This window comes from Cavia porcellus, unplaced genomic scaffold (assembly GCF_034190915.1).
Source record: "Cavia porcellus strain 051 isolate PalLab524CR breed Dunkin Hartley unplaced genomic scaffold, mCavPor4.1 scaffold_18, whole genome shotgun sequence".
Classification (NCBI taxonomy): domain Eukaryota; kingdom Metazoa; phylum Chordata; class Mammalia; order Rodentia; family Caviidae; genus Cavia; species Cavia porcellus.
The window spans coordinates 46,246,358-46,310,579 of record NW_026947501.1 but is presented as its reverse complement, the minus strand read 5'-3'; the positions used below and the strand labels follow the sequence as shown (position 1 = coordinate 46,310,579).

Sequence of the window (64,222 nt, the reverse complement as noted above, 5' to 3'; positions counted from 1 at the left end):
CTCTGCTGACTGCTGTTTTTGTTGATAGGCACTCGGTGACATGTGTGTGGCTTTTATTCCTAAATAATGGTGTGGCTGTTTCAGTACTAAGATGATGCCCCCAGACAGCAACTTTAAAGCACACCCCTCTGGCTATTTTTAGCTGCACTGCTGGGCTCTTCACCGCCCTCACCTCTGCATTGGTGGCTCCTCGATGTGTCTGGTGTTATGTGTCATGGCTCCTGCCTCTCCTAGTGAGCATAGATTCCCAGACAGATCCGTCTCTCCATGGAGCTCCTAGGCCCAGCTCATGGGAAATCAGATGCCTGCTTGTCATTCCTAAGGACTGAAATGTAAAGATAAACTGCTCGTGAATACGAAACTTAATTCAGTGACTGAAACCTTTGTGAGGGAGCAGGGTCCTGCAGGCAGGTGTGAGGGCTCAGTCGCTTTCTGCGTGCTTGAGTTTTCCTAGCAGAATGAGCTCTGGCAGATGGGGAGGTAAACAGCTGACCTTCACGGGTGTGAACCCAGCACTGGGGTCAAGGGCACGGTGCTCGTGCTGCTGTCAACCAAGCAGCGATCCCAAGACTGTGTGCTAAGTAGGAGCACTCTGCTTGAGTTTTGAGCGCTTCTAAATCACGTGGAGGTGCTGTTGGAGTCGCCTGGAGGAGCCGGCAGCCAGCTGTCCTGTGGTCCTCACTGCCCTGGCTGGAGGTACAAATGTCACCCTGGGTGTCATGGATTCGGTGAAATAAAATGGGTTCGAGCTGTATCCTAAGCACTTCTAATATTAACTATGTATGTTGAAGGGATGCAATATACACATTAATTAATTGAACAAACTATGAAATGATCCTATTTTTCTTGTTTTTCAGTGTGGCTCACATGTTTTACACCTCATGAGTGGTTCACATTTCACCCATGGCCTTCACATCCGCAGGTTCCACACTGGCAGATTCAGCCAATTTTGAGGAGAAAATATTTGGGGAAAGTTGCATTTGGACCAAACACATGCAGATATTTTTTTGGTCAGAGTTCCTTAAATAACAACTATGCACACAGTGTGTCTGCTGGGTTTGATATTGTGAGTAACCAGAGATGCCTGCAGCTGGAAGGGTGTGTGGGTGTCTGTGGGTGACACACAAACCACGTGTCTCACATCCAAGGCTTGAGTCTCCAGGACTGTGGTGTCCAGGGTGGGGCCCCAAAACCCATTTTTGGTGAGTTTCATATGGACTATATTTCCACATGACAGGAATGCTTTAGAATCTTTCAAAACTTAGGGAACATTTGGGAATGTAAAATAAACCCCTTTACTTCCAAAATGCTTGTTAAAAACAGATAATTCTTGGATACAGATTCCCTGGCCCAGCAGGGGTGCAGGACTGCCAGCCTCTTATGTCCGATCTACTGAGCCCAGGCTGGACTTCTGACACCCAGATCTGTCAGGCAATGACACTTGGGGTCAGTGTCAGAGGAACTGACACTGTCCCAGAGACACGGTCCATGCTCAGGACCTTGGGAGCACCCCAACACTCAGACCCTGGGATGCTCATTCCAGGAGTTCAGATGTTTATCCATGATGTGAGGAGAGGGGCAGAGAGCAGCTGAGGTCCCCACCATTCCCCTCACCACACTAAAGAGGGACACCCCTGAGAGCAAAGTCTCCAAACATTCGATCAGGAACTAGTTCTCAGAATTCAAGCCTTTAGTCTCCTCAAATGTTTCTGGACTGAGATGTGCAGGAGAGGAAGTGTTCTCTCCCGGGGATGGGGGTGATTTGGGGAGGCTGGAAATAGCTCTGTGAAAGAGGTGATTTTGGTGTCAGTGCTTCCTCCACCCCTGTGAGTATGGAGATGAGGATTCTCGAAGACCCAGGCATCCTGGGATGCTGGAAACCACGGCAACACCGTTAAGGGGATTCATACCATATTCTTTCAACCCTTCCTAAGGTGCAGAGAATGCGGGATCTCCCCACCAGAAGGGTGCTCCCCTGTACCCACCACTAACTCACTCTGTGTGGGTTCAGGGTGCTTTGGGTACCACATAGCTGCTGAGTCTGGGGCTCCTGACACCAAGGAGAGGTTGACTCCCTACCTCTCTCCTTGCTCTGTGGCCCTTTTCTTCCCTTCTGCCTCCTGCTGTTCGCCTCTCTTACTATTCTGTTCTCCTTGTTATGCTTGTACCCCTTGCTGAGCGTGACTTTCATTTCTACTGAGAACATGGAATTGAGGCACTGGCACTCAAACCGGACCCTTGCATGTCAAGCCTTGCTCCCCACCAAGCCTGGCCCCGCCTACCAATCCCTAAGACTCATCTCTGAATATCCTCCGTTTCCTAGAAAACTTGTGATGACCCGTAGCTCAGTGCATTGGGCCAAGACACCATTCTCCACCTCCAATCCAGGACTGTGATACTGTCCAGGGGCTGTGCTGCCACTGCTTGGCCCCCAGCACCACATCAGCAGGTTCTCTTCCAGCAAGACCGTCTCTCCCCACGCCCTGGGGACGACGGTGCAGGAAGGCATCTGAGTATGTGTCCCAGAGATTTACAACTCCAGGGACCTATGTGCAGCCCCACTGTTTTGAGCACTGGACTCCTGACCCTGAGTGTGTCTAGAAATCCCATAGCACATGCACTTTTGTTTGAGAAGCATTGCTTTCATTAAAATGTGTCCCTTCAACCGGCTCCCAATTGAAGTGCGAGATGACAGAGTGGCCAGGTGGCTGTGGTAGAAGAGCGTGACCTTCTGGTTGAAGAGAAGGGACAGAGCCTGACATGAGACCAAGGTGGACCTGAGACCATTCTTCCAGCAGGAGCTCAAGTGGGGACCTCCTGAGTCAGCCATCAAAGGTGGAGACAGGATGGCAGCAGGGGCTTCGCCCTCTTGCACTTGCAGCCACCGTTCTGCTTGCAGGACGCATCTCCTTCCTTCAAAGCACCACCTTACCCCCAGCACCTCCTTCGTGTTTCTCCCTTCCTACTTCTGTCTTAAGTAAACAGTCATCTTTCCCACCCCTTTCTGGTCTTGGCCAGCTCACTGAACCGGACAGAAAGAGCCTGGAACGTGGACCTCGCTCTGCACAGCGCGAGACAAAGACCAGCAGACCGACAGATGTAGTCTGGGGAGAGACTATCTCTTCTGTGTAGAGTCAGATGCTGCCATGGGCTTGCACACAGCTGCTCCCCAGAGGGCTTGGGTGTCGGCCCTCGATCAGTCCTGGCGTCAGCAACATAGCAGAGGACTCTTTTCCTCTGTTTCTCTCAGCGCCTCTTTTCCTCCTGGAATATTGTAAGGCAAGTCCCAGACTTTCATGTCACCTTAAATATTTCAGAATTCTATATTAGCAAATAGTTGCTATTTCCAAACATGATCATTGTATCATTTATTACATGTTACATGATCAGTAAGAATTCCTGGTATCATTGATGAAAGGGTTTTGGCCCAGATAGGACACTGTAGCCAGGAAACACACAACCGGAAGCAGGAAGCCCCATCTCCCCTGCCCCTAGGAAATTACCTGTGATGCCATCTTCCCGCCCCTGGAAATTTACATATGGTGCCAAACCTAGGACCAATGGGCTACCTGTGTATCCCTAATGCCCACCTTAGGTTCCACCCCAAACCGAGGCTATTTATAGGCCCCCACGCCACGTGTCCGCTGGAGAGATCGCCCGGACGCCAGCGGTGGGGGTGCTGGTCATCTCTCTCCGTGTTCTCAGAATAAAGGCCGCTTTTTATTTTATATTTCTCATCTTTTGTTAATGTTTTTCATCTTTTGGAAATAACCCTAGCAATTGAGTAGTCCATTTTCAATCTCTCTTAATTGTCTAAAAATATCTTTTTTGAGTTGGTTTATTTTTTCATTTAGAATAAAAACAAGGCTTATATATCACCTTTGGTTGATATTTCTCTCATTTTTTTCTTATGAAATTCTTTTTTGAAATAAGTTCAATTTTCTAGAAAGTTGGCAAGACCAGTACAAAGAATCCTGCACACTTTCCCCAGACTCAAGCATTGTTAGACACTTTGCTACATTTGCTTTGTCATTCTCTGTGTTTGTGTCCTGTTTGTGAAGAGTTGAGAGTTCGTCTTTTACCTGTAAATATTTCAGTATGCCTCCATATGTACTAAGTGATGGTTTGTGCTGGATGTCCCTCCACAGCCTCACGCAGTCAAGGGGGCAGGCTTTTCAGAGGTGGCTGCATCTGGTTTGTGATTGATTCATGGTCCAGTACTGGGATTAAGGATGTGAGTGGTGCCTGACCTAAGGGACCTCTCCAGGTCCCAGTGGGAAAACATGCCCTCACAACCTCTTGTGTCTATGTGGAGGTCTGGAGGATTCCTAGCTCCCCACTGGAGTGGCTCACTCAGACCCCAAAGGGTGGAGGACATAATCTGTCTGTCTGTCTGTCTGTCTGTCTGTCTGCCTGTCTACCTGCCTGGATGACTGTGGTAAAAGCCCTGGGAGCACCCCAGTTAGTCTGTCAGTCCTGCTCAGCTCCAGCAGAAGGGCTGTCTGACTAACTCTTGTTAGTCAGGATCACCCTCAAAGAAAGCGATCCGAATATTTAACGTTTGAGTGCCTGTTGAATGAATGAATGGGTAAGTGAGTGGAATGGACAGTCCTGTTTGTATCCTCACAACAGCCATATGCTGAATTGCACCCCCAGGTGATGGCACTAGGAGGTGGGGTCTTTGCGAAGGGATTAGCAGATTGTGTATGTGAGGACCTTGTGGGTGGGATCCGTGCCCTTATATAAGAAGAAACCTGAAAGCTTGGTCTTGTTCTCTTCTAACACATAAAAGAATAATAAAAGGGTCACCTGCAAACCAGGAAGTGGTCATCAGACCTCTGGGAAGCTTGGACCTTGGTCTTGGACTCCCTCCCTCCAGAACCATGAGAAATGCTTAGGGAAGGCTGTGTCTGTGGCTGTCTGTTGTAGCAACACGGATGACCAACGCAGGCCCTGAACACTATGATCATCACTGTGGGAACCCATGGCGGCCACCCCTGGACATGGCCACCACTGGGAAGGACAGAGGCGAGACCATGGAGGGAGCCAGGGATGGAAAGAAAGGGTTTGGCTGCTCCTTTGGTTTTTGAAACCACATTTCCAGTGCACTCAAGGCAGTTCATGGGAAGGACCGAGGGGACATCATGTCCCACCAGTGCTCAGAGCAGCAGGAGTGTGTGTCTGGGTGGTGCTCCCACCACACTGGTGGTGCAGGCCAAAGCTTCTGGCCTCTGTTCTTGATCTTCTGGTGTTAGGCACGAAGGAGGCTCTGTGAGAGAAGAGTGTGACTGGAGCTCGCTCTTCTGCCTCGTGATGGGGAGGAGGTGGGTGCTGTGGTGTGAAGGGGCCTGCACTGCTGTGTAGCAAGGGGTGACAATGCTGGGACCTGCATGGTGAGGAGCCAGCCAAGAGCCAGGCTGGGCAGTTCCCCTGCTCAGGGCTGCTTGGAGCTAAGAATTTTGGTGGCAATGCAATCCCAGAGACTTGGTTTATCCCAGGGCTGGGGAAGCTGAGAGAAGCCATGTGGTACCCCTACCACCTGGGCTCCTCTGTGCCAGGAGCAGGGCAGGGCTGATGCCACCTACAGAGGACAAGTGATGAGCCATACAGGAGACAGGCACAGAGGCAGTGACGGCTGCATGTGGCTTCGGCCCCTCTGCCTGGGCCCCTGAACAATTTTGTCACAGAGCCTTGTGAGGTCTCTCAGAGTCCAGTTCACAACATCTGTGTGCATTAAAGCCCCTGGGCCCATTGTACCTCATAAGACAGGGCACAGCTTCTCTTAACAGTGATAGTCACAGCAAAAGACGAGTGACAACATACTGAGGACATTCAAATGCTCGCAGAACAGGCTTGATTAGCATCAGATTTGCTACTTAAACACCTGCTGAGTAGAACTCGTTGCTGTTAATCTGATAAATTATTCAGGAAGCTGGGCTCATTAATGATACCAGCAGCGGCCAACTGGGGTATGTGAGCTGCAGCTGGACGCTCGCTATCACTGGAAGCTCTGAAATGTTTGCCTTGCTGAACTCTACCGTGGTAACTACTGGACTCTTGAGCAGGGATCTGAAAGGGTATTTTCCAGCTGAAAGCTTCATTTGGATACCGTGCAACCTGCAGGGATGCCCCAGGATGTTTACCCTCTGGGCCCAGCTCTGCCTGGCAGGCCAAGCTGGTGCAGCCAACGTGCCACATCCCTGACAGAGAGGCTGTCTTCCTGTCCCTGTCCTGAGTTCACACCAATGCTATACCGAGACGTGGACAGACTGTTACAGATAGCGTGTCCACGTCTCCCAGCTCTCCATGTGGAGGCCTTCGCCCCAGGTGGTGGCCTGTGGGGCCTGCAATGGGTCTTGAGGCTTGGCTGAGCTGTGTGGACAGGGCTTCCTGGTAGACACTGGCCTTCAGGGAAGAGGAAGGGCCCAGCGCTCTCTTCCTGCAGCCTTGAGAAGGACACACAGAGAGAGCTTCTGTGACCCAGAGCATGGCCCTTGACTGACTCCGGAGCTGCTGGGAGCTTAGTCCCAGAACTCTAGCACAAATGCGTTGCTGAGCCGGGCAGCCTAGTGTCCCCTTCAGTGGTCCAAGCAGAAGACATTGTGGGGACCTTTCTCACCCTCCCACCTAGAGGGGACCCATGACGGGGTCCTGGACCTCTAGGAGCCACTTCTTTCCAGAGCACAATCTTCGCATGCTGGGCCCTGTCCTTTCAGAGGTCTGGGCCCTCTCCTTTCAGAGGTCTGGCTCACTCGGGGCCTCCCTAGGGCTCTGTTTCCTGCTTGACCTGGTGTAAAGGCCCCTGACACAGAGGTGAGTCTTACAGCACAGCAAAGCCTGTCAGGCTCTGGAGGTGGGGACTAAGGCCCACGGACCCTGCATCCCAGAGGTCATGCTTGGGGTGTTGGCTTGCTTCCTGTTCCGAGGCGCCCAGTGTGCCCAGTGTACCAAGTTGCGATTAGACTCGGCCCCTGCTAGACCTTGCAGCCACGTGCGTCCCAGGTAGGTTCTGTGTGTTGTATCTACACCTCCTGCTTCCTGAGAACCGGAAGAGGCAGTGTTCATGCTGCTTCTGGACGCCGGCCCTCACCAGTGCTGCTCCTGGGCACCGCCCTCTGCGTCCACCCATCCCGCCTCACCTGGGCCTGCTCACAAGCCACGGGGCCTTTGAGTCTCAGGTGTCGGAGTAGTTGAGTGTCCAGACGTAGTACACATGCATGTTTTGAGTAATGAGGAAGCCAGAAGTGTGCTGTGCGGCCTGGATGGCAGGCTCCCCACTGTGCCCTTCAGAACAGCCAGGGATGCCTCAGAGCCGGTCAGGAGCTACAGCACCACATCCATGGGACCTCAGGAAGAGGCGCTGTCACCCTCTGATGGGAGGTGGTGGGGAAGAGAGCCAGTGAGCACCAGCATAGCCCTGCTGCCGGACAAGGACCTTGCTGTCACCTGAGACTCTGTCCCTCTTACTGCAACATCTCAGTTATGTGGCCAGGTGACACCACCGTGAAGGACACGAGGAAGGCCTCAAGACACGAGCACAGGAGTGTGACAGGAATCCTAGAGAGGACTTCAGAGTTCCACATCCCTTGAAAACATGGAGAGTCTGAGGGATTGAGAGGTTCTCCCTCATGTCAAAAGGGTCAAGCAGTGGAAATTATACTACAGCTGAAGCAGGTAGCTTTAGGGTCACCCAGAGAGTGGCACCCAGCCCAGGGGCAGTGGGCTGTGCCTCCCACCTTTGGAGATGCCCAAGGTACCAGGTCCCTACCTGGAAGGTGAGTGTGGTGGTCAAGCCATGACCAGCTCCCTGGCCTGAGGAGACCAGTCAGGGGACAACTGCATTCCAGACCACCAGGCACGACACCTGGGCGCCTCTGTTTCTGCCTTATTCGTCTTCTCTCTACCAGGTCACAAGTGTCTGTCCAAGGTGTCCCCAAGCCAGCTGCCTGCTGCTCTCAGGCCTTGAACCCCAATGCCAGCGAGGCCTGCAGGCTGGGCCTAGGGAGCTAGAGGCCACCAAGGTCAAGTTAGGGCGGGGATGAGAATGTCCTGAGTCCTCGGGGCACAACACACCCCACGCAGTCTTGGACTCTACTCACCGGCACTCCCTCCTGGCGCTGGTTCAGGTTCTGACCCACCTACGGGCATTCTGGTCCAGGGTGTGCAGCCTGCACAGCCCTAGACGTCCTCCTCGATGGACTCTGGCCCTCTTGTCTTCCCTGCAGCATCCAGGGAGCAGGGTGTGGGCATGTGTGTGGGTGGAGCGGGCAACCCAGCCCACATTCCTGTCCTGAGGAACTTTGAGCTCTCTGTTTCCATAACTGTGAGGAATGTGCAGCCTTTGATGCCATCTGCCTGGGCTGGCTCAGGCCACCGTACTCTGTTAGATCTGTGGCCAGCCTCGGCCTTTGCAGAGTCAGCTCCCCCATCTGTCCCAGTTAGTCTGGCGTCCTGTCCAGTGTGGCTGGTGCAGCGCTCCTGTGACCACATCCAGAGCCTCCACAGGCTGGTGTGTGCATGCGCACTGCTGCCTGTGCTTTAGATGCTCTGCTGCTGGAGCTGGGGACTTGGGCAGCCATGAGGACAGGTTTCCAGGGATGAGGGTGCCCAGCTGTGACCACAAGCTTGCAGGCCCTGGGTCCTGATGCTTCTGAACCCGTGCTGTGAGCCTCTTTGTCCTCTGAATGCCTCTTTCTTACTGAGTGCACCAGGGCCCTGGTAAGTTCATAAATCAACACAGAAGAAGCTGCCAGCCCCAAACTCTTAGGGCGACCAGGGGCCACATGGAAGTTGTCACAGGGAACTGCTGCTCTCTGGGACGTGGAGCCCTTCCACGTGGTCTGTAGCAGCCATGTGCCAACTAGACATCCATTCACAGTCCTACAGAAGAAGGAGCCTGGGCTCTGGTCCCCAAAGAGCAGGAAGGGAGTCACCTGAACAGCACTTGTTTCAGGTCACCAGGAAACTCAAGCTCCGAATGTCTTTTGGGGCACAGGATGACACCTGGAACTTTCATGTCTTCATGGTGAGAGTGAGACCTAAGAAAAGGAGCCCTGGTGGATTGTGGCTTTCGAGCAGGAGAGCCCACAGCTGACCCAGTCTCCCAACACAGTGTTACAGTGGTGACAGCAGAGCTAGGACAACCAGAACCTAGGGCTGCCACTCAGGGAGAGGTGATGGCAGGGATTTGGGCTGGGCACCTGGGGCAGAGCTAGGACATTTGCTGACCTGTGTTCCCTGGGGCCAGGGGCACAAGGGACCTCAGAGCTGGGTTCCAGACACTGAGTGAGGACACACATGATTTAAATCCAGAAGTTCAGGAGGCCTAAGATTCTTGCAAGACCTGTGGGGACATCGAGTGTTGCTCAGAGTGTGTGGACTGGATGATAACCTAAGAGATGAGGTAGACACAAATGTGCCTGCATCCAGAAGACAAAGCTTCAGGCTGCTGACACCTGGTCCACAGAAGTGGACAATAGACCAGTGCAGGAGCAGCTGTGGAGACCAGGAGCAGCCTCACACTGCAGGAAAACTGACGTAAAATCTGGAGAGGCAGCTGGAAAAGTGGTCTCCTTTCCTGAGGAATCCCTGGACTAGGACACTAGAGGTGCTGGCCGGAGAGGGAAGATTCAGGCCAGCGTTGAACAGGCTTCAGGTAGAGCAGAGGGCAAATGTGTAGGGTAAGGTGGGGTCACCCTCACCCCTGCATTGCGGTTTCCAGGTCGCCTCACACAGTTGCCCGCTCTCTGCACAGACAGCCACTGTCTGCCCAGCCAAGCAGATCCTCGGCCCAGCTTGGCGCTTCCTACTGCTATGTTTTTTTTGTTTTTTTGGTACCGGGGACTGAACTCAGGACTACGCACTTGCAAGGCAGGTGCTTATGACTCTGAGCTAAATCCCCAGCCCCCTCTACCACTGTCCTGTTTGACTACCGCCTGTGTTTTCTTCCTGGCAGCAGCACACTGAGCTTCTGTGGGCTCCTGGTTCCCAAGATGTGGCCATGCTGGGGAATCTGCAGGAAGGGCCACCCGGCCTACTCCCTGTGAGCTTTGGGTCCCGCCTTGCAGGACCTGTGGGGACATCGCGTGTTGCTCAGAGTGTGTGGACCGGATGATAACCAGTAGTCTCCAGCACACTCCAGGGAGCTATGAGAACAGGATGGTGAAGAGGGACAAACAGGGCACCACAAGGTAGTTACTCTCAGCAGACATCTGTGGCTTGGGAAAGGCATGAGCTAGTGGCCCACAGGGACACAGGTTCCAGAGTCACCTGTCTGTCTCATACCATCAATGTTGAGCCCATGAGTGCTGGTGTTAAAAGCAAAGCATAAGTGGGACAACGTGCTACTGATGTATCGGAGGGACAGAGAGACGATGGCAGGATGTGTCCTTCTGGGTAGATGGCTCGGTCCCCAACCTGGCCCAGTGTGTACTCTGAAGCCAGCCCAGCCCGTCTCCCCCAGGCAGATCACTGCATTCAGCATGGACACAGGACAAGGATGCTCTTGGCTGCTTGTGCTTCTGTAGGCGCTGCCCATCTGGAGGCACTGATCCTGGTCCAGGTCTGCCTTAGGCACAGTGCCGTCGGTCCACTGAGGAGGCTGAGGAGGGACCGAGGCAGATGTGGGCTCCCCCTGCAGCCCTGTGGGGCAGCCTCATTTCCCTGGTGTCCACATCCCTGTTCTGCCGGCGACCTCAGCACTTACCTTTCTTCAGAGGGCCACCAACTGGAACCTCACAGGAAGAGGCAGCAACTGAGGATTCAATGCCAGGAAGACAGAGTCTCTTACAAACAGCTCGGCTTACTGGTTTCAGGGATGCACCGGGAGCCCCAAATCAGTGAAGAGAAAGCTTGGCACACGTGCCAGGTTCCTCACTGGAACCTCTCTGTGCATCTCAGCACACATGCCTAGAGGGGCCTTGCAGCCCACTGCATGCCAGCTCCTGCTCCTTATAGGAGGCCAAGGGGTGACAGCCAGGATGGGAGCGTGGCCCGGCTCCCACCTCTGATTAGCACTGCTGAGTTGGAGCTCAGTAGTGCTGGACATGAAGCCGGCACCCAGCAGTCCAGTGCATGGACAAAGCGGGGCGCTGCCTGGGGCTGACACTGTCATGCCTGCCTCTGGCCTGGTCTGGGAGATTAGAGGGCCAGGCACTGAAATGGCAAGGGAGCTCTGCGGGATCCTCTGCTTTTCAGAGACTCGCAGGGCGGGGGTGGGGCCCAAATGTCCACCAACCCTTTGGCCCTCAAAGTGCTTGTGAGGCATCTGGGTGGCCTCGCCGATAGCCGAGGGTCTGGGGAAGTCCGGATGGTGGCCTGCACCTCCAGAGACCTTGCACACTTCGTCTCGGGGGCACAGCATGGACCACATAACTGCATCGCTGTTCGATACCTGCCAGGGTGATTTTTGAACAGGAAAATGTTTTTAAATCGTGATGTAGATGGTGGTGCCAGCTGGGGGACTCCAACTGAGGCAGGGTTGGAAATGCAGCCTTCAGCCTGCATAGACCCATCAAGGGGCACAGCCTTGTTGCTTTTTGCTTGAATGATGCACAAACTTCCTGATTTTTCCTCCTTTTTCCTTTTTCCTGGATGTTGATCTGAAGCAGCTTTTGTGGCCACTTTTGAAAGTTACTTAGGCCTTGAACACCTACTACATCCATCCTAGTGATGGCCAGGTGTGGGTCCACGTGGTACCTAGGAACCCAGAGGTGCTGATGTCGCATGGCGGGCAGGAGTTCTGGTTTATGAGCAACCCATGTCCCCCCGTGTGGGTTTTCTCTCGGTACAGCTGACTCACGTCCAACACTCCCGGTGTGGACCATAGTCTTTCAGAAAACCAGCTTTTAGCTGAGTGTTGTGGTGCACACTTATAATCTCAGCACTTGGGAGGCTGAGGCAGGAGGATCACCTCAAGTTCAAGGCCAGCCTGGGTTACATAGCAAGTTCCTGTCTCAAAAAGAAAAAACATGCCAGCGCTCTGCCTCTGTGTAAGCTGAGTTGTATGCTCACACTTCTGCTCTCTGCCTGGCTGCTTCAATGGCCCTCCCCAACCCTCTGCAGTAGGTCAAGTGCTCACATCTGGGCCAACCTGACATTTTGTCACTCTGCACACTTCCAAGCTGATAGCCTGAGCGTGTGAGTTAGGTTGCTAGGCCAGACTGGCGAACCTCCAAGCTTACAGCTGGGTCCTCCGGGCAGGTGGCAGCCAGGAACCCTGGCCGCGCTGGCACGCACATTCACACCTGTGAAGTGGTCTCTCCAAGGCCTCCCCACTGCCCAAGTCTGCTGCCCTTGGCTCTGCTCTGGTCTTGAGGCTGTGGAGCTGTGTGAAGCTCTTAGAGCACTTGAGGTCTCCTTCTGCCGACACCCACGAGCAGGGGCGACCACAGCAACTCGGTTCACTGACCAGGGTCCGGGAACAGCTCCACACTGGGTGATGGACACACCGCCATCTTCCCCATGAACATGAGTGCAGTGGTCTTCCTCAGACCTGGAGTGAATTAAATTTGTGAACTGAGGTTCCACTGTGTCTGCGTAGCACCTGGATTTCCCTATACATAGGGGCCTCCTGCACCTGAGGGAGGGTGCCCCGTCCCCCCAGCACCCGTTTAGCACACAGCATTGTCATCACAGGGCTGTGCTCACCAAGCCCTGCTCATCACTGCACTGTGCACAGTGTAGATGAAATAAACGGGTGAGAGTTGATTAGTACCCCTAAAAGATGAGGCCTTATTTGCCCAAGAGGGCAAACCTGTTTCTAAAATGCAGAGTAGCGACTCTGTGGAATTGAGAAGATGTCACTATTCTGAGTGTCAGGCATGCAGCTGTCTCTTCTCAGGCTTTATTGGAGACACACACAAGAACAGTTGGGTAGTTACAGGACCCACAGGGAGCTATGGCTTCCGGCTGCCAGCGCCTCTTCACTGCCCCATGGCAATCTGCAGGATACTTCCTCCAGCTCCAAAGCCCTGTCCAAATGGGCCACACCTAATTTAACATTTATCATTGTGCTTAGCACAGTGCGTCATACTTGAAAACATGGCTTGACTTGAACCCCAAGTCCTTGGTGGGTACTAGGTTCGAGAGACGAGCCTCCTTTGCCCGACAACTGAGAACTGGATCTAACACTTACCCCTCTGTGCTTCTCCTTGGAAAACAGGATGAATAAAGGAATGTTCTCATGGTGCTGGCCTCCTGGCCAGCTTAGTCTCATCCTTGCTCTTTACCTCTCTTGTTTCTCCTGGACTTAACATAGATCTTGAGTGTGTGTATTAGTAAACACAGGTGAACTTTGTTTGAACTTTGAATGGATCTTATATACTTAATTTTGCATAAATAGATTTAAACTGAAAGTGATATTCTAACACTTTTATAGGCTAGAGGAAATTTAATTTGATATCCGACTTCCCTAATGATATGTATACTTCCTGAAAGATATACTTTCCTAAAGAAAAAACATGACACCTTCAATATCAAATAACTGGATGGTTTAGGTAGACTGGTATATTTAAAATGGTTCAAATATTAGCGCTTCTTAATTGTACACGGTGACGGTCAACGTTAATCGCCTCTATTTGGGCGGCTTGGGACCTGCTCACAGAGGCAAAGTGTACTTCAGGGAGATTCTGACTGTAGTGTGGGAGGGCAGCCTGGGAGCTACAACAAGCCCTCCCATTGCTCTGCTTCCTGACCACCAAGAATGGGAAACTTTTCTCCATCATGCCTGCCTACCATGCTCTGACTTCGAGCTAGCTGACCATAGACTGAATTCTCTGAAATCCTAAGCCAAACCCTAACCCTAACTCTAACTCTAACCCAGCAAACCTAACCTTAAAGGTAATAAACTTAATCTTTCTCCCCTGGCCCAGGGGCCAGATTCTGACACCCTTTTGTCCCTGTGCAGAACTATAAAGGGCAGGGGTACCACCTTGTCTCCAGCATGGGTGCTTGCAATGACTTCCCAGACTGTTAACCTCAGGTGTGCACCCGATGATCACCTGATGTGGACGCCAGCCTTGGCCAGCCTCTGAAGAAAGATGATGTTCCTTCCTGAGGAGAAACAGCTGCAGGGGCAAGGGTCACAGACCCCTCTTGGGATCAGAGAGGGAATTTTGTGCTTCTCTTTGTAACCCATGGCCCTGGGAGGGCCCCCATGCAGGTCCAAAGAGGTCCTGTTACCTGCCAGGCATCCCTAAGCCAGTAAGTTGTCCAGGCTGGGATAGAACTTTCAACCTCCATCACCACCTCCCAGGGTGCTGGGATCACAGGTGCGCATGCCTGGAGCGCTAGAGCCCTCACTCCTGTGGGTTGGAGCCACGTTCAGGCTTGGCCAGCAGGGCTCGGGGTTGGTGGACTTGGAGAGACTGCAGACTGAGCACTCTTGCACACTGGAGGCTCTGAGGGCCCCTCACCCACCATCACCCGCTCCAGCTCCTGTAGATCTCTCTGCCATCCAGCAGGGGCCTGTGCTTTCTTTCCCAAGGGCAGGCACTGGAGAAGCAACACCACCTACTCAGGGACGCCCGGCCTGTGGGCCCCATGGCTTCATAACTGGGGCTCAGCTGAGTGGCTGCCCTGCTGATGTTTCTGGGGCCTGGTTGGGATCCCAGGATGAGCTTGCAGGCCTGTGGTATGCTTTGCCGTGCACCAGAACACACGGTGCTGTTCTGTCTTGTGAGTCAGTTCATGTTATTGGAATGGATGTGGGGTGTGGAGTGTGGGTGGGAGCCACACAAGTTTTTGTAGTCGCGTAGCGTGAGCTACTTTGAGTGGAGAGGTGGAACTGTGGCTAGACCCACCCCTGGGGGTTGCCAGCTTCCCAGGGTCTTCACCCACAGATCTTATCTGGCCTGGGGAGGAAATGACTCCAGCCTGGCCTGGGTGCAGCCTCAGGCAGGCAAGCTTGTCTCTGTGGGACACTAAGTCAAATCTGATTCCTGACCTATGACCTGAGAAGCCACTCTGGGCTTCTGAGCCACTGCAACCTCATCTGCACTGTGAAGGGCTGGGCTGGTCCTGGTTTGGTGGGTGCTGCAGTGGGCAGCACAGAGCCTGAGAGCCCATGTAACCCCAAGAGAATAACAGGGAGGGCAGAGTCTGCTGGCTCTGGAGGCGGGAGGTCTCAGGGTGCACACCTCCTGGAGTTTCCAGGGGAACAGTGTGGCTCGGGAGATCTGGGTTGTTGGGTTCCTAGATGCACGTGCAGAGGGAGCACCCATACTGTGCCCTGTCACCACACTCCACACATGCAGGGACCAGGTGGGGTTGCTGTGTGGATCTCTGCAGGACAGGACCATCCATGTTTGCGGGCATCAACCACTGCAGGTAGTGACTGTCGCTGGGTCCTATGAAAGTGCACTCTCTGCTCCACACCTGCAGTCTGTCACTGCTTGGCATCACTGGGGACCTGTGGTGAGCAGTGAGTACCCTGCAAGTGGGACTCTCAAGGAGCCCTCCTGTGGGCAGTCACACAGTAGTGGGCAGGTCACACTGTGGATGGCAGGTGGGCTCTCATGGCCACATTCAGTGCCTTGAGAAAATTTTTTATGGAATCTTTTCCTCAACAACCCATCTTCTCTTGCCACTGTTTCCTTAGTGAGTCCTTTTGCTGGATCTTTCCTTTCATGTGGGTTACCCACGAATGCTAGTGGACATTATCATCATCATCACCACTGTCATCATCAACATCACCACCACCATCACCACCATCACCACCGTCATCACCACCATCATCAACATCATCACCATCACCATCGACACCATCATCACCACCACCAGCATCGTCACCATCATGACCACCACCACCATCATCACCACCATCATCAACATCACCACCATCACCATCATCACCATTATCACCATTATCCAAAGCCCACTTTGGCCACTCCAGCCAGGGCACAGCCATCCTATACTATCAATGCAGGTGCACATTCCTCACCCTGTCATGGCCACCTGTTCCTGTCCCTTCCTTGAGCAGCTTTCCAGGTGATGGTATAGGAGGCAGCTTCTGGCTGGAGTGATTTTCTGCTTCACCCACTCTAATGCCCCTCGATCACAGTGAAGTGAAGCCCAGAGGATCAGGCAGACCTCTCTGAACACTCTGGAAACTAGAAAAACAAGGCAGGTGACTGGGAGGCACCTCAGAGGGCAGCTGGTGACTGGGTGCAGGGTCAGGAGCTGGGTGGCCAGCTCTGAATATCCACCTTGTCTCTGTTTCTCACACTGGCGTTTCCTCCTCTAAGGCCTGTCTCAGTCTGCATTATCATCTTCATCGTGCAAATGAGGGAACTGGGGCAGGGCCAAGGGCACAGAGCAAAGGCCCACAGGCAGTGGGCAGCGGAGCTGGGAGGACTGGAATGGGGTCCACCAGAGCTGGGATCTCTGCCCTGCGCTGGTGCTGCGTGGCCTCAGCCTCATGAGCGACCCTGCGCAGGCTGGGGAATTTGAATCACTGGGGAGGCAGATTTAGCTTCCTAAGCACAAGTAGTTTCTTATGTAAGGCAGGAAATGATATTTTCTCACCAAATTTAGTGCAACCTGTTCTGAGTGGAAAAGCCATTTGCAGAGCCACTGGCAGGAATGGCTATCTTTATTTCCCTGGTTATTTCCAGAATAAGCAGAGGAGTGCTGGCTGCTGGTTTCTGTGCTGTAAAATGTAGCCCCCCAAAGCTAAGGTCATTTTCAGTGCTGGAACTCTGACCATTGAATGCAAAATGAGTACCTTCAGTTTCTGGGGCAAATGTCTGTACAATGAGAAGGGCATACTTTTAGCTGAAACTTGTACACGTTACAATTTAAATACAAGTGGCATGCTGAAATAAACATACCCATCTGCTGCAGGACAGGCCGTTCAGCACAGCAAACCTATACCTGATTACATGGCCTGGAGCTGTTCCCTGTTGGGGTGCTGCTTTGGTCATCCATGGTTGCATAGCACAGCACCCCCAAACTTAGTGACCCCAATAACAGCACTGTCTCCTTCATGTACGAATCTGCTATTGAGAGCTGGGGGGGTGGGGACTGTATCTGCTGCAGCCACCTCCAGGGGAGATAGGGGTAAGGAGTGGAGCCCCAGAGAACCCTGCTTGGCCCCGTAGGTTAGTGCCACTGTCCCGGAGATGTTTCCTGGAGTATAAGAGGTAGTCCGTGGCCTCTCCTCGTGTGGGAGGCGGGCTTGCAGGAAAAGTGTTCAGAGAGGGAGCTAGGCAGAAGCAGAAAGAACACTGTACTTCAGCATCTGACAAAACGCTCCGTGCTGTCAGTGTCTCACGCAGTCTTCCCATGCCCCTGAAAAGTGCCCCACTGCATTGTCATCCCTGGGGACCAGCTCTGTCTGTCTGCAGGTCCACTGATGGGCACCGGTGCCTGCTGTGGCTCCTGCCCAGTTCGTGACTGTTGAATGAGCAGAGACCCTGGACACTCAATGAAAAGAAAACACCCGAACAAACAGTAAAGAAAAGGTCTGAACAGACATTGGCCAAAAGAGGGGACTGGGAGATAGGCACTGGAAGCACCTCCAGTCCTCAGGGAATTGCAAATTAAACCCCAAAGAGATGCCAACACCTCCCTCCCGGAGAGGAGGGACCAGAGTGGTCTGGCCACGCCCACTGCTGGTCCAGGCTCCTGTACTGTGGTGGGAGGTAACCGTAAAGCCACGTTAGGAAAAGTGGCTGCTTTTGAAGATTTTAGGTGTATACGTGATCTACCTTTCAGCCCTGCTGTGGGGAGGTCATTAGGCACTAGTGGGCCTGAGGGACGCAGAGGATTGAAACTACAAGCCTTCCCGGTTACAGTTAAAGAGACAAAGAGCTCGGTGTGTAACACGTTTACAGCCATTATACCCACACGTGGGGTCTCAGCCCTGCAGGGTCCCCACACAGGAACTCTCGAGGCCACATTCCACAGGGGGCCAAAATTTAAGGCTGCTTATTTTAAAAATAAATCAAGGCCCCCATATTCCTGGTTGCCATGGTCCACAGCCCACTGATTTCAGCCTTATTCCAAAGCCCACACACGCTGGATAAAACCACATTTAGACCAGAAGTTTCATTTCATAAGTTTCCCTAATAGTATCTGTTATATGATACATGTGCACCCATGTTTATAGCAGCACAACTTGTAACGGATCTCGGAAACGAGCTCGGTGCCCATCAACTGCGGAATGGAAAGAGAGGTGATGTTTTTATACCATGGAGAACTACTCAGCTCTATGGAAGGGGAAACTGGAGACTTTTACAGGGAAATGGATGCAGCTTGAGAGCATCCTACTTAGTAAAATAAATATGGCACACGTGTGTAAACATCATATTATCTCACTAGTGTGAGAAGCTGAAAGAGGTGTAAGTGTATGTATATAATAATAGCTAAGACAGTTGCACTTCTGGGTTTGCTGAAGAGAAAGATTTGTGTTGGTGTTGTTCAGACAATTGAATGTAGAGGTCTTGTGCCCTAGTGAATGATTTGGGGGTGACAGTCCACAGTATATGGACCATTGTTGCCCCTGATTGACGTGTTTTGAAATTTTGTTTTAGGTTTTTTTTCTCCTTGAAATAAAATGGATTTGAAAAAAAAAAATCCTGGAAAATAGATAAAATACATTGTAATTCAAACATGCACACCCACAAAAGTATCTGCTATGCTGGAATCCCTTGGGGGACCAGCAGCCTTGGAGGATGAGAACTGTCATTCAGAAGGGTGCAGCTCTGGAGAGAACCAAGGCATTTGTCACCTGAGAGGCCCACGGCTCACTGCAGCTGCTGAGGGCAGGATGCTAGTCAGCATGCACACCGCGGACGCAGGGCTGGACTCAGAGCCCTGGTTGTTGTGGTGGAACCCTGAGCCCCGAGTGGTGCCCCTTCCCTCTGGAAGCGCGCCCTGTCCGCCCATGTAAGCTACCACAGCTCTGCCTGCGCCTGTGTGCGGCTGTCTGCACATCCCCTGAGACATTTAACTAATTTAGCGGAAGGAGTGCAAATAAGCACCCACCCCAAGGGTGCTCATGGATGTTCACGGCAGCTCTGGTTGAAACAACCGACATTGGCCAACTAATCAAGGTCCACTCACTGGTGAGGGGATTCATGGGCGAGTATGTTCCACAGTGAACATAACCTGTTTACACAGCAACACCAACAGTCCTCACACGTTGCAGGTCAGTACGTTGGATGAGGGACAAACCTGTTATGCGATGGTGGTTCCAGAAGATTCTATCGCCTTCCCACATCAAGGCCGTGATTGGTTAAGTGCTCTCTCCTATGTCTCCACACAGGATGACATCATCTAGGTCACCTTTCACAGTGTGTTCCTCGTGCTAAGTGGGGTATCGCTGAATAATGAATGAAAGAAGCCAGAGATAAAGGGTGCACACGTGAGGATCCCGTGTCTGTAAAACCCCAGGGGTGCAGACATCTCCAGCGACAGAGACTGTGGTGGAGGGAGTGGCACGAAAGACTGGGGGACAGTTGGCAGTGGCTGGAATAGCTTCCTGTGGAGCTATGACAAATTGTCGAATGTTCTGTGGCTTAAAACAGCACAGGTATGGTGCCCAACTGTTGTGGAGACAGAACTGCAAAGGGAGGCTGTGCAGCTGAGCTGCGTCAGCAGGAGAAAGCCTCCCTCCATGGCCTCCTGGGCTGTTGTCCCCAGGCTGTAGCTGCCTCTCCACCCTCTCTGCCCCTTCCCTCCATGAGGACCTTTGCTCTCACACTGGGAACACCTGGATAATTCAGCTAATTTTCCCTCCTCTAACCCTAGCTCTAACCCTAACCCTAACCCTAACCCTAACCCTAACCCTAACCCTAACCCCAACCCTAACCCTAAGGCCCTAATTTACATCCCAGAGTCCCCTTGCCCAGTGAAGGTAGCGGAGTCCCCAGTTCCGGGCTTGCGCTGGGGCCATTGTAGAGCCTACCCCAGCAGAATCTTTGCCTGGGTGTGCATGTATGTGTGCTCACACTTAACAACATGTGTGGTGTGCACTTTGCAGGCCCTGAAGGGTTATCGGTCACATGGTTCTGAGTCTGTCCCTTTACCACATGCCCCCAGGATGTGGCTCAGTGAGGTCTGAATGGTGCTGGGTTATTTTCTCGATCTCTGAGTGCTGTCATTCAAATCTGGTTAACACAGGTCAGAAAGGCTGACACTTGGTTCTGAAACAGGGTTTGCGAGAGGCGGTGCTGCCCAAAGGTGAGAGAAGCAAGGTTCTCAGCCCAGTTAGGCGGAGCAATGCGTTTCCAATTCCTTCTCCATAAACGGTGGGTTCATGGAGAAGGATGCTGCAGGTCACCTGTGATGCTGGTGGGCACCATGGTGGGGTGTTGCCACCTACACTCGGTTGCATCCCTCCCGTGTTTCCGGTGCCTCTGCAGCAGTCTGGGGGCTTCACTGTTCTTTTCTCTTTCTTCCCAACCCCGCCCCTCATGCAGGCTGGCTCCTCACATTGTGCATTCCGGGTCTTTCATGGTCACCTTGTTCTTTGTGACTTGATGGCCTTTCCAGCACCAGGGATTAGCAAAGAGCATGCTAAATTCAGAACTGTCTTTCATTTGGACTTGGGGACCTGATCTGACCAGATAAAGCCCAACCTCAAAGGCATAGCCTCAGGGTAGGATGCGCTGCTGGGCTCCTGCCTTCTCTAAAGAGTTAAACTTCTTCTCCAGGTTAGTTAATGTGACTTTTCTCTGAGAAGATTAATGTGAGAGTCATTGACCTGTGAAGAAAGCTTTGAAGAGAAACAAGTGAAAAAGGTGGAATTTAGTCCAGCCCAGCCTAATGAATTCAATCTGATGCAGAAATAACCTTGGGGGAGCTGGGGAACCGATGCCTGCTGTCCAGATGCACAAATCTGCTGAAATCGTGCCCTTTGGAAGGAGCTTGACAGCAGCAGGGGCAGATCCAGCCACCTTCTGATTAGGTGCCAGACTGGATTGTAAGTGGGGCCAGGCTCCCCAGACCAACTCAGTCTGCCCAAGAGCCTGGGCTACCCACCGCTGCTGTGTGCTTCCTGGCCCTTGGTTTTGGTTTCAGGGACAGTTGATTGACACAGTCAGACAGTATTGGGTGTGTGATGCTTCCAGTCCTCTCTCACCATTTTTCTGCCTTCTGTGAGAAGTTGGACCGAGTTATACTCCTGCCAGCTGAGAGTGAAGATTTGCTTTCTGCAATGCACGGCATTTTCACACCTTTGAATTTTGGCTCACTAAGAAGGACCCCTCCCCCATGCCTTCCTTTGCACTTTTTGATTTGCACTGAGGCCGAGTAACTTTCCCTGTGATTAGTGACCATTTACAGTGCCCTCCTTGTTTTGGAAAGGGCGTGGTATGCATTTTTCCATCTTGTGTGATTTTTATTACCTTGTTTATAAAAATGGATTTATATTATGTACATATGACAGTAAGGAGTTATTATTTGAAAAACAAATTCTAAAAGGCTCTCTGTGGCAACTTTCAATGATAAATTCCTAATTTTGGTGTCCAATGTATCAATCTTTTGCTTCACTGTAATCTTTTTATAGCTGGCTGGATATGTTTTAAAGACTTCACAGAGAAACTGTTTCTTCTGTATTAAGTTCTGTAATAGTTTCCTGTGTTGCTTTCTAAATCTTTGCTTTTCGCTTTCTGTAGTTTGGACCTGAATTTACCTGGAACTGAGTTCTGAGAACTGTGATATCACCGCTTGCTCCATGAGGGTGCCTAACCTCCTTTTCTGGGTTGGTCACTGAGATGTCACAAATACAACAGGGTGTGGTGCTGTTGCTGGGTATCACATCATTGTCCTTCAATTTGCAGCCCTCTGACCCCAACCAGTGCACAGCTGGGTGCCCCAGGGCAATGGTGGGAGCCACCTGGGTGCCAGGGCCTCGTGTGCTGGTCAGGTGCCTTTGGTGAATCAGTCTCCCCGGGTTCTTGGCTTCAGTGGAAGTGGGTTGGAAACACTTTCTTTGTTCCCATGGTTCCCACATTTTAAGTCTTGCCTTTAATGTTAAAACAAAAAGAAAACCGGAAGAGACACAGACATGCACACTTGCACACACACACACATGCTGTTTGCAAGCTCTCTGATAGCAGAGCAGCAGCTCCTGCTGTAGTCTGCACACTCATACATGTCACACGAGACCCTTGTGGGCAGAGAAGTGTTGGCATAGGGCATATGCCCCCATGTCACAGTGACAGGGCAGCGGTCCTGGTCCTCATGTCCATGTGGCTCCCAGAAGTGCAGTCTGTGTTCCCTGCTGGCCACCCTTCCTAGGGTTAAAGAATGGCCTTTGGTTAGACGTGGGGAGGGTTGGAGGGCCAGCCTGCAGGCTGTGGTGAGCTCCCATTCAGCTGAGTTAACAAGGCGGCTGTCAACGGGCAAGATGCAGGGTGCAGGAGTCGGGAAGGATGAGGATGGAGAGATGCAGCAGCCACACAAAGCAGGCTTTGCCCACTTCCTGCTTTCATTTCATCCTGCCCTGCAGAATGTGGAATACGACATGGTCTGGCCCTTGGACACATGGTCCTATCCTTCTGTAAGGTTCAGAGCTGTTTCCCTCCTGAGGTGGAATAAACCAGACAAAAATAAAATCATGTTTGCAAGCTGTGAAAATAAACCCAAGACAAAACAAAAGTCTAGAATGTTGGAGACAGGTTATACATTGAATTCATTAAAATATTTTTCTTTTTAGAAAATAAATTTCTATACATCCTTTGATGTGAAAAATTTGTGAAGACAGGTATCAACAGAAGCAGGATTTACTGTGATTCTCTTACAAACCACAGTGCACTGTAAAATTCTTATGGCTTGTTCTAGCTGTAACCTCCCATCTGCTCATAATGGGGATTTTGGGAATGACCAGGTCATGGTGTGTGGCACTGGACCATCGGTATGTGATGCTGACTTAGCGCACTGGAACATTTAGTATTGCTCTGGGGGTGAATGATGGACTGACTGAAGAGAGAAGAGCCACTTTGGGAGTGGGTGGCACCAACAAATAGGCTTGTAGCCTGGGCGGACTAAAAAGGGAAGGAAGTGGGGCTCGCAGCTGCCTGCCCACCCTGCCGTGGACTGTCCCGCTCGGCAAGGCTGTCCTGCCTGGAGCCAGCCCGCTGAGGACTGGAACTTCTACAAGCTGTGAGCTAGCTTTAACTTGTGCATGTCAGATACTGTTTTTTCAGAAAATAAGATAAAAGCGATGTCTGTAAAAAGACAGAAGGAGGAAAGAGTGACTAAATAGCTTTTGATAGAGAAATCTTTGAAACTTTCAGTGAAGAAAACCTGAAGTTCTACTATTTTCAGTAACAAGCACTCACTGTCAGTTTAGTTAAAAGATCTGCCAAAGGTCAGCTGTGCCATGACCACTAAGTACAGGAGCAAAAGTGTTTAATCAGCATAGCAGAACTCAACTTGCAAGAGGTGAAAAATATGAAGAAGGTGGAAATCGGTTATCATTTCTGATAGAGGGTGCAGAATAAGTTTAGTACTAACCAGATCACTGAGAGCACAGGCGGCGTTTCTAAGATGTTTTCCTGGAAAGAAATCAGGAAATCAGGATTTGTCTCATTGTGTTGAACAAAATTATTGTTTGTGAAAGATTTGGTCAAAGACTTTTATTTACTTTAATCACAAACTATAATAGACTAAGTTTAAAATTTGGTAAAATCTCACCAGCAGAATTCTGATCTTAACAGATTAGTTATGTATGCTGTGGAAGACCGGAACACTTGTTAAAATAATTGGGCAAACAATGTATTTTAATTTGAGTTTATAAATTTGAAACAGTCTCCTACCCATTGAAAAGAAAGGAGTAAGAGGCTTATAGTTCTCACTCCTAGAAATATGGGATCACCTCAAGTGGTCTCTCCATCCCAGGGTTCAGTATGGTTTCCCACTGTTCAATTTGCTGGCTTATTTGTGCACAAATACGAAGAACCCACAGCCCTGTGCTGGCCAAGGTCACCCACGAGTGTGGCCGAGGTCAGGAAGCATCACTGGGAGAAGTAACAGGGTGCAAACCAAAACAAAGAACATGTGCCAAGATACTGTGGGAACAGAAGTCAGTCAGTAAACACGCTCCCCGGGACATCCCACTCCCAACCCAGAGCGAGCACTCCCTGGATGGTTTGAGGGCTCTGTTACCCTGGAGAAAAGGACACAGGACAGCCAAGCAGCAGTGGTGGCCGTAGCTGTTTCTGAAGATCATCTTCGTGTTTACACTTCTAGTTGTGCCCTGGGAGAGCCCAGGGATTCATGGAACTTCAGGGCCATCACCTGCTAGAGTGAAAAACCAAAACCCAAACCAAACATACATAGTCGTTCCCTGCAACCTGGAGCTGGAGGACCTAGATGACAGCCCAGCAGGTCTGTGGTCCTCAGGGCCCACTGTCCACTTCATGGCTCATACCTGCTCCTGGTGTCCATGGTGCTGGACAGGGAGGGTCTCTCAGGGCCTCTCCATCAGGACATGAGTCTCATCCTGGGGCCTCACTCTCATGACCTGGTCACTTGCTAATGGTCCCACCACTTCACACTCGCATGACCTAGTCACTTGCTAATGGTCCCACCACTTCACAGGGTAGCATTGGGGATGAGGGTTTGACATGCATTTGGGATCACACACCTTCTACCACAGAGTCACCCAGAGAAGGTAGCTTTAAACTGAATCCACTGCAGGGGCAGTCGCCCAAATAACAAATCCCACTCCATCTGACATGGGTCCCCCAGTGGTGAGAGTCCATGAGAGGCCAGGGGAGGAGAAAAGGGGAACACCTGGGCACCCGGAAGTCCAGGAAGTCCTGCACCTCGCAAGGCACCTACCTGTGCCTCAGCCAGTGAGCCCTGAGCATGCCACGTGAGGGGCTCGGAAGGCATTAGTACGGGTGCATCCCGACCATCTACCGATATCCAGGAGCCTGCACCAGGGAGTAAGGACTATACCAGCTTGTGATTTACCTCCCAAACCAGCAACGGGCTGTTTATCCATCCTGTCCATCCCAGATAGACAGCCCAGCTGTCCACGTGCACAGGGACACCCTCTGCCCGATGGCAAGTAACTCACCCACCTGCCATGCCATCCTGTCCCAGACTGAGTCCCCGAGGCAGCGGTAGCCAGTATTTGATGCCCGTTGTCCAGGTTGGGCTGCTGGCTCCGCTGGTTCCATCTGTATACAGCAGATCCCTGAGAAGTCACGGTTCAGGGTTGGTGGCTTCAGTCCTGTGTGGAATTTTCCTAAGAACCTAACTAATAATTGTTCCCTGAAATTCCGCAATTTCATGGAAACCACAACTAATCTTCACAGTTTGGGGGGGGGGCATTTGCAAGCAGCCAGTTTGAGAGCATTGTTCAGTTCCCCTTGCTGCTGATTGGCTGCTGCCCTGTGGCCCCCTCGGCCGATGTGCCCCTCTCCTGCATCATAGCGGTGCAGTTGTCTTGGGTGTTCTCGGCTTTGTTCTTAAAGCTCTGAGGTGCCTGAGATGCCACCAAAATGCCCTGCACCTTCTAAGATTTTATTAATAGTATTTTATTAAGTTAAATTACTAACTATGGGAGACAGAACATATTTAGGGTTTAAACTATCAAAAGAGGCATTTATGGGCATTTTTCCTGACCAAATCTGAAATGTGGGTTTTTCATGACTTGTGTGTGTCGGAATGAAACTCCCATGAATTTCGGAGGTCCGCTGTGCTAGGCGAGCTCTGGTGTCTCCCCTCCTTTCCCTGACCCTGGGGGAGCAGCAGGCGGCAGGGCGTCACTCAGTGCTGCTTGGACTCCACAGTGTGTGTGACCAGGCTGCAAGGTGCGAGCTGCAGCTGGAGGGCTGCACATCTGGAGCCTCACCCAAGCTGTCAGTCGGTGGAATGAGGTTGCCCGAGGCCATCTTCTGCAGCCAGAGGTGTGTGCGTGGTAGCACTGAACGCATGTGGAGTGGGATTGCAGCCCAGACTCAGGGACCCGCGGTGGCTGTGCAGCATCGGGAGGAAGAGAGGGGCCGTGGACGAAGCCAGCATCCTGAGGTGTGGTCCAGAGGTGTCACAGAGCACTTGGCATGGAAGAGTCTGGCTGGAAATGGGAAGAGGGGCAGGGTGACCCTGAGGCTCGGAAGAATACAACTCTGCCTTCCAGGAGGCTCTGGGTAAGGAAGGAGGTGGAGGCATCATAGGGGAGTGAGGGAGAGGCCAGGCCCCTAGGGGTCAATCTGGTGCCAGGGCACCTTACAGGCGGTGACAGAGCGGGACTGGGAGGCCTCAGTGCTTGCTGTCTAAGGTCTGTCCACCGGGCCTGATCCTTGGGACAGCATGGGAAAGGTTCAGGGCTGGCAGGAGAAGGTGCACAGAGACTTGTGAGTGACAGGGAGGAGCTTCCTCCTCCCACAGCCCAGGGGATAGGGTGGGGAAAACCAGCCACCCCCAGGCAGCAGCAGCTGGAGGACAGGTGACCCGGAGGACTGACAGGTTCCAGTCCAGTGGAAGGCAAAGGGTCACTTACTGCAGCTGTGCTCTGTTTGTACAACATGATTCACAGCTCATCAATATTTCCCAGGGGGTCAAAATGAGATTCATTTTAAATAAAAAGATAGGTAAGACCCAGAGATTTTAAGATTCCTTATTTCTTGCCCAATTTGCACTTAATTTCTGCATGCTTGCTGTCTTTCAGAGTTAAGGCGTCTAAACTCTGGAACAGCTGTTTTCCGGGAAATTGAGGTGCGTTGTAAATTTCACATTCTTCCCAAGACCCCCCAGTTTTGTTCAGACAATGACCAGGTGCTTGCTGACCTGTTTGTGTTGCCCTCTTAGTGCCACAGCAGCCGGAACGGGCAGGGAGCGTTGCTGCCCCCTGCTGCCAAGGGAGAGAGCGCTCAGCCTCTGCAGGCTGTCTAGGACTCCCAGGACGGACTAAAGACGACCAGGCGCCCTGGGAGCTGTAGCTTCTAAGAATAAATAATTAACAATGGACAGCTCTGAGGAAATGAGTGGCCACCACCAGTGCCTGACCCCAGACACAGCAGCCACTGGAGAGAAGCCACGCAGTCTCAAGCTTCTCCACTGTGTGAACTTGAATTTTATCAGTGTGCATGATGACTTTCCCACTTCCAATTCTTGGAAGAAGCACACAAATTCCCGTAAACTTTATCCATCGTAAGTCAGACCGGCAGGCTCAGCACCGCCTCGGGGCCCACCTCATCCTGACCTGCCAGGATTAGCAGTGCAGGGTGGGCTCTGCTCCCGGGCATAGCAGCCCCAGCAGGATATGGCTCCAAAGCTCGGTGGACCGTGCTTTGTCATGTGTGAAAACCCCCAGGATAGAGTTTAACCCGCCAATCATACATGTGCAAGAATAACAGGAATATTTAATAACAAGGCAGAAAAGCTGTTAATAGAACAATAAAATAGGCCACTGTGAAGTCAATTAAAGGACCCTAAACACAAGCACCATGAAAGCCTCGTTCTCCTCTGGTCGCGGAGATGACAATCAAGTGACCATTGGGCAGGTGGCATACACGGCCTGCAAAGGCTGAACAGAGACCCAGTTCGTGTCCTAGGCAGGGTGGAGCGAGTGAGGGTGGAATGTTATCACGCCTCTCAGAAAGGGACAATGTAGAGCCCATGTATTGATTACTTCTGGAATGTTCCATTTAATATTTTCAGGCTGTGCTGAGTGTGGGTAACGGGGGCTGTGAAAAGTGGAGCAATGAGCCGGGGCCTGCTGAGTTTGTCACCAAGACCCCCGGAGATAGAGACCCTGGCCCTGCTTGGTGTGAGAGCCACTGGTGTGGCCCTGCAGTCTGAGTGTGGTCGGCAGGGCGACTTCACAAGGACTGGGAGAACCGTGGCCTTGTGGCTCCCACCAGGTCCCCAGGTCAACACCTGCGTTTCACCAGGATCCTCGGTTCTGTTGAGAAGCCGCTCCTAGGGGACGTGGAGGAGGGATGGCGACGATTCCCCTGACCATCAGGGCAAATGGCCGTTTCTCAAAGTCCACTTTGAGAAGAAAACAATAGCTGTTGTTTTCACTGCAAAGACTCTGAGAAGTCACATTTGCTGGCAAAGCTCTGTCAGGGGAAAGAGCAGAGTGTGGAGGAACATCATGAGGAGGCTGAAGAGGGAAGAGGAGCCGCTCCCCCAGCACCTGTGGCTGAGGGATGGGCCTGCTTCCTCTCACAGGAACCGTTTTGGGTCTGCGGTGACCTGTGGGGGCGGCCACCTGCCCTGTTTCTCCACGCTGCCAGGCACTCCTGACCTGGGTGACGCAGGAGGAGCCCTGCTATGTGTGCGAATAGGTGTTTGCAGTTGGTGGCTCCCAAGGACTGGGAACCAGGTAGGAGCCAAGTGCAGAGCTGGTCCCAGGGAGCGCTGCAACTCTGGACATCAATGCACCTGCGTCACCTGCTCACCTCTGCGTGGCCCTGCGAGTTCCAGGAAGATCATCTTACAGCAAGCATGCAGACCACAGAGCAGCACTGACACACAGCAGCAGTGACACCTGCTCTCAGTTTTCCACTGGGTTTTAGCAAAGCAATTCTGGGAACTTTTATACCACTTTTATTCCGGAAAGAGGAAAAGCCATCCACAATTGTCATCAGTTAGAGGCTCTTGAATTTTAATTCATGAGTTACTTTACCTCATGTTTTCCTGAGACAGTGTGTGGCCACTTTTACTTTCAGAAGAGGAGCGTGTACTGGGAACCACAGATATCTCTGAACTGCAAACCTTTTTCATTTTGTAACAATTATCCAGTAGGAAAAAGGTTGATAGATTCAGTTTCCAGTGAGAAATATTGCTTTAACTATGCAGTCCTGGGAAGACACCATGGGATCCATAAAATATGATAGATTCCTTTAAAGGACGTAGACCGGTGGGGCTCAGGGGCAAGGTCACCGACCAGAGCTACGAAGAGGGCACCCTCTACTGTGCTTCTCTTGGCCGCTTCCTGCTGCTTCTCACACCACTGTCTCGGGCCAGTAGCTTCAAGTATCTGGGATCTGCCTGGAAAGTGAGAAGACCCTGGACAAGCACAGTTGGAGGCCAGACAACTGCTCAGAGGGAGCAGGTGTCAGGGAGCTCAGCAGTACCCATCACTGCCGTGGGATGGGTGTACCCACAGCTGCCCCAGGGCGGCTCCTGCTCTGTGTGGAGGAGGAGGAAGAAAGTGGTGGTTGCTCAGGTCCTGGGATCCCAGTACCTGGGCCTCTAGCCACACCGTGGGTCCAGTATGCTGAGCAGAACCTGGAGGCCTTTTCCATATTTGGTGGAGGACTCTCTGATATAGTTGGTCTGGAGGTGCTGTGCGAGCCGCTGGGAACTCCACAAGCCGACACCTCAGGCCTCCCGAGAAGGAACCAGAGAACCTCGCTCTCAATCCGGAGCAAGGAGACCGGAATCCAGTTGGAAGGGCTTAGGGACAGAAGACAAGAAAAGGGAGATTTGTGTCGGAGGAAGACCACAGGGCACGCTGTGCATTTCAGTTTACCGAGAGTATGGAACCCTAATGTCACCAAGAAAAAGGCGATGGGTAAGTGAATCAGTGTGCCCGAATCTTTCCGCAATGTGTACACAGGTCGGTACATCCCCTCGTGCCACGTAAACATGCACACTGATTGTCACTTTTCAGAAAGAGAAGGCACAGAGGCCAATCTGAGAGGATGCTGTGAGATTCTGGCCGCTCTGCAAACCAGAGACAAAGGGACAAACACACCGCCCCCACCCTGCCAGCTCATTCACAAAAGCGCTTTGCACTGAAATAGTAATATAACCACAAAAAGCAACAAGAACAGCAATGACGGTGCCTCCTGAGTCACAGGAGAGGACAGGACCAAGGGAGAGAGGCAGAGGCTCGGCAGACCCCGGTCGTGTCTGAGCAGAGGCCTGGGCATCCTGCTGCCCACCCACTCAGTGGGGTGCCCTCTGGGACCTGGAGGCATCTGTGAGGAGGAGGTGGCTGAGACAGGAGAGAAACAAGGTCAGCCCCTTCTAGCTCATGGGTGAAGCCAGCAGCCAGGCAAGGCAGCTGTGAGGCTTCCTTCAAGGTCTGCACTGTGCTCCTCTCCTCTACTGCAGCGCTTGCCTGGCTTCTTCTGTCTGCAGTGCCGTCCCCAGTCCTCCTACACAGCCGGGCAGTTTCATCCACTTCAGGACCTCACACCCTGGCCACATACCCATCACTCACCAGTCTGCATTTCCATCCAGACATGGCTCCTGAGGTCCAGGGCGGCCTGCAAACCGCCGATGTAGGGAGGTCCAGGGTGTCCCCCGGCCCTGCTCCTTTGTCCTCTTTCCACGGAGGACCTCGCCAGCTCTGCTTGCTCATGTGGACTTGACTCCCAGTCCTCTACCTCCCTGCCTTCCAGGGCTGGAGCTGGCTCTGGTTTGTGTCCCAGGGCTTCACCTGCTGGGTGTGCAGGACCTGCTTGTTGGCGCTGGGTCACATTTAGGGGTGTCATGCCACTCACACGAGGACCAGACCCACGACAATGCCAGCATTGTGCCCCGGAACTTCCCTGCTTCCTGCAGTCGCCAGTCTCAGGCATCCATGTAGTCGCAGAACAGGGCACTTGGCCTGGCAGCCTCCTGGCTGTCCTCAGTCTCTTGCCTCTGTCCCCCGCCTTGGACAATGCAACAGTACCCTGGGCTCTGTGGCCAGAACTCTCACAGGAAAGCAGGAAACTGGTCACCCTCCTGCTCCCTCTGTGGGTGCTCAAGGCCAGGAACCCAGGGGTGGTGCCTTTGGAGCATGTGGGGTGACATCCTCATCCCAGCTGTCCTTCCTGCGCGTCTCCACCCCTGCCTTCACGCCCCAGGGGAGGGGAGGGACTTGTGCTTCTCTGGTTCTGGACTTTATTGCCATGAGCCTTTGCACCTACTGTTTATCTTCATTTCCCTAGCACCTAACAAAGTGCTTAGAGCTTACCTGACACTTTCTAAGCAGTTCACAGCATTCTGGAAACAAATAAGGACATTAGTCGTTGGATATCACTTTTATTGAGAAATCTGTCTTTGTCATCAAGTCTCATCAATTAAATTAGCAACAGCTTTGAAAATGAGGGCCAAACCTCAGCCCCAAAGGGCCACCATTGCTCACAGAAAAACCTACTCCACGTCCAGCCCCGCAACACCCTTAGACATTTGTGCTGCTGGGAAGGGGGACCGGGTGGCAGGTGTGCAGCAAACATGCTGCTGGAAGCTTTCTAACAAATGAATCTACCCACCAAGAGGCGAAATAACAGGGTGCTGTGTGTGGACGATGTGTGAGAACCTGGTGGGATGGCTGTAAGCTGATGGCAGACATACGGGCAGTGAGGCCACAAGTGGAGCAAAGTTGGGTCAGTTCTCCAGGCGGCAGCCGCTGTGAGATGGAAATGAGACTGATGCTGTTAGTCTCAGGCAGAGATGCTGGGAATTCTGTTTGGAGGCTATCAGTCACTGGATTAGAAAACAGCTGGAGAGGATGCTCTGAGTTTTCAAAGGCAGCTGAGATTGGTCTCAGGTGGGATCGTGCGGCACTGAGTTTCGCATGATCAGGCACGTGTAGAAGCTTGGATTTCACCAGGTCTTTCAGGGCTAGGGGAGGCCGGGAACCTGTGTGAGGGTGGCAGGAGGGGTGAGGAGGTGTCCCCCACTATCATCCTGCCCAAGAGCATGGCGCACACAGCTTCGAAGCTTTGGGCAGGCTGAACGGTGAGGACTCCCAGACAGACAGGAATGAGCAGGAAGCAGGAGAGCACCTGGAGCCGGGGCCATGGCTCTCCCATGCCAAGGTCCTCACTCTCCAGCTCCTGGGCATACCTGGCCCTGCAGCCTGGGATTGGTGGAATGCCGCCTGCTTTTCCTCCCCAGGCCTGGGGAGCTGGACGACCCCGGGTTCCCAGTGTGGCCAAGGAGACCTGGGGTGGGAATGGCCTGAATGGACCCAGCCAGTTGCTAGGGAGACAGGGTGAGGCCAGGCCATCAGCTCTGTGTTCCTGGGCATGCACCCGGATCATAGGTTTTCCTGCAGGAAGCAGCTGGACCTGGCCTGTGGCTGCCCTCTCCTGTGGTTTCCTGGCAGTGTTGCTCCCTAGAGCCCCATTGTACCAGCTTCCCTGAGGCCTCTGAAGGCTTTGTACTCTGTACTTTGAGCACTGAGGTTTCTGCCAGGACTTCCTCTGTCTACCTGGCGTGAGGTGGACAGGCAGGGACTTAGCCCCACCAGCCTGAGACTGGGATATGGGAGGTGGATGCATCCTGTCCTGAGAGGGCAGGTCCACAGGGTCCCCAGAGCCCCAGGCAACCAGCTCTGTCCCCAGGAGGGAACCACTTGCAAACAAGTAGGCCACTAGCTTCCTTCAAAGGGCAGGAGGCTTGTTTAACAATTTCATTCACAAATTCACAAACTGGAAAAAATTCTTTGTTGGACCACATGTGCACTTTTATTTTAAAAATGGACTTTCTGCATAGGAAGCCGAATTACAGGTTACATTTAAGCCTATCTCTTTGCAGCTGAGTGACTCTGAAGCCCAGCCCCAGGGGTCTGCAGCTCTGCAGGGAGCTGGGCTCAGTCTTCCTCCGTGGGGGTGAGGGAACCACACTGGAGCTGGAGCGCTGGCCCCATGCTGTGGGTGGCTGAACCTGTTTCCTTGATGACCTCTGAGCTTCTCTCCATAGAGGATGCACCCTGGGTGCTCACACTGCTTCAGCTAAGAAGCTGCTGCCTTCTTAAGGTCCTGTAGCCCCAGCTCTGAGCTATGCAGGAAGACGGTGTGACAGGTGTGTGGGAGCCCAGTGGCTGCCAGGTCAGTGCCACAGCTTCACCCCTAGAGAGACCCTTCCCACAGTCCACAGTGACTGGAAACCCACAGCTGTGGAGGCACCAGGGGCAGTCACAGGAAGATGGGCTTGAAGTGGCCAGATTGTCTCGGATGGGAAGCAAAAGTCCTATGTCATTCCAGTTCCCTTTCCTCCACGTGGGTACTGTCCAGGTGGGTCCCATGTTGTAATGTCTGATTGAACCCTGTTTTACCTCAGTGACTGATGATGGCCAAGTTCCCTGTGTCAGGACCTAGCCAGGGACACAGGCACCCGGGGTGCTGTAGAGCTGAGCTCAGTCACAGGCTTCACACTGCCAGCTGTGGCTGAAAAAGACTTGCTTGATGGGGGGGGGGGTGGAGTTGGAAATAGGGTGTTTGGGAGGTCAGAGACTTGTCTCCTCAAGAAGGTGTAGGAGGTCATCTTTGCAGCAGGAGCCAGGCAGCCAGCAGGGAGGACAGAGTGGGAGAGTCTGGTGTCTCTCCCAGACGACATGGAAGGCACGGTGGAGCAGCAGAAGGAAGCCTTGCTTTTTATTTGGGACCCACCCCCCTCCATGCCTTCCCAGGAACCAGAGTCCCCTGTGGAGACTGTGAGACTAAAGGAGGACACAGCTAAGCCAGTGGCTCCATGACCCAGTGGCTGGGGTCTCTGGACACCACGGTGATGAGGCCTGCCCTGCCCTTCCTACAGGGCTGTGTCTCTACTGCTGCACCAAACCTGTGGAGCTCTCTGCAGGCAGCCCAAGGCTATTACAGCTACGGTGTGAGTGTGACTATGTGTGAGTGTGAGTGTGTGTGTGAGTGTGAGTGTGAGTTTGTGAGTGTGTATCCTGGGAAACAGGTCTGGCTTAGCTCGGCTGACAGCACAGCCTGGGTGGATCCAGAGATGCAGAGAGCCCTGGGCCAACTCAGTGGAGACAGCTGCTGAGTGCTGGGGAATTTTGTAAGTCAGTTGTGGAGCACAGCCATTGTTAACTCATAAATATTCAATTCAATGGCTTATGCTGAAGTCAGAGGCTATGAAACTCCTCAGATGCTGAGTATTTTCAGCACTGGATTGCTAACTCCTCTCGGCAAGGCCAGACGGCAGCATAGTACCAATCCTTTCAGTTTCTGCTTGCGGCCTTTCCTGTTGGCTTCATGGGGCCTCAGCCGGGCACGTAAGTCTTGCAGACAGCCGGAGATAAGGGGCCTGGCTGTGCGCAGACATTGGGCCTTAACCCTCTTCCTGGTGTCTTCTCTGTTATACCCTAACAAAAAGAGCTTCGTTATGTTTGTGTTGTGTTTGCCAATGCCCAAGTTATATGACCAAATTGCCTGTTAATTCCTTTTGCAAACGCAACTATTTTCTATAAGTGTAGTGCCTTCATACTGTTCTGTATGCACCATCTTCCTGGGTGACCTAATTGATATGTTAACCATGGCTGCCCTCTGCAAAGGACAGCTGTTATCTAAAATTAACTGCTAAAATTAGTTGACAAAGGATTGTAAAGTCCTTCGAGACTTCTCTGTCCTCTGCAAAGGGAAACAAAGGTCTTCCTCATTCCTTAGCAGATCAAGGATTTTCTCATTTCCTGATCCACGCCCATAAGCCATTCACTTTGTAATTGCTCTTCCTAAAAAGTCTGTGAAAGTTTAAGAGAGTTACACAGCCTTGCAAACTCGAACTGCACTGTGTCGCTGGGCCCAGGATAAAATAAATAGTGCTGCTTTTTCTTCAAAAAACATCCCCCATTTTTGGACTCCACTTGGGAGTGGGGGGTTCGCTTTTGGGGTACAAGATTCTCTACCCTAACTCTGTCTCCTAGTGCCTCTTGTAGATTGGTTTCAAGTTTTTGATGTCTAAATCTGTACCAGGCAGGGACATAACCACAAACACCACCTGTCACCCTCAGGCCTTGTCTCCAAACAGACGCATCCCCTTGACCTCGCTTCCTTGGGTGTGGCCTCTCGGACACCTTCTGTAGTGGCCGGCTTTGGTTTTCACCAGAGTTTACAGCTGTGCTCTGAAGCTGAGTGCAGTCTGACCTAACTGCTTGCTGGTTATTTTTGATTAAGTGTTAGACACTGAACTTGCAAATTGCTCAGCAACAGTGTTGCCAACAAAACTGTCCTGTTGGGTGATAGTTTTCATTTTGTGTTTGGTAGAAGATGTGGTTGCTGTTTCCGGAGGGCCTTTGGCTCTTTTCTGCTCAGCCCTGAAGTTTCACCTCAGTGTGTCCATGTGTGGCTTTATCTTACTTTTCTTTCTAAATATGTGGATTTGACTAAATTTTAAAATTTTAATTAAAGATTAGTTAATTAAAATTATAATTTAATTATTGTCTCACATTTTTAAGAATACAAGTTGAGATCCTTTATTCAGAACATCTGGGAATGCAGGGTTCTGGATCTTGATTTGTTTAGACTTTGGAATATTTCCATGTTCATACTGAGGAATCATGGGGATGGAATCCAAGTGTAAACACAGAGACCATACCTTCACTCACGTTTCATGTGCCCTTTGTGCACAGAGCACGAAGGTGGTGTCATACTATACTTTTAGTACACCTGCACTTTGACCTGGACCTGCCACATGAGGTCACATGTGAAGTTTTCCTCTGTGGGAAATCTTGGCCAAAAAAGATTTAGATCTGGGAGCATTTTGGATATAGGATTTTGGGGTTGGGGTTGCTCAGTCCACCCAGTGAAAAGCTTTCCTTTTACCCATGTCTAGTTTTCACATCGGATACTGTTCTTAGCAGATTTGAGAACACTTTGGAAAGCTGAAAGAACATCTCCTGATTTTTCTCTGTAGGCACCAGACAGCCATGCATGAGGTGTTCCCAAGGTGTGGCTTTAATACAGCATGACATGCTCTGATTCTGGCGTGAAGTGTAGAGGAGATGAGGTTGAAAGCCCTACCTTGTGTCCCCATGGAGCAGACCAGCACTGTGTACATCGTGTGAGTTTTTGCAGTGTGCACCATGGCTCCATGCACGGTCACCGCTGATCACTTACTTGTAGCAAGCCCACAAGGGCAAAAGTTACTTTTCACTGCATGACTGCTGCAATACCTGCAGTGCTATTTTTTTGTTCAGAATAAAGTTGTCTTTAGTACCTGGTGACAAGTGTCATCTCCTGGCTATTAAAAGGGCAGCGTTGTTGTCATCCTGAACAAAGTACTAATACAATATAAAAATGTATTTGTCTTAAGTTCTGGAGAATCCCGATGGCTGCTTTTGGTAATATTAAAGGCTTGAATGAGGATGTTCAGTTAAAGACTTGAGTAAGGATGACTCTTCACTAAACATGTTTTTTGAGATAAGCTCAAACGTGTCACTATGTGATAGTTAGGTTTAATTGTCTATTGACTGGCTTAGAAATGCTCAGAGTATTAGCGAAGCACACCACTGGGTACATCTGGGTGGGTCATAGAGGCACAACCTTGGGGATTATGCATGGTCTCTGGCCCTTTCCTGTCTGCCACAGTTTCCCTGCTTTGTGTCCTGGCCACTATGAACTGAGCACCTTGACTCAGCCACACCTTCCACCATGAAGTTTCTGCCCTGGAGTCAGCCAGCCATGGACTGAACCCTCTGAAATTGTGATCCAAGTCAAATCTCTCCTCTGTAACTTGTAGGTGTCAGGTACTGTATCTTAGGAATGGAAAAGCTTTGTGACTCTCAATTATCTTGCCATAGCCTCCTGAGGTCTAGGAATACAGACACGTGCTGGCACTCCTGGCTAAGGAGGAATCTCTTACAATGACAGATACAAGGTTTGGTCATAAACCGAAACCATAAGGAGAACAGTGCTCCTGATGGTGCATGAAGCTCGTAGTAATTCCCATCAGCATACCCCGTCCATTGCCAACTTGGTGGAAGGGAATAGTGTGCACACACACACCTACACACAGACATGCATGCACACACGTGCGCATATCCACACCACACACACAGGTGCATTGTGAGCACACACCATCATATTTCAGTACATCTGCTGGTGGAAGGGAATAGCCTTTCATGAGTGCTTGGCCTTCCTGCTGTGTTGTTACAGCTTAATTTACTTTGAGATAAAGAAAGAAAAGTAGATGCATTGGGTTACGTGCTTCTATTTGAAAATCTAATTTCCCCCCCAAAGATACTGTACGTGTTTTACAGTGGAAGGTGCCTGTGATTTTTTTCTCCATTTTCATAACTAAAAATTGTTTGATCTAGTAAATTAAACTTCAGGAAATAAAGTGAGAGCTAAGTTATTAGCTTACAGTTGACCCACTGCAGTGGCATGGAAGCATTTTCGATTCTAATGTTCTACGTGACTTCCTGGCTCATTTTGTAGTTTGGTCACACTTAGGAGCAGATTTGGCTTGAATTATGGGTAAGAGAGAAGGAGGGTCACCAAGCTCTATGTAAAATAAGCCCCTTTTCTTGTTGTTTGCACACTTATTGCTCTGGGTTCCTCATTTCCGGCTTGGTCTCTGAGTTATGAATAAAAACATAACTGAGTAACACCTGAGCCACTGCCTCTAGGGCTTGCTTGGCATCTAGAGAGAGGAGGCTCCTTGGGGCATGTGGCAAGGGCAGGCTGCTGGATGTGTGTACACGTGTGTGTATTTATGTATGCAAATATATTTATGTTACAAGCATGCGTATGCATATGCAAATATGCAGGTGTACATATACATCTGTGAATGAATATAGTGTGCACGTAGTGCAAATATGATGGTGTGTGCTCACAATGCACCTGTGTGTGTGGTGTGGATATGCGCACGTGTGTGCATGCATGTCTGTGTGTAGGTGTGTGTGTGCACACATTCGTCAGTACATCTGCTGGTGAACCCTCTTAGAACTCTGGTTCAGCAGGCTATGGCATATTTAATTTGGTGTCTAATTTTTCTTTTCTAAGATTTCTCCCACATCATTTTCTTTTATATTTCCACATACATTTTATAAGCAATTTGTCAATTTTTACATAATTGTTTGAGTAAAGTGGAATTGCATTAAAGTTCCAGGTTAGTTTGGAGAAAGTTGGCCTCAATATCGAACTTCGGGGACTTACTGCATCCGTGAGGTTTTGCTGCAGGCGGTGAATGACCCTCACTGATGGAGGCCTTCAGTTCTTTCAGCAATGTTCCCTCCTTTTTAGTGTAAATGTCTTATGCCTATCTTGCTAAATTTATTGCTACATAATTCTTATTTTATGCTGTTGTATATTCATTGTCTTTCAAATTTTCATTTCCAACTGTTTATTACTAGTACATACAAATATAATTGGCTTTTATACACTGACTTCCTATCTGTGAACTTGTGAAACTTATTTATTAGATTGGTAGCTTTTTTGTACATTGGTTGGGATACTTTGCATAAACCACACGTCTGCAAACAGGGACAGTGCTGTCGCTTCCTTCCTAGTGTGGATGACCCCTTCCTTTATTCCCTCCCCACCCCACTTCATCCTCCCCCATTCTTCTTCCTTTCTTCCTCCTATCTCCTCACACTTGCTAGGATTTCTAGTACTGTGTTTAATGAAAAGATGAAGCCATACATATTTACATGCCTCTCAGTCTCAGGGAGAAAGAATTAACTCACTGGAAATTGAGATTGACATTAGTTGTAGGTGTTTTGCAGTTTCCTTGCAATAGTTGAGTCAAATCCCTTCTAACTGTAATTTTCTAGAAGTTTTTATCGTGAATAGATGTTAAAGTCTGTGAGATGCTTTTGCTGCATCTAGGAGATTAACATACAAATTTTCTTTTTTAGGTTGATTCATCTGGTGCATTAATTTTTAGGCTTCAAACAAAACTTGTATTCCTTACAAGAAGCCCAAGGCTCACCTATTGCTTTAACTTGCTAACATTACACTCAGTGTTTTTGTGTCTGCAGCACGAGGACACTGCTCTGTAGCTTCCTTTCCCCAGTGATGTCTAACAATGGTGACGCACATAGGACAGCGCTGGACCTAAAAACTCGATTATTCACGGGCGTGTGGCAGTTGGCAGCCACTTCCTGGTTTGTGTTTCAAGAGCCCTGATGCCCATCAGGACAGCAATCTGGGCTAAACACAGCCCTGTTGTCTTGAGTTCCCCAAGCCTCCATCTCTTAGACATCTGTACGCAGCATGTATGTGGGATGCAGAGCCACATTACACACAGAATCATTACACTTTGCAGAAAGAAACTAAAGGTGAAATAAAGTGGCTCTGTCCAGGCTGTATAAAGCCTTTTAATAAACTTGACATAAACAAGGAGAGAGAAGGCAAAGAAGGAATGCCAAGCAACACAGCGACAACGGGAAGGTGTGTCACCCATGTCCGGAGATGGTATATGGTGGCCAGGGGTCTGGGGGAGCGGGAGCTCACAGCACATCCCCAGTGGCTGCCTTAGCTGGTGGACACCTGGTGCCAGAGGCCCAGTGGGTTGCCATAAGGATGGCTGCCAGGCATGGAGGTGAGTATACAGACAGATAGGCTCACACTTTAAATGCAGCGTTTGTAAAACCAGAGTTATAAAATAATAGGTAATGTGCACACATATACCTTTACTCAGCTTTAGCAGATGTTGGCATTTTCCTGCATCTTCTCTTGATTTAAAAAGGTAAAGTGACCGCTTAATCTGCCCGCATGTTCCTTCCCAATCCCACATTCCAATTCTGAAGGTCAGGGTCATTAACTTGGTGTCTTTCATTTCCATGCATATTTAACCCTGATACTACATTTACTGTGTGCACACCACGTTTGGTGAGTCTGAAATCTGAATATAAATGGTATTATATGTGCATTTCTTTTAGCAAGTTGCTTTATAAAAATCAGTGTTGTGATGTAGACATCTATCCATTTATCTACTGTGATAGAGCTTAAATTCAATTATTTTGTAAATAAATACAACTTAATTTAGCAGCTTCCATGGTGGATTGGATGTGTGAACCATGCCCGAGATTTTCTGTCACAAGCAGTGCTGAGACTTTGCTGCACTTTTTCTGGAGCTCCCCGGAAGTGGCCACACTTTTGCTGGGCCTGACATCATGCTGGCTCTCCAGAGGCCACCAACAGCTGGGGAGCTGGGTCCTTCATGTCCCCCTCACGACATCGATGCTGCCAGACTCCAGGTGGACTCCAGGCAGAAGATGGTAGGTGAGGAAGACGAGGTCCTAGCAGCAAGGAGCAGAGAGGCAGGCAGTCCAGAGCTATCAGAGGTGACTTCGTTGCCCTCAGGAGGAGCTAAGTGAGCACATTTGAAAGGCAGGTGACTTTAGTCAAATCGTGTCTGCGCTGAGATTTTAGGGGACATGACACGGGGAATGGCCAGTGGCAGAGTGTGGCCCAGTGAGTGTGTGTGCTACAGCAGGCAGTGGAAGCCCCCAAGGCCGGGATTTGTGAAACCTCTGCAGAGGCTGTGGGGGTGCGGGGATCTCAGGGTGCAGCAGGGTTGTCACCACTGCAGCCCCTGCGGCAGATGCACCCGGTGGGCCATGGATCCAGGCTGAGGAGGCGGCTGCCTCCCGGCTGGCTGGTTCTGTGGGAGGCTGAGGTTGGAAGTGAGACTGCCTCGCCTGCTGTCCTGCCTCTGGCCGGCATGTGATGTTTCCTCCTGCTCTGTTCTGCTAGGCTCTGCTCTGCTCTGCTGTGGGCCCCCATAGTCCGCGTGGAGCTTACAGGTTTCAGGACCGGCGGTCACCCTTCTCCAGGCTAAGTCAGCTGCCTCAGGCATTTCTCGCAGACCTGGCCACAAGGAACACATTGTGCTCAGGGGTGCAGGCTGAGACAGCGGGGCATGTGGGCTGAGGACAGGGCTGCCTGCAAGTGGGGCAGGGGTTGTCCTGGGGCCACTCCCACGGACCTGTGAGCATTGGTTATGGCCCGCTTGCTTGGTCCCTCTTCAGGTGTGACTCTGCCACCTGCACTGTTGAACCTCATCAGCTTCAGGGTTGTAAAAAAATAGCACAAAACATGAAGAATCCCACGTCCTCACCTCCCGCCTCCCGTTCCCCATCACTAGCATTTGCCCTCTGTAGGTGCCTCTGTGAAGCTGAGCAGCCATCTCACTGTCACCATTGTCCATGTCCACTCCGTGGTAGTGTCCACACTGTGTCCTGGCAGACCTATCAGGAGTGTCGGGTCCACTGACGCGGTGTAACGAAACTTCTCTGTGCACTGAGAATGTCCTGGGTTACATGGTTCCTTTTCTCTTCCCTCTCGCGCTCATAACTCCTGGAAGACCCTGGTCTTTCTGCTGATTTTTAGTCTTGTCTTTTCCAGAATATTCTAGGCTAGAGCCATAGTATGAAGCTTTTCTGGATTGGTTTTTTTTTTCTCTTGCAGCCTGTGTTTAGGACTCTCCACCTTTGCATAGCTTGACAGCTCATGTCTTTTACCTGCTGTATAAAGTGAATTTTATCCATTGCAAAGAGTGTTGTAGATTGCTTATCCATTCACCTACTGAAAGATGTTTCGGTTTCTTCCAATTTTTAGCAGTTATGAATGACACAACTACAAACATTCTTGTGGACATAAGTTTCCAACTCCTTTGGGTAAGTTCTGAGGGCTGTGGTCTGGGCGACAGACTCGACTACCGTTGGATTCCTAAGAATTCTGAGCTGTCCTGTAGGTGCCCAAACCTCGCTGTTTTCCCACCAGCAGGGGGCAGACTTCCTGCTGCCCCAGCCTAGGTAGTGCCCAGCTGTCAGTTTTGTGCACTGATCCATTCTAGCCTGCAGGTACCAGCATCTTATTACTGTTTAAATGTGCAGAGTGGCATGTGACAGTGAGTGTATTTTTACAGGATGAGTGCCGTGTGAATATCTTTTTTTGGTCAGGTGTCTTTACAGATTTTTTTCCACCTGTGCACTGTATTTTTTGTGCATTTTGGGTGAGTAATAATCCTTTACCAGATAAGTGACAATATCTCCTCCACATCTGCAAACTGTCTTTTCATTCTTGTAGCAAAATCTTTCACAGAGCAAAGGTATTAAGCCTGAGTGAAGTCCAGCTTCTCAGTATTATTTCAGAGTGCTGTTGGTGTTGTATCTGAAAAGTCATTCCAAAGCCAAGGTTGTTTGGATTATCTTCTCTTACCTTCTGAAAGTTTTAGAGTTTTGAATTTTACAGTAAGGCCTCTGAGCATTCTGGTTCAGTTGCTGTGAAATGTGTGAGGTCTGTCCCTGGGTGTCCCGCTGTATTTTGCACTTGGATGTCCATGTTTCCACCTCCTGGGTTGGGGACTCTTACCTGTGGGTCACCATCATCTCTCCCTCAGAGTCCAGCTGACACATCTCTGTGGGCTGTTTCTGAATGCTCTTGATGCCCCTGGCTCCACAGGTCATTTCTCCAGTCCCCAGTGTCGCCCTGTCCTTGTTCCTGTAACTCTGCTGTGACCCTGAGGTTGGGTGGCCCTATAGCAGAAAACGTCCCCACCCTGGCCAGTAAACTTAAGTTCCTTAATTTCCCAGGTAGTAGATTTGTTTCACAATACAGAGTTTTTTCTCAAATCATTAAAAACAGAGGTACTATGTCATCTACCAGTACTATGTCTGGACACACAGTGCAGCCTTGGTAGGAAGGTAACACACCTGGAAACACTTGTAATCCAAAGCACGTGCACATCAAAATGAACTTCCCCATAAGAAACAATGGAAGCTCAGACGATTCATCCTGCGACCCAAAAATATTCATCTAAAATAATTAAAATACTGTAATACAATACAAAATAACAAAGAAAACATAAAAACCCAAATTAATCTGTACTGGCCTTTGAAAACCTGCAAGGCTGGTGTGAGGGAGACAGGAGACAGGAGACAGGAGACAGGAGGGTTCTGTGTGGGTGACTGACACTGTCTCTGCTGTCTGCTGGCTCAGCGGAATCCTTTTCTTGTTGTGCAGATTGAATAAGGAGTCTCTTCAGTGGCACCCGCTTTTGCCTTTTTTGAGGATTTCATGGAAACATGACACTGTGTGACAATAAACATGTTCAGTACTTGAACCCTTGCAGCCTTATTTGGTGGGGATTTCTACAAAATTTTTCAGCCCCCCACTTTTTACACCTCTCCCTAATCTCACTCAAAGAGCAGGGTTCCTTTTTCACCTTTTCCTCTGCAGATGGGATCTTATCCATAACTTCTTGCTCTTGGCAATGACCACCCATAGTTCTGCAGAGAGAAAAAGAGACGGAGAGAGAGGGGGAGACAGACAGACACTGCTCACTTATCAAGTTAGAATTTATTAGAAATGTTTCAACACCTTGTGACACACTTGCAGAGCAACTTACCCATAGTCTGGGATTTCACTGTCTTTATTTGTTGGTTTCCCTGTGACTTCTCAGTCCTTTCCAATACTCCACTGTCATTGGGGACACTGTGATGAGTCCCCTTGTGCGTGGAGCTGTCCCCCATTTGGTCTTATTTTGCTAGACTGTGTCTTGAATAGAAGTTACTTGGCTGCAGAGCAAGGGAGGGTTCAGGGGGCTCTTGCCAAATTCAACAGTGAGTCAAAACGCTGCTGGTCCTGGCTCCGTGTGCACTGGCTGTTGTCCTGGGTGGCCCCTGATACCCAGTTCCCCAAGGTCTCAGGTTTCCTCTCTTCAGTGGGTCAGGCTGAAGGACTTCGCCATTGTCCAGACTTCTCAGATCAGACAGAACAGTGGACGGGAGCATGCTCTGTGGAGTGAAAGCTGTGTGCAAGCCAGCTGCACCTGTTTCCTTAGAAATCACCCCTCACGGTCCCTCCATGCCCCTTGTATCCCAGGCTCTGCCAGAAATGTCAGAGCGAGGCGATTTGCACCTTGGTGTAGGAAAGGAGCTGGGGTTCCCTCTCGGGGGATGGGACAGCCACCCTGTGGTTCTCCCTATGGATTCGGCCTGCAGAGAGGACAACATCACTGCCCTCCCGGGCGAGCCATAAAGTGGAATTCAGCCCTCAACATCCTGTAAAATGAGAAGACAGACAAACCAGAGCCCTGGATGCTTCACAGCATCAGGGCTAATGGGGCCCGTGGAAGGATAGGCAGGCAGTGAGCGGCAGGGGTGACAGCGTGGGGAAAATGTGGAATGGAGCACAGAGTTTGGCCACACAGGAAGCTTGTTCTCCCACACTCCTGCTCCAGAGACAAGTTCTCCGCCTACCTGTTGATAGGATTGTCTTCAAAGGATAAAAGATGCTTCCAAAAGTTGGAGTATAAGACAAAAGAGGCCTTTATTCTGGGAACACGGGGAGAGGAGACTGGCACACTGGCCGTTGGAATCTGGCGATCTCTCTCTTGGACACGTGGCGTGGGGGAATATAAGTAGCCTAAGCTTAGGGCAGTGCCCTAAGGCCATTAGAGATGCACAGGTATTTCATTGGCAAACGTTTAGCGCCAGAAAGCAGGTTCCTAGGGAGGGGATATAGGGTTACAGTTAAATCTATAGGGGGCGGGGGAGTCAGGAGGCCCCTAACTTAGCTGCAGCTTTTCCTGGTTAAAGTGTCCGGTCTGGGCCAGCAACTCTTTCACCCGTCCAGAGGTGCGAGGCAGTGATGACCCCTCCACCAACGAAGGCCATTCATTCCTGCTCCCCACTCAGTGGTGCCTGGACCTGTTTGGTTCAAAATCTTTTGATTTCAAACTAACTTTAGTCTTGAAGAAAAGTCTGAACAATGCGGAGTTCCCATACCTCACCCACTTCCCACTAACGCTGATGTTAAGGACAGTCCAATTCCTAGCACCAAGGAAGTGAATGCTAGTATTTGGTTAGCAAAGTACTGACCTTATTCAAGTTTTCCACTGATATTCAGCATCTTCTCCAGGACTCCTCATTGCGTTTCACGGTTTTTTCTCCTGCAGTGTGCACCTTCTCAGGGAATCCTTTGTGTTTCCAGGCACGGACAGTTTCAAACAGCGCCTGTCAGTTATTTGCTTGGTGTCACCCCTCTGGGCTGTGTGATGTTTCCTCCCACCTGGCCTGCGGCTCTGGGCTTGGATGAGGACACCTCTGGACCAGCAGCGTCCAGCACACCGTGCTCGGGCTCCAGTTTGCAGCTGGCTGCAGGGCCAGGCTGTTGACCTTGATCCCTCAGTGAAGGTGACTCCTGCTGGGTTCCCCCCTTTGCAAGGACATTGCTATTACTTTTGACATTAGCCAATAGCTTCGGGAAAATAAAAAAAAAGAAACAATGTAAATCCTTGCTTCTCCTAAAAGTTTGCTCGCTTCTCCTAAAAGTTTGTCTGTGAATTTCAGCATCCATTGGAGGGTCTTTCTGCAACAATCATTTCTGCCGTGTTTGCCCATTGGTGATTTTTGTGTTCCTTTTCCCTTCTACACCAAGGAACTGGGATTTCTCTACAGACTCCTCTCATTTAATGACCGAGTCCTGTTCCTGTGATGAGTACATTGACCGAATTAGTACTAATTGAGTTGTATATGGTATGTGCGTTACAATACGCAGGACAAAGAAACAGCCAAAGCAAAGTCCCACTTGAGGACAGTGCTTAGTAGATGCAGTGCCGTGTTGCATAACAGAACATAAAAACACAGCACTGAGCTGTGCAGTACAATCAGCAGCAAAGACTGCAGCGCTGCGCTGTAGAAGCAGCCGCTACAAGGCCTCATGACTGCACATGCCGCTGCACTCCAAGCCCAAACGTGGGTCATAAATCAGAACGGTGCATGTTCGTTGTAGGACTGAACAGTTGTTGGACAGGTTGTTGGTCATTGCAGGAGTGCCTGTGTGAGATCGCTCTCCCTCCTCAACTTTTACTACCTTAGTAGATCGGTTTTAAGCATCTGTGTCAGGAAGGGCTCGTGGGTGTGTATTTCCGCTCTGCGTTATGATCCAACCCTATCCCTACCTGCCCCCTCTCAAGGTCCCGGCTTCAGGTCTCTGGGTCCAGGTGGGCTCCTGCATCCAAGCTTTCTGAGCTCACCTTTGCTCTACACCAGCATGTGCTTCCACTTGGGTTTCTCTGTGTCTCCCTCTGTAACTTCTCAGAGCCCAGCTCCCCACTGAGCAAAGGATGCTCCAAAATACAAGGGTGTTCATCACCCCTGGCTGTCACCCTTCCAGAGCTCAGTGTAGATGGAGTTGGAGCCATCTGTGTGCCTGATTACACACACATGTGCACCCAGCCACATCTCTGCACCATCCACCCATCAACCCATCCATACCATAGCCTTTTAAGGTGTGGGTCCACGCACAGACTAACCTGTGAGCTTGGTGCCCTCAGGACCCAGTTGCTGCTCAGAGCCCCAGTTCTAAATACTCTGCCTTGGGGGGACATTTAAGATTCTGACCTTGAAAGGTTCACGATCAGAAGGCAAAGATGCTCCAGAATCATCAATAAGGGAACTATCAGAGCCCGACCTCTGAAGCCAAGTCCTGCCAGCATAGTGCGAAGGGACAGAGGCGTGAGTCTGAGCTCAGGCCGTGATGTGCAGGGCTGGGGACCCTGGGGCTGGCGCAGCATCAGGAGCCTTGGTCTTCTTACCTACAAGGTGACAGAGCAATGCCGGTCTCCACCTTGGCTGCCGCCCCAATAAAACCATTTGAGTTCAAGATGCCGTGAAGACCGTGCCCCCCTTGTGACTGCCCTTAGCAGGACACTCTGTCCCTCACTCCCCTAAGTCCCTGACTGCTTGGTTCCACAGCCTTGAGGATCACGGGCAGAGGAGCTCCCTCCAGTGTCTGGGGGGGATGAAGGGGGCCATAGTGAAGGACAGATGCCTGGAGGTTACTCAGAAGATTCAGGAGGGGCAGCTGACATTGACAGACTGGCACTGAAGAAAAAGTTGATGACTTTAAAGTAGAAGATAAACTAATTGCAAACACAAGTACAGCAACCTGGGGCCATTCATTATGCAGAGGCAGTAGTTCAATACAGGCTGGTACTACTCAAATCTGACTTTTCGCTCCCCCTTCAGCTCCTTCTCCTCGCATTTCTTTTTCCCCTCTTCCTTCCTCTCCTTTCCCTTCCCTTTCTTTGGTTCAGTTGTGCAATCAACTCACATAGACAAGTCACTGGTATCAGGGGCCTCATTACTAAGAGTTCTCCTCCTCATTACCATGTATCCCAGCCATGGTTGATATACTGTGTCAACTTGAGAAGTTCAGAAGTTTTACTAAGAGCCAGCACCCTTACTTTGTAAATATCCTCAGCTGTGAAAAGGGGGGGCACAGACAGTTTGTGAGTGCTACACCCACCCTAGGGGGCCGCCGGTGGCCTACATACACTATCAGGGAGGAGAAGAGGCTTATTCTCCCTCTTCTTACTCTGGCTACTTTTGCTGGCTGCTGCCTTGAAGTGTTGCCCAGTGCCATGCCACCCTGCCTTGGCGCAGGCTGCTTATGGACTGAAACCTCCACAAACAGTGAGTTAAATAAACCTCGCCGTCCTTCATTGGTATTGGGCATTTTGTCTCAGCAAGGAGAGAAAAGTAACCACGACACTCGCTTTGGGTCTGCTCCTTAGCATTTCAGTCTCCCCCATGCTGAACTATGTAGAGCGGTGTCACCCGCAGCTTCATACAGGGAAGTCTTAACCCTTCTGCCTTACACTTGACTTCACTGGAAATACAGTTATTGCAGGTATAGTCAGGGAAGAAGAGGACACATGCGGGGAGGGCAGGCTCTCCCCTGAAATCATTGGTGTCCTGTGAAAAGGGGAATTTGAACCCAGACATTCACACAGGGAGAATCCCACATGACTATTAGGCAACTGATCTCCAAGCCAAATATTGGCTGCAGCTGCCAGTGATCTACCGGGAACTAAGATCGAGCCATGGAGTAGATTCTCCAGCTCTCAGAGGTGACAGTCCTGTGATGCCTTGATCTCAGCTCTCCAGCCTCCAGAACTGATTCAGTAGAGCTTTCTCAGTCAAGTCACCCACTTTGTGGTGCTTTCTTATAGTGTTCCTAGAAGCTGAGCGTGTTACATTTGTATGTGTTCTTTATGTATGCACACACTTAATTCCTTTAGTATTCCAGAAATGACTTAGATGTGGGTACCAAAGTATTAGTAAAAGCTTGAAAAGAAAAACACTGGGGTTATAGGATGCAGTTAGAAGAAGAAAAGATAATTCTGACCAAGTGTGCATTTTCCTTAGCACTTGCTCTAAATCAAATTAACTCGGAGAGAGGAAAACATATGCTGATATTTAAACACATGGGAAGACACCTTCAGTAAGTCATTCAGCAAGCTTTCCTTTCTCTTGGTTTCTTTCATGCATTCTTTTGGTCCAGTGCTGGGGCTGAAACCCAGGGCCTCACACATGCTCAGCATACGCTCTGCACCCCCAGTTCTCACCAAGGTTCTGGACACTGTGCTGAAAGCTCCACCAGGGCAGTGATGCTTCATGTTTCTTTGTATTTTCTGTGTGTTGGTCAATGCTTCACAAAGAACAGGTGTTCATTACCTCATTGTTGATTGACTTTTTCACCTAGGGAAATTAGCTTGATCATGTGACGAAGCAGAAGGCTGATGCTACCTTTCCAGTGAGAGAAATGTGAGCCTCTGCCTGGGTCTGTTAGTGGAAGACCAGAGTCTGTCTGTTGAACTCTCTCAGTGAGGCCTCTGCAGAGATACAAGGAAATAACTTTGTGCTCCCTGGCCTCCAGGAGCCACCGATCTAATTGCAGACATCAGACTCAAGTGGAGACAGACGGTGGCAGCACAGGGAAATGCTCATGCTGGCCTGTGTTCATGAAGCCATGGAGGCCGGAGGAAGAGGAGGGGGGGATACGGCCATGGGATGTAGAGGGAGCAGGAGGGAGACCCCAGACTTCTACAGCTACGCACCCCCTGGTGCCAAGAGCCTGGTTCCGCAGGGCCTGGTGAATAAATTAGAGTCCGCATGGGTTGGGTCCCACAGCTGGGAGGCTGACAGAGGCATTGGAGCAGCCGTCTGGTGGCCAGGGCTGCCTTCACAGCTGGGCCCCCTCCGGGACTGACCATGGTAGGCACTTGGGGTCCTGTGCTCAAAGGGCTTCACGGTTGCTGGCAGTGCTGATGTGCACTGAAATTCCTGGTGACTCTGGCAAGAGGCGCCACATCGTCACTTTGTCCTGGGCTCTGCCTGTTGTGTGTCAGGTCCTGCATGGCCACTAATGGTGCATGACCACATTGGGAGGAGGCTCCGGCCGGGGCTTGGGAGGAAGGAGGATGTGGAGGGCAGGAAGCCTGGCCAGCTGCTGCAGGGATCTACCGCAGGGTGCCACATTTGCACTAAGTAAAATTTAGAGTTCTGCTGGGAAAAGCCCTAAGCCAAGCTGGTCACCAACAGCTCTTACACCTTTTGCTCTTCAGGGTGGACTGAAGCAGTCTGGGGTGGGTGAGAAGGGATGGTTACTGCCCATTGCCAACAAGATCAAACCCCAGAGAAAATTCAGCCATAATACTGCATTGGCTGAACAACCAACCAGTGTGTACAACACAGTAACACAAGCTGTCCCCGGAGCTCAGTGAAGATCCGGGCTCCGTCCTTCTGGTCTCAGGCCATCACCAGCCCTGAACGGTTCCCTCCAGCCACGACCACAGCATGATTAAGCAGGTTCCTCCAGCTTGGCAGCTGGCCCTGGGCCACTGGTGGCTGGACAACGGCTCCTTGGGGTACAACAGATGTGAAGGATATGGGGCTCTCTGGATGCGTCTACCCCTCCCTGTAAAGCTAGGCAGGGTCTACAACACTGGACAGTGTATGCTTTGAATACAGTTATCTCTGCCAAAGTCAGCCCATTTCTAACTTCAGTGTTGCTCCAAGACCCCACAGCATTTTCCCAGTAAAACCTCTTCCTGACACAAGATGCGGTCAAGAGAGGATTCATGTGTGGGAGGGAAGTGAATAACAGGACCGGGAAGCGAGCAGGCCACTCCAGGTCTACACTTTTAAAGCTTCAGCGACAGGCTGCTGAGCACATGTAGCATCTCGTGACCTATTCGGTAACTGTAAAAGGAACTGACCAGCAAGGCCCTGGGCAGGACTCGGCAGTCAGGCCCACCGATGCCTATCGCCTCCTGCCTGGTGGCACCCATCACGGCTGCCCCTGTCCGGCCCGTGGCCCTGGGCGTGTGCAGGCACTGGTGTGAAGGACTGGACGGGCGTGCAGGCCTGGAGCCAGGATTCAGACTCAGCACCAGGCTCCATGCTGAGCGGGAGGCTCCGCGATGGCCCACGTCCGGCCCGGCCTCTCCCTCTGTCGGTGGCAGGGTTCTGGCTGCTGGGCGCCGCCCTCCGGACCGACCCAGTGGCCACCCCAGTGGGAAGGTCACTGGATGGGGTGTCCCACGGCCGGCCGGCTTCTGTCCTGCTGCAGGGCCACCTGCGGAGGGAACCAGAGCGCCTTCCAGCGCGGACAGCGGACGCCCTGGAAACGCCTGCGCGCCTCGGGACGCGCTGAGCCGCCTGCCAGGGTTTGGGGTGCACACCCACCCCGCCCGGGGGGACGGCGGCCGAGTCCGTCACCGCTTCCTAACCCTAACCCTAACCCTCGGGGCCGCCGCTCGAAACACCGTTCGCTCCTCGGTGGGCGGCCGGCGGCGGGCGAGCCTTCCGGGCCAGACCCCGGCATGCCCGGCCTCCGGGTGACCCCAGCGGGGCTTCCGGGAACTAGGGGAGGCCGGAGCCGGCAGGGGTGACGGCGGGGCGGGAGCCGTTTCCTTCCAAGCGCTGCACCGACAGCGGGCAGGAGGGCGGGAGCGAGGCTGGATGACCGTGTGGCACCGTGTCACGCGATTTGTCACCCACGTCGCGGTTGTCACGGTAGGTGCACGCCCAGCCAGACAACTGAGGATTTCACCCTGTGGTGGGGCCAGCAGCGCTGGACACGGACTGCCCGGTTCCACTTGCAGCGAAAGTAGGGAGCTGACCTTTTAGGGCCTCCACTTGCTTGTCTGTAAAATGGGTTCATTTTAATTTTTCTTAATTTTAAAGGGAAAAATAAAACAATTTCAAAACAATATAATAAGGTAACAATGGTTGATACAATGAAAATTACTATCTTTAAATTACTCAGGGTACAAGATATCAAAAATTAACTGTCCAAACAATATTAGCCCGAACGTTTCTTTTCAGTGAACTAAAAAAAATTAGTAATATCTTAACTATCTTATATACATATATATATCTTACATACATATATATATATATATATATGTATATACATATACTTTTTCCTTAATTTTTTCTCCATTCCTCTCCCAGTTTCTTTTTTCTTTTGAAGTTTCTTCCAGTTTACAATATCTGTTGTACATTTGGATCTTAGTTACTTCTTCAACTTCTCACAGTAAGGAAACAATACAATGTTTACACACGCCTGTCTGGTTTATTTCATTTCGGAATATGGTCTCAAGTTGCATCCATTTACTTATCAAAGTCTCCAGTTTATCATTATTTATGATTAAGTAGTATTCCATTGCATAACAAGACCACATCTTTTCGTCAGTTTCTTGGTTGATGGTCATTTGGTTGTTTCCAACATCTAGTTGTTAAAAATTGTGCTACTATAAACATGGGTGCACATATATCACTGTGGTACGATGTTTTTAATTATTCTGGGAAGATACCCAGAAGGGGAACAGTCGGGTGAAATGGGACCTCTTGTCCTAGTTTTTTGAGAATCTCCACACTGATTTCCACAGTGGTTGCACCAATCTACACTCCCACCAATGGTGGAGAAGGGTTCCTGTTCCCCACAGCATCTGTTATTGCTTGATTTCTTGTTAATAGCTGTTCTTTCCAAGGTGAGGTGTAATCTCAGTGCTGATTTAATTTGCATCTCTTGAATGACCATTGATGTTGAACATTTTTCATATATTTATTTGATGTTTGTGTTTCTTCATCTGAGAAGTGTGTGTTCATTTCAGCTGCCAATTTTTGGATTGGGTCTCTAAATTTGGGAGGTCTGATATTTGGAGTTATTTGTATGTTCTTGGTAGTAATTCTTTGTTTGAGGAATAACCAGCAAACATTTTTTCCCCACATTGTGAGTTGTGCCTTCACTCTGTTGGTGGTTTCTGTTGCAGTGCAAAAGCTTATTAATAAGATGATATCTCAGTTGCTAATTTTTTTGTGATAGCTCCTGTGCAATCCAGATTTTGTTCATAAAGTCTTGCCTATACCAGTGTCTTCAAGAGTTTTACCTATTGTATTTTCCACCAGATTGAATTTTTTCTGTTTGAACATTCAGATCTTTGATCCATTCCAAATTTAGTTTAGTGCATGGTGAAATATATAGGCCCAATTTTAATTTGGCATATGCATTGCCAGTTTTTCCAAAACCATTTTAAAAGAAACTATCTTTCTTCCAGTGAATGTGTTTGGCACCTTTGTCAGAGGTAATGTGGCAGATAGTATGTCTGGTGTTGTTTCTGCATTTTATAACCTGTTCCATTGATATTTGTTTTTATGTTAGTACCACACTGTTTTTATTACAGTAGCTTTACAGCATATTTCAAGTCAGGAATTGTGATACTCCCTGCCTTGCCTTTGTTACCCAGAACTGCTTGGCTATTTTAGGTCATTTCTGGTTCTAATGAATTTTAGGATTATTTTTTCGAATCCTGTGAGATATCTGTTGGAATTTTGATTGGAATTGCATTAAATCTGTATAACAGTTTTGGAAGTATGGTCATTTTTGCTCTTATTTATGCTTTCTACCCAAGAGCAAAGAATATTTTTCCATTTTGTGATATTCTCTTCAATCTCCTTCTTCAGAGCATTGTAGTTTTCAATGTAGAGGTATTTTACATCCTTTCTTAGACTGATTCCTAGGTATTTCATTGTTTGAATGTTCCTGTGAAAGATATTTTTTCCCTAATTTCCCTCAGTGAGTTTGTTCTTCCTGTACAGAAAGGCTGTTCATTTGTGAGTGTTGACTTTATCTCCATCTATGCTGCTGAATGTGCTTGTTAAATCTAGTAGTCTTTTGATGGAGTTTGGGGGTCTGTATGTAGAATATCATGTCATCTGCAAATAATGACCATTTGACTTCTTCTTTTCTTATCCTATTACTTTTATTTCTTTCTCTTGTCTAATTGCTCTGGCTAAAGTTTCCAGAACTACTTTGAATAAGAGTGGAGCCTGGATATGCTAGTCTTGTTCCTAATTTTAGAAAGTTCTCAGTTTTTCTCCATTTAGTATGACATTGGTGTTCTTTTGTCACAGATGACCTTAATCAGATTGAGCTAAAGACCACCTATTCTAATTTTCTGTCAGGCTTCTATCATGAATGAGTGCTGGGTTTTGTCAGAAGCTTTTTCTGCATCTATTGGGATCATTGTATGATTTTTTTCCTTGGCTATGTTAATATGATACATTACATTTATTGATTACAGATGTTGAACCATCACTGCATCCCTGGGATAATCCCACTTGGGCATGATTAATAATTTCTTGATGACTTTCTTTATTCTGTTTGCCAATATCTTACTGAGGAGATTTGCATCTATGTTCATTATGGAGATTGGCCTGTAATTCTCTTTCTTAGCTGGGTTCTTCTGGAGTTTTGGTATCAAGGTAATACTTGTTTTCAGGAATGAATTTGGGTGTATTGTTTCCCTTTCAATTTTACTAAAGAGTTTGAGAAGTAGTGGTGTTAGGTCTTTGTCTTTCTTACTTTTTACTCGTTGCTGAGACAAAATACCTGAAGCTCAAAGTTGGGGAAGGAAAGGTTTATTTCTTACAGTTTTTGGAGGTTTCAGTCCATACTCAGTTGGCTCCAAGGCAGGATGGCACGGCAAGGCCCCAGTTCACAGCTGCTGCAAACAGCAAGGAGGAAACAGGCAAAAGAGGGAGACACACCTTCTTCCTGCCATTACATCACATACTGGCTCCACCCTTATGTGAGTGGAACACTGACACCATCAATCCAAGCAGTAGACAATGAACCATCACAAATGCACAATGCAAACTCATGAAGCCTGGGGGCCACAGACATAAACCATGAAGTCTTCTCTAAATTTCTTGTAGAATTCAGCAATAAATCTGTCAGGGCCAGTTTTAATTACATATTCAATTTCATTGATTAATATTGTTTTTTTAGGATTTTATATCTTGATTCAGTTCTGGAAGTTCATAAATATCTAGGAATATACACGTCTTCTACATTTTCCACCTTATTAGAATGCAAGTTTTCAAAGTAGGCGTAGATGATCTTCTGGATTTCTGCATGCTCCACTGTGATTTTACCTGTTTTATTTCTTTTTCAAAATTTTTAAAAAATTTTATTTTAAAGAGGATGAAACAGAATAAAACCAATCAAAACAAACCAGAGTAAGAGATACAGGACTTCAAAACATTACAAAATCAACAATAGTTAACATAATACCTTTTGTTGTCTTCAAAATAGCTACAGATACCTTTGGGCATAGTAAAAATCAAACAGAGCAGAATAAAATAGAAACAATAAAACAAAACAATGAATGCAATAAAAGACTTCAAAACAAGCCAATAGAAAATCCAAATTGCTACATAATATATCTTGCTATGTTTGAAATAGCTGCTCATGCCATCAGATTTAACATAATCAAACAAAACAAAAGAGAATAAAACCCAAACCAACAAAACAATGGAAATGATACAGGACTTCAAAACAAGACCATAGGGAGTCAATGATGGCTGCAGCCCTCAGGGGGAGACCCCCCTAGATGCCACACTGTGAACCACTGCCCTCTGAACCTATGCTCAGACACTGGCCCTAGACCTGCAAGGTCCATGAAACACCAAAGCACCACTGGCATCCAATTGCATTTCACCTCAATAGCTATCATCACAGCCTATGTTTCTTGGGATAAGCCAGTCACTCATAGGTGGAGGAGGGAGGGATTGGTACTTCCTGTTTACCACCCCACGAAGGGGCTGGGGTCTGGCTGTCCCCAGTCCAGCAAGTGGCCAATGCCTGGTGCTGGTTCCCAGGCTGGGATTGCTTGCTCTCATTTCTAATTGCATGAATTTGAGTCTTTTATTTCCTTTTTTTTGAACAAGTTGGATAAGGGTTCTTCTATTTTATTTAAGCTTTCAAAGAACAGCCCTTCAATTCATTGATTCTTTGTATTGATTTTTTTTTTTTTTTTTTTTTTGTCGGTACCGGAGATTGAACTCACGACTGCCTGCTTGCAAGGCAGGTGCTTATGCTGCTGAGCTAAATCCCCAGCCCCCTTTGTATTGATTTTTTAAGGCTCCAATGTATTACTTTCTGCTCTGATTTTTATCATTTGCTCCCTCACATGAGCTTTTGGCTTAGTTTGCTCTTCTTTTTCTAAAAGTTCTAGAAGTTTACCATTAAGTCATTTATTCATGCTTGCTCTGTTTTCCTGATATGTTTATTTGCTGCTATAAAGTTTTTCTAAAGACTACTTGCATTATTTCCCATAAGTTCAAGTACATTGTATTGTTATCATTTAATTGTATAAACTATCTAATTGCATCTGTGACCCACTGACTGTTCAGGAAGGTGCTATTTAATTTCCATATTTTATGAAGTTCTTGTGGTTTCTTTTGCCACTGAGTTCATATTTCATTGCACTATGGACTGATAATATGTCTGAGACAATTTCAGTTCCTTTGTATTTACTTAAGCATGTTCTATGAGCTAGTATGTGGTCTATTTTGGAGAACATCTCATGTGTAGCTGATCAGAAGATGTATTTTGTGGTGGTGGCCTGGAAAGCTCTGTAGACATCTACTGAGTCCACTTGTTCAAAATTTGGTTGAGTTCTAATGTTTCATTGCTAATTTTTCATCTTGTTGATATGTCTTTTTGTGACAGTGGGGTATTGAAATCTCCCAATAAAACTGTACTATTAGATTTTTCATGCCTGTCAATATTTGTTTTATATAGTTGGATGCACTGGTATTTGTTGCATATCTATTTATGATTGTTATCTCTTCCTCCTAAATTGTTTCCTTCACAAGGATGTAATGACCTTTTATTACTTCTCTTAATCAATTTTAGCTTGAAGTTCATTTTGTCTGCAAATAGAATAATTAACCCTTCTTTTTTCTGGGTTCCTGTCTCATGGAATTTTGTTTTCCACCCTTTGACTTTCAGCCTATGAATTTCTTTTTAATTAAATGTGTTTCTTATATGCAGCATATTGTTGGACCTTGCTTCTTGATCCTTTCTGCCAGTCCCTGTCTTTTGATTGGTGAATTGAGTCCATTGACGTTGATGGAAGTAACTGATATGTATTGACTTATCCTTGTCATATTATTTTCCTGTTGAGCCCCCCCCCTTTTATTTAATTGTTTGCCTCTCCTGGTGGATTCCTTCTGTTGGGGTCATGGAGTTGTAGTTCTTGTTATCTCTTCCTAGAAGATCCTTCAAAATATTTGAGAGTGCTGGATTGGTGCTCATAAATTTCCTCCGATGTTCTTTTTCATGGAAATCCTTTATTTCTCCACCAGTTTTGAAAGCTAGTTTTGTGGGGTACATCAATCTGGGTTGAAGGTTGTTTTCCTTTAGAATTTGAAATATTTTACTCCAGGCTGTCTTTGACTTGAGAGTTTGTGCTGAGAAGTCAGCTGTGATTTTTATGGACTTTCTTTTATAAGTTATTTGTTCCTTTTCCCTGACAGCTTTAAAGATTTTATTCTTGTATTGAATTTCTGGAATCTTGACTATGGTATGCCTGGCTGTAGATTTTTTTGTTTGTGGTTAATTGGAGCTCTATATGCCTCACTTATCCATATGCCAAATTTTTTTCTTTTGATGGGAAATTTTCTTCCATGACATCTGTGGATAATATTTTTTATATGATTTGTGTTATCTCCTGCTTTACATTGACTCGAATCGTTCTTAAGTTATTCTTTTTACCTCTTTCAGCAGCTGCTGTATTGATCTCATAGTCCCTTTCTATTTTTAATAAACCTTTCTTTTCCTGATTGCTAGCCACAAGCCTGTATTTGTATCTGAGATCCGTCTTCACATTGTTTTAATCTGCTGCAGGTACTTTCAATGGAATTTTTATTCTCCTTCATGTCTGCTTGAATCTGCCTTATGGAATCCATTTGTTTCCTATGCTGAGCATCATGGCTTCCATAATTATCTTAAGCTCTTCTGTTTGTTTTTTGTCTGTATCTACTCTAAGGTCACTAGTCACAGTTTGCATTGTGAGCAAAATCTCTGCAGTTACCTGAAAAATTATTTCTGATTCGATTTTTTCTAGAGCTGATTCAATTGTTTTGTTGTTGCCTCTTCAGAAAGGCCAGGTGGGGGCTTTGAGACTGTGCTACCTCCTTGCCCCCTGGGTTTGCCTTTGGTGAACTGGGTGTCTGGGGTTGCATCTTGTTTAAGTTTCTTCTCATTTTCTTTTCTCTTTTTAGTTTAATTCCTAAGGTGATGCTTGTAAATTGCAGTGGTGGGCTGCTTTATTGCTAGTAGTTAGAGAAATGACTGCTTCTCCAAGATATCCTCCAGGTTTGTACGGTTTTTGAATTTTGAGTCTAATGTGAGATCCTACCTCTTCACTTTGTTGGGGATGAGAAGTTGTTGCCTGTTTGCCCAGACCCTGGTTCTTTGGCAGTGTACCACACTGTTTTCTGTGACCCTTAGTCAACCTCAGTCTTGGAATACCAGAAAGAAGAGCTGTCTAGAACAACCGTCACAGCATAGCCTAGAAAGTCACAAATTGAGCTAATCATTAATTTGCCACCTTTAACCCTATGAACTAGATTTGTGGTTATGTAAAAAAAGTCTAAAACAAACCATAAAATTATATGCAGTATACATGCCCTTAGTATGTCAGTTTTAGCCTAGGGATTAAAATTTACAATGTGTTAGGGAGACAACAGGGAAGTGGAAGGAGAGGAAGAGATTAGAAGTAAGCCTGGAGGATAAAGGGGGAATCACGCCAACTTTGGGAATCTGGTACAGATGACTGGAGGGAAAGAGAAAGAGATAGAAAGAAGAGCAGAACAGAACCATAGCCACAAAGAGGCAAGAAACCATAATCACATTCATATAAAAAGAAGATCGATCAAGGAGAAAAATAAAAACAAAGCAACAATGAAAAACAAAGAGACAGAGAGAGAGAGAGAGAGAGAGAGAGAGAGAGAGAGAGAGAGAGAGAAAAGTTCACTTCCCGATTTGTCTGTTTTCCCTGTAGACAGTGTGCTGGAGTCCTGATTCATGCCGGTCCCCTGACTCATTTGGCCTGCGGCTGTCAGCACACCTTCCATTGGAGCCCAGCTGGAAGCCGCCAGGGGGAGCTGGCAGCAGGTCTGAGTTCTTACCTTAGGCAGCCATTTCCAAGAGGCACGGTGTGGTGGCATCTCCATCTCAGGGCCTCAGAGCAGCCCCCTGAGTGTCCTGCAATGTAATTGTGCATTTTTTTCTCTTGCTTTTTTTTTTGTGCCTATGTCCATAGTGAAAAGCTACACAAGGGCTGTTTCAGAAGACTTCTGTTATCTTTTAAAGAAAAGTGCACAAACTAAGCACTGTGTCCTGCTAATGTTATAGGATTATGGGATGTCATGGAAGCTGTCATTCTGAATGAGCCTGGAAGATGCATCCAGCATTTCACTGGTGTAGAAAACAAGCAAGAAGAGCTTTCAGGATTGGAGTTGCACTGTGGGAGTACAGGTGGTCCCTGGCTTGTGGTGGCTTCGCCAAGGACTTTCGTACTTTTTGATGCTCTCACAGAGACAGTGTACCAACAGGGCCAGCCTTCTTCACACTCAATCCAGGATTCAGTCAACTGTGTAAAACATTCAGGATCTTAAATGCCTCTGGAGCTGTGGTCCCAGCCTGTGGTGCTCTTGGGAAGTGGAGGGAACTTTAGGAGCCTTCTGGGAGGAAGTGAAGTCATTGGGGATATGGCTTTCCAGGGATATGGGAACTCCCACCCCTTCTTTCTCCACCCCAGCCACCATAAGTAGCTTTGCTTTCACACTCTGCCCACGACGATGCACTGTGTAGCCCAGGCCCAAACCCAAAGGAGCAGCCAACCATGGGCTGACCCTCTGACCCTCTGACCCTGTGAACCACAGTAGCCAGGGCTTGATGATGTAAGTGCAGGTGGAGGTGGGGACTCAGGGTAAGCTTCAGTGGTGGGAAACATAAGGCACAGGGCAGACCCCAGGAAGGCAGACTCACTTATGTGCCTCCTTACCAGGGGTTAAAGTCCAGGTTGGAAGTTCAGAATTAGAGCACGCTGGCTGCTTGTTACTTGCATTGCTTCTACAATGCAACATCTCTGTTAGAGGCAGTGATCAGCCAGGCCCTAAGGGAAAGCGAGGAACAACACAAGGCAATGAACACACAGACACACAGGACTCGATCTCTAGGCCTTTGTTGCTGAGCTGCCTGCTCTCTTGATGTGCTCAGAAGATTGGAGCTGAGAGTCCAGGCTTTTGTGGTTAGTTAGTTTTTGGCAGTTTCCAACCGGAAGCAGGCCCAGAGCAAATGCTAGTGAATGAGTGACTTTCCATTCTGGTGGCCGTTGTTTTATGACAGTGAGGATTGCTTCAGAGCAGGGAGCAGAATCCTCATTGCCCGGGCTCACCCAAGAGGCGGCTGCTTCTTGCATGGATGGGTTGAGGGTGGGGATGGAGCAGCTGGCCACAGTGGTCAGCAGGGAACAGCTCTGATTTCACCCTGTCTACCTGCATGTGGCTTTTAAACTCACATTTCATGGTGGTTGTGTTTCCTCTAAGCCCGCAGTGAACCTTTATGGTGAGCCAGCTGCAGTCGTACCTTTATATTGGGGAAATTACAGCTTTTGAAGAAGCCCCTAATGTCCCATCAGCTGAGCTGCGCCTTTGGAGTGGAGCTGGGTGGTGGTGCAGCCTGGGTTGGCTGCAGCCTGGGGCTTCTTGGCCACCATCGTGTGTTTATATTTAACCCACTTTTCAGTTAATATAAACATCATTTACAGCATTCACTAAAGAAGAGAGTTTTTAATTCCTGGTGACTAGAAGTATTTGAAAGTGCTTCTTTCAAACCTCTGTTGCAGTATGTAACAAATACACTCACCCAGGGGAGGTGTGCATCTTTTTATTCCTCCTCGCACCTCTGTCTCTGGATTCCCTTATTTGCAAAAGATTTATCTCCCTGTTTCTTGTTTTGTCTTTATTTTTTTAAAAAAATTATTTATATTTTGAGTTTCCCATGTAAGAGAAATTGTGTGATATTTAAGCTGTGTTTTTGATTTATTTCACAATGCTTTCTTTTTTTTTTTTTTGTCTTTTTTGTTTTTATCGGTACCAGGGATCGAACTCACGACTGCCTGCTTGCAAGGCAGGCGCTTATGCCGCTGAGCTAAATCCCCAGCCCCCACAATGCTTTCTAAAAAGAAAACTTTTATTTTAATGGTGATCATAAGCATAATCTAAACCGATTGCATCTGGCCAGTATTTAGAATTTCGATGAGGCAAGAATGGAGTTCAAAGACCAACGGCCTCCTTCAGAATCCAGTCAGTGAGGGTCCTGCTGTCCATCTCCAGAGGAAGTGCTGCTGGCGCTGGCCCCACCCCGGGAGCACCCCCTCTCCCCAGGGCTTTGCCTTTGCAGGACAGTGCTGACCACGTGCTGCCACCTGTTGGCGCCCAGCCCTGGTGCAACCTTGCAGCTGAGGCCTAAAACTGCTAGAGGCAGAAATAAGCAAATGTACAGTGGGGACCCCACAGCCTTCAGGCAGAAGTGGGCGCAGGGTGAAGGAGTAGAGGCTGGGAGTGTCCACCTGGGAATGCTGCGAGGGAAGCCCTTGACTCAGTGCAGGGAGGGAGCCATCCGCCAGCCAGGAGGGACAGGGAGTCCTCTATTGCCCAGGGAAGAACCAACTGGTGGAGCTCAGAGGTGAGGGACAGCGGCCCACAGGACAGAGGAGTGAGTCATTCAGGAGGCGGGATGCTGAGGGAGTTCAGACTCTGCCCTGAGCGACATCAGGCACCAGAGGTCAGGTCTAGGTTCGATGTGAACCTCTCTGATGGGGACCTGCAGGTAGAGGAGCCGCACTGCCCAGGTGAGGGGCTGGTTACTGTCACAGACCTGGAGAGGGGACCAAAGGTGCGGCCTGCCATCTGCTGGAGGTTGGGGGATCAGGGTCTGTGGGCTGGGTGTGGTAGAGCAAAGAGAGGCTGCAGGGGCTCCTGGGCGTGAAGAGGCCCTGCCCACACCCATGCCCACTTGAGTCGGGCTCAGCTGCCTGACAAACATGGCCCAGGGCAGCCAGGCCACACTGGCCTTGGAGTCTGCTTTTCTGAGGCCTCTGTATTCTCACATGGTCCTTCTTTCCCGTGTGCTCCTCCCTTCATCCCTCTTCTCATGGGGACCTGGTTAGATAGTGGGGACCCACCCCAGGACCTCACATTGTCCTGATCATCTCAACACAGGGTGAGCCAGGCCCTGGGGGCCAGGGCTTCGGTGTGAGGGAGCCCGAGGGTCATCGTTCAGTCCCTAACTGACCCAAGGGACCAGAGACACAGGTCACTGACAAGGGCTGAGGGTGCCGAGAAGCCTTGAAAAGTGAGGTACCCAGACAAAGACCACATTAGAAACAGAATCTGGGACTGAGGGTTCATTCTCGGTCCTCACTGTGTGACCAGGGCTGACGTTAGCAGGGAAAGAGGGGGACCCGAAGGAGTGTGGTGTGCCGGGAGGAGGCAGGCTGTGAAATGATCTGCTGTGTTTTGACCAGTGAGAAACATTACCACGTGCAATTATGTTTGCTCGGGTATGAACTTTTGCTTCAGAATGAGAAGGCTTTCGGGTTCTAAGTGAACTTTGATGCTGATATAATTGGGGCATTTTCTGGGAGCGAGACAGACAGAAATGATTCCTGGGACAGCTGGGACAATGGGTGAACATGATGACCCGGCTCTGTGTGAAGGATAGTTCCGTTGTGCCTGGAAACCATGGCATTTGGGACAAGGCTTCCCACGGTGGAACTGCTTGTTTTTCCTAGTTATGCAGATATGCTAGTCCTATATCATTTGTGTGCTATTAAATATTCAAGCGGCGCTGGAGATGTACAAGGAGGTGAAATCAGCTGCTGTTCCAGGCCCTGAAATCACCACTGTGAAGTGTTTTAGTGGACATTTCTCCATGCTCTGCTTTATGCATTTGTGTGCTCATCTATAATTCGCCTGATCCATTTGTCTTATTTATAGCGAGGTGCTGAGTGGTGCACATGTGTGATGGATGCTCATGTGTGTGCAGGCACATGCATGTGCCTGTGTATGAGCACACCCTTCATGGCTCTGTCTTCTGCTAGGCTGGGGCCCATGCCAGCTGCCCAGCCTGCACCCTCTCTTTTCTCCAAAGGGTTCTGACTCCTATCTACGTGTAGTTGTGTGTCCCGACACAACACAAGCTATTTTATGGCTAGCATCAGCTCACACAGTGTGGCTGTGTCTACCAGCGCGCACACAGTGCCTTGGCCTTTGTTCCTATGAGCCTTCTGATCTTGCTGTGACTCTCCATCTGTTCTGCTTATGGAGCTGTTTCGGTGCCCATGAGACACTGGATTTCCTGAGCACCTTTGTGCCTGTGTCTTCTGGCTCTCTGGCTGCTCCTCATCCCATTCATCTGTAGAGGTGCTGATGGAGCCCTTGCTAGGGGCAGATGCTGTGCCCGATGCTCCAATCATGGTGCCCAGGTGGTTTTCCTGAGTGTGCACTTCCTGTCTGTGGGTGTGCCTGCTTGTGTGCTTGTCAGAGGAGGGCATGTGTCATCACTCCTACTACTTAGGATCCAGCTGTCCTGTTCATTGCCCTGAGTGCTTTTGCCCTGGGTTTGGAAATGCATGGGGCGCTTCCTGCCTTTCCAGACTTTGCCGCTGCTTTTCGCAGAGGCAGGTGTTTGTTATTTTCCCCTTCCTGGAGACATCTCCATGCCCCGATCCCAGGGGCCGTGTCCTTTCTGTGTGGTCTTTCCCTGCACCCGTGTGTCTGTTCCACACTCACCAACCTCCATGTGCACAATGTGCACAGCCAAGTGCAGCCTGCCAGGAAGAGGAGCTGTTTCTGTGAAATCGTGTTTTCAGTCCTTAGGAGGCATGGCCTTCTCTTTAGGGTGCTGGGATGGCAGAAGAGAAAGTGGCCCACTTTTCTGATTCATATGCTTTTCACAGATGAAGACTCTCAACGTAGACCTTGAGTCCCAGGGAGCAAAAGGATTGTGCTTTTTAATAGTTTTCAAACTCTAACCCCAAGGGCAAACCAGGTATCATTAGTTGTTCATTCCCAGTAGCATACACTGAATGAGCTGCAATCCTGAACATAGATCAGATATGAATTAATGGAAATATATTGCACTATTGCCCAGCTGAAAAGAAGAGTGCTAAGATTTTATGCATTATATTGCACGGAAAGCGAAGTTATGACAAGGTGTCCTGCGGTAATGAAGATGGATAAGGGGGTGTCGGGTGTCTGACACCGGCTCTTCCCCAGCCTTGTCCTGATGCTGTTCTGTGTTCCGAAAGCACCAGTTCCCCATGATTGTCCTTCACTCAGAGACCTGGTCTCCAGGACCCAGTGCCTGTGTCTGAGCTGGGCGAGGAGATGCACAGGCAGAGAGCTGCAGCGAGAGGGCTAGACCAGGGCACTGAGAAGCCCAGGGAGTGGGCAGGCTGTGTGCTGCTGGCCCTGCAGGGGCCCTGCTGCCAGAGTAAGTGCACTTCGGGGAACTTCACTGACACAGATGGTCCCTGCTGTCACTACTTCTGGGAACGTGCAGAGAAGATCTTTTGTTTCTCAAAAATGAAGCTTTAGTTAATGGAATATTTCCATGATCAGAAGAACTCTGGTGGCTAAGTAAGGAAATATGGGCCTGCTGTACATGCGTGCTTGTGTGTGTGTGCCTATGTGTGCATGTGTGCTTGTGTGTGTGTGCGTGTGTGTGTGCATGTGTGCTTGTGTGCATGTGCGCGTGTGTGTGTGCACGCACGTGCTTGTGTGTGTGCGCGCGCATCTGTGCTTGTGTGTGTTCTCTATGCAGATGGATCAGATATTATCTTGGCAAATTTAATTTGGATCAATTTCCCGCTGAGCTGGGCTTTCCTGCTGCGGGGTGCTGGACGGGTTAACTGATTCTGAAGAACACTGGTTTCTGCTGTCGAAGGGATGGATGAGCTTTTTCCTGGAGACTGGAGAGTGGCCGGGGTCCGTAATGGGGCGACAGCTGAGGACCATGCATCCCAGCTTTCCTCTCATTTGTCCCTGGTAGGGTTTGGGTCTTAAATGTGCCCAAAGGCTCACGTGCTGAACGTGTGGTCCTAGTTGATGGTGCCAGTGAGTGTGGTGGAAACTCTAGGAGTCGGAGCCTTGCTGGAGAAGTAGGGCACTGGGCAGTGCCTTCAGAAGGTGGCCTTATGCCCTGTGTCCCCACTTCCTGTCCTCATGAAGCGAGCAGCTTTGCTCCACCGTGCCTTTCTGCCTTGTTCTCTGCTTCTCCACAGCCCGGAAGCAATGGAGCAGCCCGTGTGGACTGACCCTCTGCCACCATGAGCTGAATGTATCTGTCCTCTTTCAAATTGATCATCTCAAGTATTTTGATTTAGAGATGAGAAGCTGCCTAAAAACTCTGCCAGT

At 49.6% G+C, this 64,222-nt stretch overlaps 1 protein-coding gene across 3 annotated transcripts; it reads right to left on the bottom strand.

The window, feature by feature from the left end:
- Positions 1 to 21,575: 21,575 nt before the first annotated feature.
- On the bottom strand, positions 21,576 to 30,699 carry LOC134471339 (uncharacterized). Of its 3 annotated transcripts, none has more exons than XR_010040733.1 (4): positions 30,140 to 30,699; positions 23,825 to 28,025; positions 23,464 to 23,504; positions 21,576 to 22,531 (listed from the first exon to the last, which is right to left on the bottom strand). XR_010040733.1 is itself a non-coding variant. In XM_063229735.1 (3 exons), exons 1-3 carry the CDS (start codon positions 30,498 to 30,500, stop codon positions 27,984 to 27,986), a joined length of 615 nt encoding a protein of 204 aa, XP_063085805.1. In that variant the 5' UTR covers positions 30,501 to 30,699; the 3' UTR covers positions 27,304 to 27,983. The 3 variants fall into 3 exon arrangements, 1 of the variants encoding a protein (XP_063085805.1); XR_010040734.1 differs by having other exon boundaries at positions 23,825 to 26,035; XM_063229735.1 differs by lacking the exons at positions 21,576 to 22,531; positions 23,464 to 23,504 and adding an exon at positions 29,156 to 29,367 and having other exon boundaries at positions 27,304 to 28,025.
- Between the last annotated feature and the right edge of the window lie 33,523 nt (positions 30,700 to 64,222).

What these genes read in the sequence shown, in the direction of transcription:
- LOC134471339 (XM_063229735.1), bottom strand. Translation starts at nt 30,500, where the DNA reads ATGCCTGAGACTGGCGACTGCAGGAAGCAGGGAAGTTCCGGGGCACAA. An exon ending in CTGGATGGAAATGCAGACTG is followed by an intron (nt 29,368 to 30,139) that starts GTGAGTGATGGG and finishes TCTGTCCCTAAG; the next exon opens with CCCTTCCAACTGGATTCCGG. An exon ending in CGGTGTGGCTAGAGGCCCAG is followed by an intron (nt 28,026 to 29,155) that starts GTACTGGGATCC and finishes TTCCCCTGACAG; the next exon opens with AGCTTTGCCAGCAAATGTGA.